The 72089-nt window shown below is 35.6% G+C and overlaps 3 protein-coding genes across 3 annotated transcripts; 1 reads left to right on the top strand and 2 right to left on the bottom strand.

Moving 5' to 3' along the window:
* Positions 1–4125: 4125 nt before the first annotated feature.
* Positions 4126–5835, bottom strand: LOC127789176 (WRKY DNA-binding transcription factor 70-like). Its single transcript, XM_052317987.1, has 3 exons — positions 5494–5835; positions 4947–5051; positions 4126–4798 (listed from the first exon to the last, which is right to left on the bottom strand). The coding sequence occupies exons 1-3, from the start codon at positions 5808–5810 to the stop codon at positions 4282–4284; spliced, it is 939 nt and encodes a 312-aa protein (XP_052173947.1). The 5' UTR covers positions 5811–5835; the 3' UTR covers positions 4126–4281.
* Positions 5836–21370: 15535 nt separating this feature from the next.
* Positions 21371–22021, bottom strand: LOC127788174 (uncharacterized). The gene has a single exon (XM_052316287.1). The coding sequence runs from the start codon at positions 22019–22021 to the stop codon at positions 21371–21373; it is 651 nt and encodes a 216-aa protein (XP_052172247.1).
* A 17642-nt stretch (positions 22022–39663) lies between these two features.
* LOC127788824 (probable WRKY transcription factor 70) lies at positions 39664–41338 on the top strand. Its single transcript, XM_052317456.1, has 3 exons — positions 39664–40104; positions 40397–40501; positions 40725–41338. Exons 1-3 carry the CDS (start codon positions 39749–39751, stop codon positions 41197–41199), a joined length of 936 nt encoding a protein of 311 aa, XP_052173416.1. The 5' UTR covers positions 39664–39748; the 3' UTR covers positions 41200–41338.
* Positions 41339–72089: the final 30751 nt, after the last annotated feature.

A 72089-nucleotide genomic window follows, 5' to 3' on the forward strand; every position in this document is an offset into this window, starting at 1 on the left:
TTTTCGCGCCATCTCTCCCATCAGCTTTTCATCCCCTCTACCGCTAGGATGGTGGATACTATTGTGGATAGTGCATAGTGCTAGCCTATGTCGGTCCCATCTTAGGCCCTTCAACTTATCCTTTCCTCTATGCTAGGGCCCCCTATGATTAATTCTCCTAATCAACCAAGGTGGCTTTCTTCATCTAATGGTGTTTTTTTCTACGTTTAATGGTGAGGGATTTATAGACTAGGCGTGGTAAGGTCCCATGGTTTCACCTTGTTTGGCATAGCTCAAGTATCTCTTTATATGCCTTTATCCTTTGGTTGGCTATTCAGAGCAACTCTCCACCCTTGATATGATCAATCTTTATTTACCTTTCCTGAACATATTTTATCTATGTAAGAGAGCAGCGGAGTGTCACAACCATTTGTTTTTGCATGTTCCTTTTCTTGGCAAGTTGTTTCCCTGCTAAGGAGGCAGGTAAAATTTATGCGGCCTTGAAGATGTTGGTTGAGGGGGATTTTTTGGGGTGTCTATAGATGGCAAGGTAAATCGATGTGGAATGTAGCTGCCCGACTCCTGCAAGCGGCAGTCTATTTCTTTTGGCAAGAGTATAGCAACAGATGGTTTCGTGATAATGAGCGGTTTCCCGCTCAAATTGCTTACCAAATCCAAACTTCTGTTTGGACTCGTTTATCCTCTATGCCTTCTCTTGATTATTCTAAGGTTCGGCTTTTGGTCATTACTGGTGTATTCCGCTTTCGTGTCTAATCATTTTTTTTTTTTTAGATGCTATTAATTCTCTTATATATGAGTGTAGTTTTTTGCATGGCTGGCCTGCGTTCTTCTTTGCCTTCTGGCAGTCTCCCTATGCCAATGTCATTATCAGGAGCAGGGTCCACCTACATCATTTGTCATTATGGGAGGAAATTAGTTCTGGGGGTTGGGCACTCCCGTTTTCCTGCCATGTGGGCCCTCTGGAGGCCTCAGGTGGGCATGTCTTCATTTCCCTCCTCTCTTACCTTCCTATTCGATGGTGCTTCAGAGACCTTCACTTATTCTCTGTGCCTTTTTTTTTTTTTTTTTATTATGGGATGCTTGGTGCTGCTATCCCATATTTTTGTTTATTTTTTATGTTTTTTCTCTCTATATTATGGTTTTGAGGAGGCTACGGATGTGGTTCCTTTTCTAGTCTAAGGGTTAGTTTGTTTACGTACGTCTTAGTGGGGTCTGCCCTGTTTATTTTTTTGTAAATCCTTGTGCGATATTTTCTTATTAATATATTTTTATTTACACAAAAAAAAAAAATTGCTAATGTCAAGAACAATGCCAAACATATATTTTTCCTTGTAATCTCTCATCGATGTTATGTATCACGATTAATAATCAACCACTACGCTAGTTATTTGGCTCCAATAGTAGTTAGGCGCACTTAACTCAATGCCTACATGCACGATCCTTGCGCCGCTGAACAAAGACACGAGTTTCTCGATGTTGTCGACGTCGGCTCAAATCAACAGTACTGAGTTAGACCCAAGTCATATTGACATTCAAAGTCGCCGGATGGCAATCAATTACTTAGAAAAAAGACTGAGACCGTCACCCACCCACTCACCAAAATCTCTTTTAATCCAGCCTTTGCACGTGCTCGCTTTCTCAGTTTGGTCGGCATAGTAAAATGCATGTGGCGGCCAGCCAGCCAGCCCAGAGCTAACTTACCAGATCATTTCTTTGTGTTTTTCCACTTACCATGTATAACACTATTGTGCCCAATTCAATATTTATTTTTAATTCTTATGTAACAATATATAAGGGTTCGTTTATGCAAACTATATATACTAATTAAATGAAAGCATAAAATCAATTCATTTGAATTTCATGGGGGAAATACTAATTATTATTTACTTTGAAAGTAACCATCTTTGAAAGTAAAAGGTTGGACCGAAATGGGTCTCTATTCTTCACTCATTTCTGCATTCTCCCCTTTCACTTTCAATCGTATCAACTATGAAATTGCTTCAACTGTTCCACGTAATTCTCCAACTCCACTATATAATGTCCAAGAATATTTTTTATTATTTATAGAAAAAATACAAATAACTTACTCTAAATGATAAAGTTTAATCGCGTCGAGAGTCAAGTATTCGATGTCATCTCTAACCCTAAATATTTCCTTGTTTTTTCAACACTATTTGGTATTAACTTTGCCTCAATAAGAAAGTTATATATATATATATATATATATTCATGCATGCAATAACAACTTTTTCAGAGTGTCATGTCCTTATATATATTCGATGTCATCTCTAACCCTAAATATTTTTCTAGTTTTGCTATATTTCTGCAAAGTTCTTTACAGAAATATAACTTTCGTAGCAATACCAAACAAGTCGTAAAACATTTTAAAGTTGGGAACATAAGTTTATTTTAAGGTTTCAAGCCAAGTTTTGGTTTCTAGATCATAATTGAAATTCAAATCAATTGAAATATATAACAGAATAAATATGTTACAATATATAGACCAGTTTTATACATCAAACTATGTAATAAAGTAAATATTTTTATCTTATGCATGCAAAATTTTACACCATAATTACCATTTTATTTAAAATAAATTGTAACAAAAATTGAGGATCATAAAATTTAGCAAGATTATAATATTATAAATCTAATAGGCTGCTTTTAATATATAATAATAGGGTTATTAGCACAAAAAATCTAAACTTTTTCATATTTATGCTATTTTATCCAAAAATTTTAATTTTGTCAATAATGTTCCAATTTAATCAATTAATTGCAATTTTATTCATGATCCAGATCTAATTCTTCGACGTCCAAGACCCGCTGATGTGGCATGTCACCTGACATTTTAAAATATTTTGAGTGAACCCCATATGCACATGTGTAAAAAAATGCTATTAGAACAAAAAATCCAAACATTTTTGTAATTTTGTGATTTTATCCAAAAGTTTCAATTTTGGCAATAAAGTCCCGATTTGATCGATTGGTTGCAATTTTATTCACAACCCAGATCCAATTTGTCGATGTCCAAGATCCACTAACGTGACATGTCACCTGGCATTTTAATACATTTTGAGTGGATCCCACATTCACATGTAAAAAAATAAAAAATAAAAAATAATATTAAATATATGCTTTATATATATGTGTGTGTGTGTGTGTTGTAGATATATTTACAAAAAAAGACAGGCAGAGGATGGGGATGGCGAGGACAACAAGCGACGATGCTGGGCTAGAGGTGGCGATCGATCTAGAAGCTAGAGGTGACAATGGAGTCCGATCTAGAAAAAGGTCGAATCTAGAAGCTTGATGGCCGATCATTGACGTCGATGGGGCCGACTTAAGTGATCGATGACGAGGATGAGGCAGCCAACAAATAACGTCAAGGGTCATCAATTGTTTTCTATAAGATAGCCCTGAGCAGGAGGAAGCCTAACTAGATCGATGATCGGTCTAACTTACAAAAACATCTCATCCCATCCCATCATCCTTCTTAATTTATTGAACTTATCTATAATCTCAATTAATATTGTAAACTTCACAAATTTAAATAGAAGTCTAATGATGTTGATGTACAAAATACAATATTATTTAATTTCTGTCAATTCTTATACTTCTTACCAGCCAAAAGAAGGAATTCCATTGATCAGAATAAATAAATCGGGTACATGGTATACATTGCATGAGCAATTATACAAGGGCACAAAACCCGCGAGACAAAGCAAAATCCAAGCAATTACAAAGGATGCCCGACATTTCAGGCCACTACCAGTCTACCACCAATAAGTACAAACTTAAATATAGATTCAACAAAAGGACTGAATCATTCCATCATTTGATGGTAGTGAAGATGGCACGAAAGACCTGGGCATGCAACCATGCATGTCGTGCTTAAAGGGGGAACAAATGCACCAGTTTGAAGAGCTAGCACAACCACGACAGTGCCATATACCTAGGATTTTTCTCACTTTTTTTTTTCTTAAACACCAAAAACTAGGTAAAATATTTTATGCAAAAACAAACAAAATCTTGATATATAACATTTATTATATAGCTACCTTTTTGTATTTTGCATATTTATATTACAACAAAAAGATATTAACTAAACATTTATTACTTTATTTTAATGTTATTACATATATACTACCACACTTAGTTTACTAAATATTACACCAACAGTATTATTTCATAACAACACAAATCCATCATAGCCAATAAGGTTGCCCTAAATCACACGAATCCATCATTGCTAATAAGGTTGCCCTATGTCACTCATACCTAAAGAACCAAACCCTGATTATAAGTACTTGCCATACTTGATGGGTTCACCCCAGAAGAGATCAGATCACCATTGTCGGCCGTCCAAGACAACACTGAGCCGAACTGAGATGATTCAAACCCCATCGTGACACTTCCACCACCATTATTAAGCTGTGAGGACTGCAAATTATATTCTAATAATAATTCTTGGTTCTGCAGCTGGTAATTCAAACTAGACATCTTTCCCTCGTTTTCCTGTTGATTTATGAATGATATGGTTGGAAAACACGGCTCCTGGGGTTTGGTATTCGGGCTGGTTGAACTTGAACCAAAGTTAATTGCATTCGAATTGTTCTCTCTGAGATCATCACAAGAATCGATGATGACATGAAGAGGTTTCTTAATTGGGTTCTGGCAAGTGTGGTGGCCATGGTAGATGGTTCTGTACATTTCTGCTGGATTATTTTGAATTTGCTGCACCTGCTTGGTGGCTTCGCAACCCCTGTCATCCTTGTGGGCGCATCTGTAGTAGCTCCTGGATATATCTCAAATTCTGGAATTAGCTATCCTTGTGTATAATTCCCAAAACGATTGATCAAGCAAAAAAAATACCAAAAAGATTGTTTAGAATTAGAATATCCAGTAGTGTTTTGAATAACTCTGGGTTATTCATGAAATCAAACCTGGGGTGAAGGCAATTGACGATCTCTTTCTGTCCATACTTCTTCCATTTATAATGGTCAGCGACTGAAGTTGGGGTATGCTTTGTCCATGTTTGGCCCTTATTTCTGCATATGGATGCATATATTATAATGATATTTATTAAAGATCAATCTCAAAGTCATTGATGTAACAGCACTATATGTATGTATGAAACTTGTCTTCCCGGACGAAGGTTTTGCTCCTTGTTCATTGAGCTCAAAAATCATCTCTCTTGTGAGCTAATTAATTCGCAACAAAAAAAAAATCATAATATGAAATTAATTGTCTTTCAGGAGGAAGGTTTCCTTCTACGTTGTTCATGATTATCCTGAAACCAAAAGTTGAGCTCTGTGTGTGTTTCTTCAGTTTGCGAAATTATCACAAAAAAAGGTTCTCTCTCTCTCTCTCTCTCTCTCTCTCTCTCTCTCTCTCTCTCTGTGTTTGACAGATTGATTAAATTGAGCTCGAGACAGACTTAGAAGACGAAAGAAATCGACAAAAAATTAATGAACTAGCTAGAATGATCACCTTCTATTGTACCAGCTTCTCCGGTATTTCACGGCGAAGCTCTTGGTAAACTTGCCGGAATCCTTGGACTTCCAGCCAACCGAGAACGGTGAACGGGTAAGGGAGTTGGCCGGAGTTTTGGAAACCTGATCGCCTGCACCATGGCCATCCAAAATTATTGAAATAGCGTTCTCGAAAGATCGTGAAATCTTGTTGGCAAGATCCTTGGTAGCGGCCAAGGATCGGGCGTCGCGAAGGATTGATCTGAGCTGCTTTGCGGATTCATGACCTTGAATCAGCTCTTTGATGGCTTTTCCGACGGGGCCAGACGAGTCCATATGGAGTTGATTTCTCCTCTCCAAGTTCTACGCCGCCTCGGAAATGAGAAAACTAGGGTTTTGTGTATGTATATATATATATATATGTTTGTAGTACAATTGGGTCTTGGCTCCAAACGAGAATTCGGCGCCACTCGGTTTCACATTACAAAAATCACAATAAATTGCAGCCAATCAGACGCTACTTTTACAAGATCACTCGCCATTGCAAATTTTTCAGTAGAATATGTGTCGGTGTGATGGATAAAATCTCATTAAAAGATTAAAAAAATTTAAAAGTTAAAATAATTTTTGTGATAAAAAGATGTAATTTTTTTGGATCCCACACAAAGCATAAACTAGATACTCTGACATTCAAAAATCCCTTCAAAGATTATACGAAAAGAAAATGCATTAATCATCCATAAAAATTTATAATTCTAAAAAACTTTCAAAATATTAAAATAAATATTATCCATAAGAGTAGGGGGAGCATTCGGTTATAATCGACCAAATCGTCAATTTTTTTACCAACCGAACCAAACTGATCATAGCCCACTAACCGAGCTGAACTGAACCGATAGGATATACTAACTGAAATCGAAATAACCAGTATAACCGAACTTCACTAAAACTTATCGAATAGGTGAGCATGATCAGAGGGAGAGAGATGCAGTTGGGGCGGTGTCGGCCTCTGCATAGGAAGGAAACGAAATGCTGGAGACAGAGACAAATGGCGAGCCCTTATTCGGTTCGGCCCTTCGCTCAGCCAGAGGCCCAAATGGCCCTTCATCTTCGACTGTCATATGGCCATGAGATAGAGAGATAGAGAGACTGTCATGAGGCAGCGGGAGGGGATTGACAGTCATGAGGCAGCGGGAGGGAGGCGACGTTTTAGAGGTGGCTACGGGAAGGGGGCAACGAAGGTGAGGCGTGAGGCAATGAGATCGAGAGAGAGAGAGAGAGAGAGAGAGAGAGAGGTCCAACCGTCGCGTGCGAGAAATGGAAGGATGTTCGACATTGTGAGGGAGGCTGAGACGTTTGGGGTGGGAGAGAGAGAAGTTTGGGGGGGTTGCGGTTGGGGGTGGGGGTGGGGGGAACCAGATGAGAGTCTTTGGGTCACATAGGGAAACCGTGGGCAGGGAGAGAGAAGTTTGGGTAGGAAACTGTGGGCAGGGTCACATGGGTGGGAAATCGTGTCAGGGAGAGATAAGTTTGTGTGTAGCCTGTGGGGAGAAACCGTGGGTAGTAAAACTGGGGGAGGGCGGAAACTATGAACAGTAAAACCATGGGCAGTAAGTGGAGGTTGAATTCGGTTATTTCAGTTAACCGAAAGATCCGAAATTTTTTATAAATATAACTAAACCGATTTTAGCTATTTAATTAACCAAATCGAATCAATCGATTTGGTTGGTTCGATTCGATCAGTTCGGTTGAATCGAAAAATGCACACCCCTACGTAAGAGTCTTAATTCTAGTGAATTTCAAAATATCAAAATAGATATTATTTGTAAGAATCTTAATTCTAGAAAACTTGGAATTGATCTATACTCCTTTATAAATAAGCAGACTTCATTCCAAAAAAGATACATATCTAATACTGTTTTGAATGCTGCCCTCAAATCTTCAACATTTTTAGTGTATGAGTAATTAAGTATCGAAGTATTTGACCTAAAATTTCTCCGTTCTCTCCGACTATTCATTTTCTTATAGATTAATTCAAACAACTTGACGTTGATATTTCTAGTTAAAGAATTTATTATTGTATCTTGACAACAACAATAGATTAAAGATTATATACACGTTGTTCACGGACACTTTTATAACAAATCCAGTCAAAATAATGTCATGTTCTTAAGATTACCGCTCTTGCGCGGTCCCCACCTCTCGTGTTCTCAATTTCGACAGATGAGATAAATTGCAAGTGGAGACTTTGTCTCACTCCACAAGACGAGGAGTCAAACTTATGACCTATTGGTGCGAATTTCAACTTATCGCGACTCGACCACTCAACTTGTACCCTAAGAAATTTTTATCTCTAAGATTTATATTTCACTCTAATTATCTGTTTGTAAAATACCTTTGTTTGTAGTATATTTTGTTTTCATATATAGTTAATAATTAGATTGCAGAGAAACGGAAATAAAAATAAAAGATGAATACGATATAAAATGAAAACGAAAAAATAATATTTAAAAAAATAAAAATATAAAAAACATGTAAATAAAAGAATATAGAGACATTTTTTGTAAATATAATTTTTAATAAAAAATAATTATTTAATCAAATATAGATATAAATTTTATCATTTATTTAAGTAAATATAAACCCAGATCGTAATAAAAAAATCAGACGTGTCATGATAAAATGATCGTAAAAATACTATTTATACACCGAATGTGTACATTTCATTGTATAATGAGTTTGTACATTTCTACTCTTAATTTAATAAATTGTTAAATCTAATATATATAATAATCCTTGTCTAAGTTTCTTTTCAAATGATTTGACTTTTAGGAACACTTATCCAGAAGGTGGGATCTCAAAATTAATAATTAATTAATTTTTTTATGTTTTGAGATATAAAATTACTAATTGTATATATTTTACAACAATTTTCTATGAATTTATGTTTTGTTTATTTTGTTATTTTATTTGAATAAGAAGATTGTCTAATTCCAAGTTCACATATTATTTTCTAATATTAAGCAATGTATAGTGAGATATAATTTAAATGAGAAAATTCTTAATTTTTTAAGTTTATAGATATTTTTTAATATTAGGCAATATATAATGGAGGTGTAAATCAGTAATATAACCAAAAAAAAATAAAAAGTAACATTATTTTAGAAAAATAATTTGATAAAATGGTTATTTAGACGACGAAAATTTTGTTTGAAAAATCTACATTGATTTGGGCATTAAAAATAATAAAAATAAATTAATAAATTTTTAATTTACATGATCTGTCTATAAACTTTTTACATTTTTTATTTATTTAATTTTTACATTTTCAAATTTTTTTTTCTTATCTATATTGTCAATTGAAAAAGATTTATTTTCTGAGTTTGAATATAAAAATTTAATTAGTGATTTTATATTTTAAAAAAATAGATAAAGTAAAATTTAATAATTTATAATATTTACTTATATTATTAAAAGGCAACTAAATTAAGTTTTGCCTAGACGCCATAAATTTTCTTAAGACGGAGTAGAAAGCCTTGTAAATAGGAATGCTAATTATTAATTTAACTTAGCGATTAAGAAAAAAATACACTAATTTTTCAAATAATACATATTTAAATGGAAACACTTTCTATTCGTTGGTTATATATATATATATATACATATATATAAATAACATTAAAATATATTTAGATGAAAAAGGTGACGTGTGGTGGGGCAACATCATGAAATTTGCAATCGGTCCGAGGAAACGGCATTTTTGAGTTTAAAAGGTAAAATTTTCACTTTAAGGGCTTCCCACGCATTGTCTCACGCATGTGAAAGGGTTAATTACGGTACACGAGCTCCAAAGCAGAAGACACAATATATAGTATAGTACCCATAAAAAATTATTCCCACAAAAAGGTAAAATTTTTACACTGTCATAATTCAAACTTATATTTTTTAGTGTAATCTACTACCATGAAAATTATCCATGCTAAGCCCGTGGGGACGAGGACACGGCATTCTTGTCAAAATCGGAAACGTGCATGAATAAGGTTTAATACGACAATCTCCCGGCGACTTGGCACAATTAATATATTATTATTATTATTATTATACATAGATTCCCTTTTCTAGATGGCGATCAGCTAATTGATCTTTGAAAATTTTCTAACTTCCCATATGGCACAAGGTAGGCTGCATTTATACAGAAACTTGCTGAATTTTGGAACTTCATGGGATCTGTGTTATTATTATTATGACATAGCCTATTTCATGATTTAATTATTAATTACTTTAAAATATAAAATAAATTTTACAGTTCAAAACTTAAGAGTAAATTTTATTTAGATTCCACGTCGCTTGACTTTAATTTTATCAAAACTCTTCTAATTTACAAGTAAAATTTGAGTGTTATTAAAAATGGTTTTGTTTTGGATAAGTTTGTGTTAATGTTAGTGTCCTTAATATTAGATTTAGATGATATCTAGCAGATGTATTATGAGACTAATAATGTATATCTCGCAAAATAAATAAAATATATTTTTTATATTTTAATGATCATATTTTCATTTATAACTCTCTAATTAATATATATGAATGAGTTCTTAAATTTTTTAATAAAAATATTATTCTTAAATGTTAAGAGTACATGATAAAGACTTTTGCATTTAGAATTTCTTAAAGTGATTCTCAGTCCTCAAATTTCTTAGAAAGAGAATATGAGTAATTGATTATGGACAGACACATGACATTCTACCTTTGATTAATATAAGATACTAATGATAAAGAATGGTGAGTCACACACTATAATCTATGAGATAGATATAGTAGGCATGTGGATAGATATTAGTTGAATATCTACTGAATGTGACGCAAGTGACGTATCACATAATTGAGAGGATTAATGATCTACCATTGTCTTTGATTGTGTTACTGATCCTTAGATCAAAACCAACACAATTACCTTGTATATTGATGTCAAAGATTTGTTATTGCTAAAAATCGCCCATTTATCGTGGCAAAAAAATGGGTTGTGTGGTATTTGTGCAATAACATATGAAGGCATATGATTGCTAATGAGATCCATCGATCTCTAGCATAAGGTGAACATTCTATGTGATCAGTAGTGGTTTGTGATTGTATAAATCCTTGTCTAGGGTGCACATAATTGGATAGGAGTTTTCAATGTCGGAAGGAGTTCTGAAGTGTCATATCAATCACACCATCCTAGATCTTGGCATAGTTATCGAGTCAGTGAGTTTGATCAGTCAATGCCTCTCACTCGATCGGGATGTTAATCAATGGAGAGATTATAGTATACGAGAATCGAAAACCCGAATAAGTTTTCTTGAAGTATGATTTCATTACCGGTATGATTGTCCTAACATAATACTACTTGTCATTCAAGACCTCTCAGGGTACATCGAGAAGATGAGGAGTTTCTCGCTTGTTGATGTGTCATTTATACACAATTAATTTGGGTAAGTGTATACTAGTCAAATATGCATATAGTGATAAAACGGATGTCGATCCTACAAAAACTAGATCACAATACCAAAATAATTTTAATTTAACCTAAGTTGAACTAATTAATTAATTGAATAAATAAAAAATAAAAAAAAACTAAATTCTGTTATGAGATAAACTAATTAATGAATGCACTAAGGTTTAGATTTCATTTAATATAGGTTATGTAGTTATCTATTCAATCTGATTTAAAATCAAAAATACCCTTATAGTATTTTATAATTATTTGCATGTGATGGTAATTTTTTTTTAATTAATCAATAAGGTTTCTCAAGTCATATTTGTAGCGACCCGTTAATGGGTCTAGAATATGTGATATCTCAAGTTGTATTTCTATTTGAATTTTTGGCACGATAAAATTTCAATAGCATAAATTTTAAAATTTAGAATAAATTCATGAGCTTATACTATGATTGGCCGTAGATGATGAGATTTATTTGGGTCAGTGTGTTGGGCCACAGCATGGGTTGAGCCCAATTGAGAAACGAGATTTAAAATTTTTAAAGAAAATCATAATAAAATAAATTGGCCAACAAATGTCGATTTTACCCTTAGTCTTCCTTTAACCATCGTTGGAAAAGAGGGGTAGTCGGGTCTTTCTACCTATTTCGCAGTTGCAGACTGTGTATTTTTTCCTCTTCGTGTTTCATCTGTAACTGCGACCCTCCCATCCTCTCTTTTACGACTGATCATCTCCTTCTTCAACTCTTTCCATATATTTCTCCTTTCATCAGACTTCGCGTCTTTGTGTGTAACGCCCGTAAATAGCTATTAATTTAATTTTGGGGGTAATTGGATTTAAGAGAAATATCAAAATAATTTGTGGTGGTTAAATAAAATTAAATTAGGTGATTTTAAGGAAATAAGAAATTAAGATAATTAATTTTGTTATTTGGGAATTTCTGGAAAGAGAAAAAAATTAAAATAAATCAAGTTGTGGGATTTTTAGAAGTTTCGGGCATTTCTGTAATTAATATAGGGGGCGAGAGTGTAATTAATGAAAAGTTAGGGGTGCTGGCGTGAGTTGCGGAAAGGCCGAAAAATCACTTTAAGTATAACTTAATTCATATATAGCTTGAAGAAGCAAGCGGGCGCGAGCGGTCGCGCGCGAGGCGGCCAAGCAGCGGGCGAGGGATCGAAACCAGGCAGGCGCGCGCGAGGGGGGAGAATTTTGGCTGATTTAATTCAGCCCCTAGACGTCAAAACGACGTCGTTTTGATAGAGGCGATGGCCTCCCAGGGTTGCCACGTGGCGCCCCCTGCTTTACTTAATTTTGGCCGCTTTTAAGCCCGATTTCGGGCGTGATTTTGAGCAATCGAGCAGTAAAAAAATTACAGAAAAGAGCAGCGAGCGTGCGACGTGAATTTTGGTGATTTTAGGGCTGAAAAATCGAATTAAATTCCGTTTAATCCCGGATTTAATTATCCAGGTATGTGCCTAAGCTAGTAATTAATATTTTCTGCGGTTGAAATTTTATTTAGAGTCCAATTTATTAATTTTGTCTATAATTGGAATATTGCAGTTTGTATAACTTTGACAGTGTTTGGTCAAATTGAGCCTAAGGTTATCTCCGGAAAGGCAAGTTCTTTATACCCTCATTGTCGATTCTTTCAATGTAAATTTATTTGACCTCCCTTCATTGGATTTGGCTGTTAATAAATTATGGAATTTAAACGGTGTGATTAATAATTTAATTTATTAACCTGATTTCGAGGGTATTATTCGTTGATTGCCTATGGGGGTTTGTATCACCCCCAAGCCTATGGGAATGATGCCGTACTCACCCGGGGCTAGGTTCTTAGCTGTCGGGTATTATTATTAGATTTTTGGTTATTTATTGGCTAGAGTGGTTAGGCAGTGGGGGCAAGGGTTAGCTGTACAGAGACGGTGTGACTGTTATACGGTCTATTTTAGACCGTTAGATGGTCTCTCCTGGTCACTGACCGCTGACCGGTGTCAGGCACTGCTGACCTACTCTATCGTTATGTGATTATAGCATGCCTGATTATTTTATTTTTGTTGCATGGTTTGGTATGCACATGGGTTCGGGCTGCATGATGGGATCATCATGATTTGGTTATGCTTGATCACGGACATTTTAGATTGGTCAGGTTGCATCCAGCACGGGCATATGCATCGCGTGTGATTTACTACGTGGGCGGAGCATGGCCTGATGCCTGGATGTATGGGCGCCTTGTATCACGTTGATGCTCATTACGCCTTGCATTTTATATGTATTGCATGGTCACTGGTAGTTATTAGTTCTCAGGCGGGAGTATCGTTCCGAGGGAGCCTTTGGCTCGGCTGTCGGGAGTACCGGCAGGGATACGGGTGACGGGAGTACCGACCCGGGACAGTGCGCACAGGTTTGTGGTGATTTATGTTGCCTTTCAGGGCAGCAGCAGGTTGGTATGGGACTTGGGTGCCAGGTGTTTTATGTGGACCCCAAGGACCGATATATGTTTTATTATGCGGCACTGTTGCGTTGTTGCGTCACATGACTTGTGTGTACATGTGGGTTTATATTTGGGGTGATTTCCTCTTCTGTTTCATTTACAGCCTTCCTTTTCATATAAACTTGCTGAGTCTTGCGACTCACCTTGCTTTCCATCATTCCAGGTAAGGGTAAAGCTAAAGTCGAGGGCGAGGACCGCGTCACCTAATAGCCAGCCGTGTCGGTAGGGTGTATAGTTAGCTGCCCCCGTTTTCTCTGATGTTTTGTTAAGAGTTCTGACTCTCATTTTTGACTGTGCACGGTTGTTCCTTATATCTTTTATCGTTGGCACAGGTGTCTGTATATTTTTATATACTCCTTGACTGTTGTTCCAGCAGGGTACTTGTAGGCGTGCATGTATATTATTTTGCTTCCGCTGTTGTATTTTTCTTATGTATGCATGCCAGGGTATTTTTGTCTTGTGTTTGTTTCTCTTCTCTTATGTAGGCGCTCTCGTTCGGATAGACCGGGCGGTTGGGATATCCGAGCGGGGTTGCTTACATTGTGTCTTCATCTTGGTTGATAGGGGTTTCAGGAAAAGAGGCAATTCATCTATGTCGCAAAGTCTTCAGGCAAGTTCTTTTTGCACTTCCCTTTATCTTCAATGCAAATTCTCTTATACAATCCTTATTACAGTACAATGCTTTGTGGTATTCTGCCCATCTCACACACACACACACACACACACACATATATATATATAACTTGTGTAAGATCTTGTCATTTCGTGGTTTCTGTGATGTCTCGAAAGGGGATTCATGCATTCCCAAACTTGTTTGTGAATGGTATTTTATTGGGTAAGAGAAGATACAAAGTTTTTGCTCGTTTGTATCTGTGTAAGATTTACTCCCAGGCTATATCTGAATGTTCAACCAAATATCCGAATACAATCAAGAGTCACATATATCTAAATCCATCCGAATACAACATTTCATATTTGAACATAAAACTCAAAGAAAAATAGTTTCATTCGGATGTAATTGCCCTTATCCGAATAAGAGATTTATATATACATGAAGCCATCCGGATGTAACGTCCCTTATCCGAATAAGAGATTTATATATACATGAAGTCATTCGGATGTAACCTCCCTTATCCAAATAAGAGGCCTATATATATATATATATATATATATGAATTCATCCAGATGCAAGACTCCAATCTGAATGATAGAGACTTTTAATGAAAAACGCATATTCTGGACAAATTTGATATCCTTTTGAATTTTTGACATAACTCTCTCGTCTGAGTTCCGATTAAGGTGATTCAAGATGATATAGAATGAAAAGAGAAATATCTATAACTTAAATGTTTTTAGTTTTGAGATATTCAGATTGTATCATTGTCAAAATCGGGCTTCAATGGGATAACCGCACACTGAAAACTCAGGCAATCCGAATCACTCACTCCTCAATCCGAATCATTCCTTCCCATTCGAATGACCCTCATATATATACTTGCACCTTATCGGAATGCCCTCTCAATCCATCCGAATGCCTCACTCAACACAACTACATATCATCGGACTGTGCCTCTCAAATTCATGATTTACTGTAACGAATATGACCATGCTTCATTCTTTTAGGTATATTTCCTTGTGATGATATCCAATTTAAGATATGTTTGATGTGAAACTAGACTTCCTAGGATTTGATTCGATGTATTATTCGAATAATTTGGTTACATTTTGAACCTGTAATAACTCGATTAATTTCTGCCAAGAAATTCGTAACTTACTGTCTTTATATATTCTAAACACCTAATGTTCTTTGATCTACAACTTTCTTTTCCTATCTCCGAATTGAGATCCATTTGTCAGGATGTAAACTAGACATCCTAGGATTTGTTTTGATATATTACCCATGTTATTTGGCTTTATATTGAGTTCGTAATGGCTCCGTCAACCTTAGCCAACAATCTGGAAATTACTGCTAAGAATAACCTATATATATATATATATACATATGCCATTCGAATTATTGAAGCTCTCATCCGAATTGACCATGCATTCCCATTAAAGCCCATTCGAATCAGCTTTGTTTCTTAAAACATCATCCGAATCAACCTAAGCTCCATCCGAATGAGCCTTGCCTTTTAATGCCACCATTCGAATGCTACAATATACAATCAAAGCACCATTCGAATGCCCTCCCTACCTTATTCAAATCACACACACACACACACATATATACTCACACCATTCGAATGACTCTTGTTCCATTCGAACAACCTATATATATATATATATACATATGCCATTCGAATCACTTATATAAATATGCATATGCCATTCGAATCACCTAGGTAAATATATGCATCCCCTATTCGAATACACCCCATCCTTATTCAAATATTTATATGTATAAATAACTGAATATATCTTATCTGATTACTGATGTCCTTATTTGAATAACTCAAATTATATGTATAAATATATATATATATAAATACTTGGTACGCATTCAAATAAATTGTACAGAATCCATGAGCCTCTTAGAAATTGATTAAATAAATTTTTGAATAAATCAATGTGTATGAGTGGAAAGCTATCTAGTAATGTGGGATGGGAAGAAAAAATATATATAAGTATGACAACAGCTTGTGAGATAAAATTTCATGATGTTTATCACTACAAATAATCCATAATTTAGTGATGGAATTAGCGACGGAATTTTTTTGTCGCTAATTAAAGACATCTTAGAAACGGATATTCTGTCACTAAATATTTTTTATTAAAATTTTAAATTTAGCAACAGAATATTCCGTCGCTAAATAATTAAAAAAATTATTTTTTTTATTTTTTAGCGATGGGGATATCCCGTCGCTAATTTTTTATTTTTTATTTAATTTATTTTTATTTTTTACTAATAGGTGTTATCCCATCGCTAAATTTTAATTTTTTTAATTAAATTAAAATTATTTAGCTACGAAATATTCCGTCGCTAAATAATTAAAAAATAAATTAATAATTAGAAACTTTAGCAATGGGATAACCCGTCACTAAAAAGGAAAAAAATTAATAAAAAATAAAATTTATTAATTATGTATTAAACAAAGATTAAATAAAAATTAAAATTATTTAGTATGCATATTTTATTTACAAACCAAAATGTGTAAATTGATATGATATTGTAAAATTTATTTATAATAACAAATATGTATTAAACTAATTTTTAATCAAATAAAACGTAAATATTGAAGATATTAATTAATTACAATATTTAAGTGGTACATTAGTTGAGTTAAAAATTTAAAATATTTATTTTTTTAAGTATTAAAAAAAAAGAATAAAATAAAATAAAAATTAAAACCTTAGTGATAGATTTATTCTATCATTAAAAGGAAGAAAAAACATTAAAAAGTTTAGCGACAGAATAAATCCATCGCTAAAAAATATATTTTTATAAATATATATTTTTGAGTCAATTTAATTAAATATACATTTTTATATATGATAACTGAAACTTTTTGTTATTTTGATTATATCTATGTACTTGTATTTATTTATTTTTTAAACATTAAAGTAAAGTGGTTAAATTGAATTAAAAATACAAATATAAAAATAAATTTAACTTAAAAATATAAATAAATAAGTGTAATTAAAAAAAATTCAAATGTTTGTACAAAAATACGTAATAGTACATAAATAAAAATATAGATGTGTCCCATATACGTATATATTTTTTTAAAAATATTGATCTTCATTATTGAGTAATATGTTATTCTTTAATGAATACCCATCTTTTTAATTGAATAATACGAGATAAAATAAAAATAATATCCATAATACATTTCACTTATTTAAATTTTCATCATTAATTATATGATGTCACGCTATATAAATCAAGAGTTTACACAATAACTTAGTATTGTTATTGAAATTAACTTTAACAAAATACTTATAAAAATTTAATGTGAAATTCATAAAATATTTCAATTAAATTTAAAATTTGATTTGAAAATGAAATTTTTTATAGTTAATTATAGAATTTATAAAAATTTTAATTAAATTAAAAATTAGTGACGAAATATTCTATTTTTAAGTTGCTAATTAATAAGATATAAAATTATAAAATAAATTCAAAATGAGTTTTGAAACATATTTTGAAAATAAGTTTTCAAAATATAGTGGCTTGCAAATGTAATTCTAAAAAGTTTAAAAAAAATAGAATTTTTGATAATATTTTCATTATTTTTAGTGAAAAATTTAAAAGCAAAACTACAAAATCTTTTTTACTACTATATTATATCTATATTGTTTTACTCATTTGAATAATAATATAAAATTTTATTTTTTAATCAATGAAAGTTTTTATCTCAAATAACACTTTTAAATAGATGATTATTGATTTATTTTCTTCTTAAAAGACTTATCATATCCACAAGATAGATTTTTTAGGAAGAATGTTAAATGATACAATCTCCTATAATACTTGTAGGGCCTGTAACACTTGCTACTTAAGTAATACCAAAAAAATAGCAGTCTATCAAAAGAGAGAATATGAGAATTAAACTTTTTAGTTATAATATCTCTCAATTGATACAAGGTTTAGAAAATAAATAATAATAATGAATGTAACAATAAACTTAAGTAAAATTATTTCAATTTAAAGCATGAGAGAAAATATGAGCACTTGTAAGTTAAAACATTTGTAATGAATATTCTCTAACCTCATAAATGCTGCACCAACCAAATATTTATAGTTCATGCCTACTAATGCCAAAAATTGAGCCATTGAGTATGATTGAGCTACATTAAATAATGAACTTGTTAAAAATAATTTTTAGTTTAAAGAATATATATAATTTAAAACTAAAAATTAATTAGTCAAATAATTTATATAATTATTATTATTTATAACATTAAAACTATTGATCATTTATAAAATAAAAGATTAATATTAACCTCCCATTTTCTAATTAAGAATAAATTTGCATATTATTGAAAAATATTTTAATAAAAAAATAATTTATTTCATTCTTCAGTCATTATTCTTCAAGTAGTCTTAGTGTTTTATTTGTATTACATAATTTTTTTAATTTTTTCCTCTTTCTTTATCTCATATACTTATGTTTTCTAATTGATTGTTAATTTTTCTTTTCTGTTAAGAGGTTTATAATTTTTAATTTAAAGAATATGTATAATTTTAAATTTTAAATGAATTAGTAAAATATTTTATATAATTTATTTATTTTTATTTTTTTCTCTTTATTTCTTAAATTTTTTTTCTGATTAATTTAATATCATAAAATTAAATATTTATAAATTAATTATATTTTAAAATAGTTGATAAATATATATTTATGTAAACAAATTATATATGAATTTAAAAATATATATATATATATTTCTTTAATATTAGCAACGGACAACTACCCATCGCTAACCCTCCCCAATGCGCATTGGGGAGGGGACGGGTGCCAGCCCCACACCTACCCCCTCCTCAATACGTGCCACGTGCCCCCCACCCACCCCAAGCAACCCCCACCCCTCCTCTATTTAAATACCCTCACTAACATCCCTTTTTTTCACTCTCTTGTCAAATTTTCTCCTTTTCATTGGGTACCAAAAGGTGAAATCCCTCACCCCGGGGGCCCCTCTCTGACTGCCCCACGCCACGAGAGAGGAGGTAAATCAGGTACACGGCGGCCATGGTCAATGGGAGGCCCAGTGCTGGCTGCCCACAAGGACCCCACCCCTGAGGAGCAGAAATCCCACACTGCGGCTGGCCAGACTCGAACCTGGCTCCTTGGGTACCAATCTACCATCCCACAACCAACCGTGCTATGCCCTGGGGGCAATTTTCTCCTTTTCATTGCATTTGATAGTAGTAGAGACAAGCCTCGTTGAAGGTATTTAATTTTTTTTATATAATATTTTTAGTTATTTATTATTTTAGGTCTAAAATGCAATATTGAATGTTACTAAGTAATAAATAGTTGTTTATTACTTTATTAATATATCTGTTTATTGATTAACTGTTAATCTTAATATTTTTGTTATTTATATTTAATGCATGTTATTATTGTTTATTTTATATATATTATTATTATTATTATTATATATTCTGTTATTATTATAATACAGAGATAAATAATAGGCGAGTTAGAAGGTTTCAGTCGGATTGTTTAAACCTCACAATTAAATTTAAATTTTTTATTTAATTTTAATTAAAAAAATTTAAATTATATTCACTGGGATTAACAGAGGGGGGCGACGGGGGAAGGGGGGTTGTTTGGGTAAAATTTTAAATAAATTTAAATTTTTTATTTACTTTTAATTATAAAATATTAAAATTAAATATAAGGGGAGGGGGCGGGTGTTAAGGGGGTTGTTTGGGGGCATTTTGTTAATAAATTCTAAATAAAATTTATATTTTTTATTTAGATTTAATTTATAAATTAATAATATGTTATTAATATTAATAATATAGTTGTAGGTAAAAATAAAATTTTTATGCATCAAATGAGATATTTTAATTTTAAATTTAATTAAAATATATTACCACAAAATTAGATAATTTAATATATAATTAAAACAAAATTAATAATATGATATGGGATTCACAAAGGGGTGACCCGGGGGAGGGGGGGTGTTAAATGATAATGTATTAATAATACTTTGACCCAAAAAATAAATTTAGTCCTCCGAACTTGTTTCTTGCGATCATCTCGTACTTCAATGGCCTCATTCTAAAGGATTTGGGTAAAGTTCAGCTCGTGCTTCCGCAATTGGGACACATGGAACACATTGTGAATCCTTGATAAGGTTATTGGCAATACTATCTTGTAGGTTACTGGTCCGATTCTTTCTAGAACTTCATATGGATCGATATATCTTGGACTTAATTTTCATTTATTCTTTCCTTGAATTACTATTTTAAATGGGAAATCTTCAAATACATCTTATCACCCTCCTGAAACTTCAAATCTCAAATTCGTCGATCAACATATGACTTTTAATGACTCTGATCGGCTTTTTTTCTTTCTTGGATTATTCTTTACTTCTCTGTGGTTTCTTGGACTATCTCAGGTCCAATTAATCTTGTCTCTCCTATTTCTATCCAACAAATGGGAGTTCAACTTTTTCATCCATACAAAGCTTCATAGGACGCCATTCCAATACTGTTATGGTACTCATTATTGTAAGAAAATTCAACTAGTTGCAAATGCTTATCCCATTTTCCTGAAAAATCTAGGACACGGGTTCTTTATATGTCCTCAAGTGTCTGAATTGTCTGCTCAGACTGTCCATCTGTCTGGGGATAATAAGTTGTACTAAACTTTAGCTACATTCCCAAGCACTTATGAAGACTCTCCTAAAATCTTGATGTAAATCTCGGATCTCGATCAGATACTATGCTCACAGGAATTCCATGGAACTAAACAATTTCTTTAATATATAGTTGTGCTAAGACATGTATCAGTTGTCCTATCTTGACAGGTAAAAAATGAGTTGACTTTGTTAATCAATCCATTATTACCCAAATAATATCATTTCCTCTAGGACTTTGTGGCAGGTTGGTTACAAAATCCATAGTAACATAATCCTATTTCCATTCAGGAATGTCCAATGGTTGCAACAATCTTCCTAGCGCTGATGTTCAATTTTAATGCATCGGCGAGTATCACATCGTGTAACACTCCAAATTTCTCGAGCGTGTTATAAATTAGGATTTCGGAAATTTAAAAATTTTTCATACCACAATCGCTGTCATACATCACATAAATTTCCAAAAATCCTAATTTTCACATTCTCAGCTTAACAAACCCAATATTAAATAGGTAAGACAGGTGTTAAAATTTCAAATGCGGAAGTTAGATCGAACCTGATGTGGTTTACAATCATAATACTTTATTTTTTTTTATCGAAAGGTAAATATATAGATCAAAAAATGTACAATGTACACCGGGCATACCCGGGCACAAGGCCGAAGCCAACAAACAACGAACGATCACTGGCTAAAGCCTCAAAATGAATTAAAACCTGGGGATACATAGTGAACATTACTTTGTATACAAAGGTTTTAATCCTACAAACAAGGCCTTCGACGGTAGGACGAATGCCATAAAAAATTAGACAATTCCTAGCTCCCCAAATCTGGTAGACTGAGCAAGCTAAAGCAATTCTCTTAACTTTGCAAATCCATGAGGAGCCCTTGGCGTCCTTGCTAATCCATTTAATGGCGCTTGAAATAGATGACATGACTCTGGACATCCCAAACCACACTTTAATCTGCAACCAAACAGCTCTATTGAAAGAACATAGGAAAAATAAATGGTCTGAAGACTCCTCAACCACGCAGCAAAAAGGGCAGGCCCTATCAATATCCAGGAACAGCAACCTGTCACGAGTGAGTAAACGACCCCTAGCGCATAACCACAGCAAAAAGCTATGCTTCGGAATAAGGCACGGGTTCCACACGAATTTTGCCCAAACTTTGACTTGACCCTTCACCCGAAGGAACTCGTAGGCAGCATGCAAATCAATCGCAACACCATTGGACCAATTTCCAATCAGCCTCCCAGCAGCCTCCATTGAACCAGAAAATCATCTACAGACAGTAAATTAAGCTGTCTACAAAATAAAATCGTAAATAAATGTCTACAAAATGTATTACAAGAAAATCATCTCTCATAAATGATAACTGAACACCTTAAACATATCCAAAAAATACATAGGTTCACACATAAATAAAGATATTCTAAACATGCTACAGACAGTAAATTAAGCTTATTCTTTCGCTACCTCCTTTCCCTTTGAACATTTGAATATTCCAACGACATAGTCTAATTAGAAAATGAATCTTCTAGTGAAAAACTCCAAAAAAACAATTTATATCAATGCATGAACAAGTATAAAACGTATGAGGAAAATAATAAGAACTATTCCGAAGTGCCTCGTAAACATGTCAGCCTCCTCCAATGAGAGCTTTCTCAATGGCATATGCATAGCGCCTCTCGGGAGGTCCCCAACCATGCCACCTCGGTTCGACCTCATAGAATTCATGCAAACACTACATCCGTTGTCCCTTAGACTCACGATCTTCCCCATGAGAGCTTTCTCGATGGCGCACGCATGGCTTCTTTTCGGGGGATATCCGACTTTTGCCCTCGGCCATTAACAAATAGGTGCAACAGCATGGCCACACGAATTTTATAAATGCAACAATTAAAAAGCCAATAGCATATATTTTTTAGAAAAATACATTTCATATATGCAATATGATTTCACGTAAAAGAATAATAAGAGATTACGTATAAGAACTTCACGAAACACGTCTCATGCAATAGAAGTCTCTCATAAGAGAATAAAAAATAGGATTTGGAATATAGGAGTCTCACATTGTTGCTTTATCTCTTGGACGGTACGATTTCACTACAAACGGCCTAGGTTTCTACAGAAAACATGCATTTTGGTAAATCTAACCTCAAATATGTTTACATAGGGTTGAATGGCATTAAAGTAGAGACAAAACTAGAAAAGTTGAAGAAAAATGGGCCCCTCAGGCGCCCTCACGCACCTTGGAAAGGTGGGCCACATGCCTTCACGCGCAACCACTTTTCGATGATAGATTTAAGCTAATGTGGTATCCACCAAGAGGGGGGTGAATTGGTGTATAAAAAAAATTCTTTTGAAAAGAGAAAATATTTTTGTGTAAAGAGGAATAATTATGAGGTCTTATTGATGATTACACAAAGTCAAAAATGCAACGATGCAAACTTAAAAGAGAAAGTATAAAGAGCAGTGAAGACAGAGATTTATAGTGGTTCAGCCTTCCAAGCTTAATCTACTACCATAGTTATCCACTAAGGATTTTAAAACCAATATCACTATCAGCCCCCTACTCAATATGAGCAGGTCCTCTAGTCCTTGACTAGGCAATGTACAACCTCCCAATTTAATGGGCCCTCTAGCTACTGCTAGGAAGAAATACAAACAACGAAGTAGAGAATCTAAGAGTACAACTCTTAGTTACAATTTTCTCTCTTTAAATAAATAAACGAGGCTTAAAAGTAATAGAACAGTATATATCAAAGCCTCTTAAATGAGAGTACAGAGAGAAAAAAGATGAAATTCGATGTAACAGTGAAAGCACGATCGTTCAAGATATTCAATAGTTTTTCCAGCAGCCTTTAATGCATCTTCAACCACCTATTTATAGTTGATGGTGGGTATGTTTGAAATTTGGACCGTTGTGGGTGGTTGGCGAGCATTTAATGCACCAAAAACTAGCCGTTATAAAATCTGTGAAACATAATAGTCGATAGAAGAAAAGATTAGTCAACTATTTTTACAAGTAAAACTAAGAATAGTCGACAGACATATACTGATAGTCGACTATTTTTAATACAAAAATCCAATAGTCGACAGACATACTTGAATAGTCGATAGTTGCTGAAATGAGAAGAAATTTTTGAATTTTATGAACAAAAATAGTCGACAGATCAGAATGCATAGTCGACTATTTTTACTCGATAGTCGACAGATGCTAAAATAGTCGACAGATGCTTAAATAGTCGACAGAACATAAAAAATAGTCGACTATTTTGAAGCATAGTCGACAGAATGATCCTGATAGTCGACTATTCTATAGAAAATCTTGAATTTTTAATACATTCTTAATTGATTCTGTTAGAAACTCATTTTGATTATCTTTAAAGCAAGTTGAGATTATCAAAAGTTTAATTTGAAACAAATCATTCTTTCATCCATACTCAAAATTTCATATCTTGCTTTAAGACTTATATACTAAAAATGTATTTTCTCATTCATATAATCCATATAGTAGAAATTAATTTTCATATAGTCATTATCAAAACTATTTTATTACTAAGAGTGAAATATCAATCTCCCCCTTTTTGATGATGACAAAACAAATATGAAAAATGTGAAAATCAATTTACTCATTTTATCTCTCCCTTTTTGTCAATATCAAATAATAAGAATACTCCCTTTTTTGAAACACACTGAGTCTCCCCCTTAAACCAAGGTGCACATAAATAATTCAACCAGATCATTCAGCCCTACTTAAACATACATTAGCAAGAGTGAAATGTCAATACTAAAACATTCATTCATAGAGTAATAGTTGAGTGCAACAAAAACATATAACAAAAGCTACTAGTAAATCTGCCAAAACAAGCATACATAAGGTAAAAATAAAGTGAAATGTATGATGAGGGCATCATCTAAACATCTGGAGAGATGGATGAAGGAGAAAACTGAGCGGATGAAGGAGAGTCAACTGGTGGAATAGATGGAGATGTAGCAGGTGGAGGAAACTGAGAAGAGAACAACTGAATAAGGTACCCCATCTGAGAAGATAGGTCTTCTTGCTACTGATGAAGACTCTGTAGATCTAGCTTGACTTCTTCTCAAAATTCTTGTAGGCTAGCTTCAACTCTTGATATATCTAATTTAAGATCTGCCATTCCTTGAACCACTAAGTCTTCATGAGATGATGATGGTCCTTCTGATCTTCTTTTCTTGTTAGGCCTTTCAATTTGGTCTGCTTTAACCCATTCCCCATCCCTGTGTGCATAGCCAGTTCTAATAGGTGTCTTGTCATTAATGTGTTGAGATTGGCTTAGATATACTTTTCTAGCACTGTCCATGTCTCCAACCAGACGATCTAGTAAAAGACTGACTGCCATACCATAAGGAAGGGACCTAGTTTTTGTGGAAAGAGCACCTACCATCAAGTTAATCATCAGATGACACAGATTTGACCTTCTCCTGGCCTTAATACATTGGAGTAGCCACAAGTCAAGTCTTGTAACAAGAGAGAAACTTCCATTTCTAGGGTGAATCATTTGACAACAAATCAGATGAAGAATCCTAGTGTTCAAGTCCATTTTGGATGTGTCAGAAATCTTAGATGTAAGTGAGTCATCTCCTATGACTTCTTTACTGGCTTGAAGAAAATCTTGAGTCCAGGAAGCATAGTCCTCTCCATCTAAAGGGATTTTAAACTGTTCGTGGATTAGCATCATGGTGATTTCCATATGAACATCCCCAATGTTAGTCTTGAACTTTTTATCCGATTTTCTCTTATGAAAGATATTGTTGGCATTGGAATAAAAAGCCCTAACCACATCTTCATATATGCATCGATGAATTGTTAAGAAATCCCACCAACCGAAATCCTTAAATGTCTGAATGTAGGGAAAACTGTAACGCCCCGCTCCCACTTACGGGTGTTACTCGTGAACAATCACCCGAATTGTCCACCTGCCCGGCCTTAGGCGAAGGGTGGACCATGTTTCAAGACGAAACGCCCTAGGTGGGGACTAGGCTCGTCCTTCCCTTCGCTGAATCCCAGGATTTGCCAGCGGAATTGGGCTTTAGCCACACCGCATTGGTTATAAAGAAAATCTCCTTCAGGCGCCCAACCGCCATTTTTTTTTTTTAATTCTTTTCCATCGAAGAACTTTACCGGGCTCCAAAAATCACCATCTAAACCAATCCATTGATGGATCACCAATTTTGGAGGAAAAACTCATCATTTTCAATTTTCCAAATTTTCGGTGTTTTCTCCAAAAATGTCCGAAAATCCATTTGCTTTGAAAATTTCTCTGGGGCCCAAAATCGATTTAGAAATGCCCCAATTTATCCCAAAATTCCATTTTTTTAAAAAAAATTGGCCGACGGGGCCCACTGGCACGCCTGGGGCCTGCGCGGGGCCCCGCTGGACGCTGGCTGCGCGGGCTGGCCGCGCATGCCGCGCGCCCGCCCGCCCGCGCGCGCGCCCGTGCGCTGGCACGGCCGCTTGCTCGCGCGCGCGGCCGCGGCAGCCCGCGCGCGCGCGGCCGCCCATGCGGCCCTGCCCGCGCGCAGGCTGCAGCCTGCTGCTGCTGATTTCCAGCAGCTTCCAGCTGCTGGTTCCCTCCTTTTCTCTTCTTTTTTTTTTTTTTTTCTTTGGGCTATAAAACCCCAAATTTTCCAGAAATTCCACTCCAAAAAAAATGCATTGAAAATTTCCACATTTCCAATTTCCAAGCCTATTTTTACAACAAAAATTCTTTTCTCCAAACTCACAATTTATTCCAAAATAAATTACATTCATGGTTCTAGGCCTTCACAAGCCCTTGCAACCCTTAACATACATCACATGAAGCACTTACCAATAATAGGCTTCCCTAAGCCATTAAACCACAATTGAACACCACAAACCTAGGCTTCTCAAGCCATAACCTTAACTTTACAACAAAATAAAATGATACACCATGAGCTTCAACCACAAGCTTCCAACACATTCCCTTTTCTTCTTTTGGCATAAGAACAACCTACAAGGGGAGGATAAAACCTCATGAGCTCAAAAGCTCAGTAAGGGTGCATATGCAAAGTAAATACAAGCATAACAAGTCTATGTAATAACAAATGCATGCAAGTATGGTTAGGTCATTTCATCCTCACAACCCAACATGGTTTGAGGCATCAACCTACCACTTCTTTCCCACCCCCATGGCCTATGTCTCATGAACAAATAAAGCATGCAAAAAGATACATAAAGATTTATGCAACCTACTTACAATGCAATGCAAGGCCTCCACCACTTGGGGCCATCCCTTACCTTATTCTTGAACCTTCATATCTTTATTTCAAGAGAACTTCCAACCCCATTTTCTCCCACCTAAAATGGCATTTCAACTTGTCACTCATCTTGCATACAAGAATACTAATTAGAGAAGAGAAGAATGGAACATACCTTGGCTTCATCTTCATTTCTTCTCCATTCTTCCATTTTCTCCCTTTCTTCTTCTTGGAAGACAACTCTTCCTTCCTCTCCTTTTCTTTGTTTCCTTCCTTCTTCATTTCTACAAATGGCCAAAAGGGAGACAAGTCTCCCACACTTGCCTTTTTATACTATCCTTTCCCATTTTCAAGAATGGATCTCCACCATCCATTCAAAGCACAATCCATGTGCTTAAGGAGAATTAAATCTCCACCACTCATTTCAAATAAACAAGTTTCCTCTCTTGGAGAAAACACAATCCATGCTCTTCATCTTGATTAACCTCATCCATTGGATCATTTGGCCTTTTCAAGATTTAATCTCCACCATTTAAAGAAAGCACACTTTAAGGAGTTGGCAATCCATGCCAATCTCAAGCTTTCATCCACCACCGTTGGATCACAATCCCTTTAAAAGATTAATCCCAACCATTGGATCATTTGGACATTTCTTTTTCTTTCTCATTTACTTTAATGAGACAATTATATATCATTTTCAAGACTTAATCCAAGCCATTGGATATATTTCACCCTTTTCAAGACTTGATCCTAACCCTTGGATCACTTGGGAGATTTCTATTTATTTCTCATTTAAATAAATTCTCCCATTTTCACTCATAAATGAGTGACTAATTTCCATTTCTTTCCCATTTAAATTAATGGGACTAATTTCACATCCATCACACTTGAGAGACATAATTCCTTTATTTCCCATTTAAATTAATGGGACTAATTTCCAACATCACATTTGAGAGACATAAATACTTTCTTATGTATTTAAATAACTCTCATATTTTTCAAGGCATTAATGGTGACCATTTACCATTTTCTTTTTGGATTTTCTTTAATCCATATAATCATGCCTCTTATTAAATGCTTGAAAGACCATTTAATATTTCTTTTGCATTTAATTAATTTCTTCTCCAACTCATAAATCCACATATATAATTTCTCTTAAATTTCCAAGATTATGCCAAGTGTCACTCTAAGACACAAACTTGGCTTCCAATTCTTTATCTTGGTCCTCCATGTGGCATTACCACATTAATTCACTAACTTAGGGAAAATTAAATTATTCTCCTCAAATAATTTATTATCCACCATTTTCCCTATTTCCATAATTAATTTCCTTCATGGAATCCCCCAAAATTCCCAAATACTATTTGTGAATTTATTAATCCCACATATTTCCTCATAAATATCATATTGGGATTTTTATTCACTTATACACCTAATTCCACATAGGAATTATTTTTAATTTATCTAAATACTCTTTTTATTGGATTTTCCTATCCAAATTACCAAAATACCCTTCTCATGGGCATTCTCAATCTCAAGGATCATCACTTCCTCAAGGGCATTTTTGGAAGTATACTCACTTCCTTTCCTATTCTCTTAACACTGGTTACACCGGGTGTTACAAAAACCAATGGATTCTAGAAATGATAAGTCCAAATAACGACTTTCAAGGACTTCACGAGACTCAAAGTACATGGAATACCTTTCTTGTTGTTCTTCAGAAATGAAAAGTTGGAGTTGAGGTCTCGGATGGGATAGAGGATGGCTTGAAGAACCCGATTCTTTTTCTTTCCCTTTTCCTTTGCCTTTGCCTTTGCCCTTGTCTGTGTTCTTAGTCCTTGCCATATGGAGTGATTGAAACACGAAGCAGAGCAAGAGGGATAGACAGAGCAAGAGTAACCGTGCGAAATGGCCTAGAGATCGGGCGACAGATAGAGCCGAGGGATAGCGGATGAAATGAAATGCTTTGGCACTTTGATGGAGCACGAGAAACCAAAATAACCGAATGCACTAGGTAAAGGAAAAATCGATACTTCGAGAGGAGGGAAACAACAATACTGACGGTTAGGGTTTTTAAAAATAAAAGGGGGTCGATAGTCGCCTGGTCTTTAAATAGGCGCGATGGGATAGTCGACAGATGATAAGGGTTGTCGACTATTTTATTAAAAAGAACAAGGAAATAGTCGACAGATGCAATATAGCTGTCGACTAATTTGGCTTACACTAGGCGAATAGTCGACTAGGCTGAAACTGCTGTCGACTATCTCTTAATGACTTAGTCAATACCAGCACAACTGCTGTCGACTATATTTGAGAATAATATTGATAAGCTTGCAGAGATGCCCCAAACATCACTAATGAATTTTGGCTCGATAACATTCTGTCAATTATATAAATTGATTTGACAGAATTGAATCTTTGCCTTCTCAATAATATATATGTATAAAACAAACATTAGAAAGGAGCACAACACACTTACTCATGTTATGATTAATCCTAGTTCACTTCTAAAATATTCAAACTTTTCTCTATCAAGAGGTTTTGTAAAGATATCTGCTACTTGATGATTTGTATCTATGAATTCAAGACTTATGTCTCCTTTTCGAACATGGTCTCTAATAAAATGATGTTTTACTTCTATATGTTTAGTTCTTGCATGAAACACTGGATTTTTTTGTTAAAGCTATAGCACTAGTATTGTCACATTTTATTGGGATATTTTGAAGCCTTATGCCATAGTCTTCTACTTGGTATTTTATCCATAATATTTGAGCACAACAATTTCTAGCTGCTACATACTCAGCCTCAGTAGATGATAGAGCCATTGTATTTTGTTTTCTACTTGACCAAGATACCAAACAATTTCCTAAGAATTGACATGAACCACTTGTACCTTTTCTATCTATTTTACATCCATCATAATCTGCATCAGTGTATGCTACTAGTTTAAAAATATTTGATTTTGCATAAAATAGTTCTAGATTTGTAGATCCTTTTAGGTATCTCAAAATTCTTTTAACTGCTTTCAAGTGAGATTCTTTGGGATTAGATTGGAACATAGCATATAAGCACACACTAAACATAATATCAGGTCTACTAGCTGTTAAATAGAGCAAAAAGCCAATCATACTTCTATACAGCTTGTTATCTACAGCTTTCCCTAATTCATCTTTATCTAGGGTTTGAGAACTACTCATAGGTGTAGCCATAGGTTTACAATCTTGAACCTCAAACCTTTTGAGAAGATCTCTTATGTATTTTTGTTGAGAAATATATATACCTTCTTCTTCTTGTTTTATTTGCAATCCTAGAAAGTACTTAAGTTCTCCCATCATACTCATCTCAAATTCTCCTTGCATAAGAATTGCAAATTGATCACAAAGAGATTTATTTGTAGATCCAAAAATGATGTCATCCACATATATTTGAACTAATAAGATGTCCTTATCATGACTTCTTATAAATAATGTTGTATCTATTTGGCCTCTTTTAAATCCTTTTTCTAAGAGAAACTTACTAAGTCTCTCATAACAAGCTCTAAGGGCTTGTTTTAGACCATATAAAGCTTTAGATAATTTGAACACATGGTCTTCATATTTGTGATTTTCAAAGCCCGAGGGTTGTTTTACATAAACTTCTTCATTAATATACCCATTTAAGAAAGCACTCTTAACATCCATTTGATATAATTTGAAGTTTTTAAAACAAGCAAATGCTAACAACATTCTTATGGCTTCCAACCTAGCAACAGGGGCATAAGTTTCATCATAGTCTATACCTTCTTCTTGACTATAACCTTGAGCCACTAACCTTGCTTTGTTTCTAGTTACAACTCTATTTGCATCCATCTTATTCCTAAATACCCATTTTGTGCCTATAATAGGATAATCCTTTAGTCTTGGCACTAGTTTCCAAACTTCACTTCTTTCAAATTGATTTAGTTCTTCTTGCATGGCAATAATCCAATTTTCATCTTCTAAAGCTTCTTTGATATTTTTGGGTTCAACTTGAGATAGGAAGGCAGCACATTGGCATTCATTCCTAATGGAAGATCTAGTTCTAATGCCTTTGGATGGATCTCCTAAGATTTCATTCATTTTGACATATTTCCTTTCTCTTGGAAATGTTGGTTCTTTTTCAAATTGATGTTCTTGATCTTCTTCAATTGAATCGTTTTCTTGAGCATTAGACTCATTTTGTCTTATAGAAAGTTTTTTAAAATTTTGAGTTACATTATTTTCACCATCTTCTCTAGGTTTTGGAAACTCAAAGCTTATATCATCAACTATTACTTGAATTGTTTCCTCTACCACTAGGGTTCTTTTGTTGAATACCCTATAACCTTTACTTTGAGATGAATAACCTAAGAATATACCTTCATCACTTTTAGCATCAAATTTACCTAGAGATTCTTTTCCATTGTTGAGAATATAGCAAGTACTACCAAATACATGAAAATGACTTATGTTGGGTTTTCTTCCTTTAAATAATTCATATGGAGTCTTTTTCAATAAAGGCCTAATTGAAACTCTATTTAAAATATGGCAGGCAGTATGCACAGCTTCTGCCCAAAAGTACTTAGGAAGGTTTTTATCACAAAGCATTGTTCTAGCCATTTCTTGTAAAGATCTATTCTTTCTTTCTACTACACCATTTTGTTGAGGAGTCCTAGCACAAGAAAAGTTATGATCTATTCCATTTTCTTCACAAAACAGTTTGAAAGATTCATTTTCAAATTCTCCTCCATGATCACTTCTAATTTTTGAAATACAAGAGCCTTTTTCTCTTTGAATTCTTTTACTAAAAATTTCAAATGACATAAATGTTTCATTTTTAGATGCAAGAAAAATTACCCATGTGAATCTAGAATAATCATCTACTATAACTAAGACATATTGTTTACCTCCTAAGCTTAGAGTCCTCATTGGACCAAATAAGTCTAAGTGAAGTAGTGTTAGAGGTCTAGATGTTGATACTTCATTTATTGGTTTGAATGATATACTGATTTGTTTGCCTTTCATGCAAGTGCCACAAATGTGATCTCTTTCAAATTTAAGCTTAGGCAATCTAATAACAAGATCATGTTTCACTAACTTGTTTATTAGGTTCATACTAGCATACCCTAACCTATTATGCCACAACTAAGAATATTGAGATGAATTTGCAACTAAACAGTTTTCCATTTTGGGAGATTCTAGGAATGTGAGATAGATGTTTCCTACTCTATTTCCTTTTAATTTTATTTCTTTTGACTTAGAGCACACAACTTTACAAGAGTTAGCATCAAAACAAACTTCATAGTTTAAATCACATAGTTGACTAAAACTAATCAAATTATGTTTAAGACCATCAACAAGAAACACATTCTCTAAAGTAATATTTTCAAAAGAAATAGAACCCATACCTATAATCTTACCTTGAGAATTGTCACCATAGAAAACCTTACCTCCTTCCTTGAGAACAATGTTGCTGAGAAGATCTTAATCTCCTGTCATGTGCCTTGAGCAGCCACTATCAAGGAACCACTTGCTCCTTGGATCATTTGAAACCAATGCAGCCTACACAAGAAATCATTCACGTTGTTCCCTTTGGTACCCACATCTTCTTGGGTCCATTCTTGTTAGAAGATACTACATTTTTAGGAACCCAAACTTATTTGAATTTTTGAGGAAAATTTCGTATGAAACATTTGTTAATTGAGTGACCATCTTTTCCACAGTAGTGACAGGTAATACCTCTTTTTGAAAACTTTGATTTGAAAAATGGTTTTCTTTGAATAAATTTTTGGTTTGCTGCTTTAACAAACACTATCTTACTAGAGCTTGCTTGGAATGGGTCAAATCCAATTCCTTGTTTATTTCCAAAGTTTCTTTGAGCTCCAAGTATCATTTCTAGTTTATTTTTACCTTCAACCAACTTTTCTAACGATTCCTTCATGTCTTTGTTTTCTTTCAAAAGATTTTCCTTTTCAGCACTTAAACTGTTTCTTTCATTTTCTAACAGTTCTATTTTAACATTCAGATTATTTACCTCATTTTCTAAGGAATTTAATTCTTTTTTTAAATCAATATTTTTCTCATTCATATGCTCACATTCACATAGCAAGTCATTAAATGCATCATGAAGTTCTTCAAAAGTAAAGTCAGAGGATAGATTAGGATGCTGAGAATTTACCTCATCCTCAATATTGGCCATAAAGCAAATGTTGGCAACTTCATCATCTTGAGACTCATCACTTGATGAGAGATCTTCTTCACCCCATGCAGCTAGAGCCTTTTTCTTCATTTTCCTTTCCTTGCGATCCATCTTTTTTAGTTGAGGGCAGTCACTTCTAATGTGACCTAGCTTCTTACATTCAAAACATCGAAGCTTATTAGATGGATTAGACTCTTTTTGATCTTTTTCTTTCCGAAATGTCTTCCTTTGATTAAACCTACCTTTCTTCATAAATTTCTTAAATTTCCTAGCTAATAGAGCAAAATCATCATCTTCACTGTCCTAAGAGTCTTTTTCTTCTTTTTCAACTTTAAAGGCTACATTCTTATCTTTCTTTGGTTCAGCATTATCACTTCGTTTCATCATGATTTCACGAGTCATTAGTGATCCTAGTAAATTATCAAATTCAAGTTTGTCTAAATCTTTTGCCTCAGTAATAGCAGTGACTTTAGGATCCCATGATCTAGGTAAGCTTCTTAGAATCTTCCTAACTTTTTCACCATTTGTAAAAGTTTTTCCTAGAGACTCTAAAGTTGAAACAATATCATTAAATCTGGTGTACATGTCTTTAATAGATTCATTTTCTTTCATAGTAAATAATTCATAGTCATGAACCAGAATATTTATTTTTGTTTCTTTTACCTGGTTTGTACCCTCATGAGTTACCTCCAGTTTATCCCAAATTTCCTTTGCTGTTTTGCATGTTGATATTCGGTTGAATTCCTCTGGGCATAGTGCACAAATCAATGTGTTCATTGCTTTTGCATTTGTCTCCATACTCATTCTCTCTTCAGCTGTCCATTTGTCCATCTTTTCCATGTCAGCCAAGGTGACTCCTTTCTTAATAGCTTGCATAAGACTTGAATCCTGCATAAGATAGATATTCATTCTAGCTTTCCAGTAATTGTAGTTAGTACCATCAAAATAAGGTGGACGAGAAGTACTCTATCCTTCATGATGAGAGGAGCTAGAAAAGTATGCCATTATGTGGATCTTGACCCTAGGTTGTTAGACCTAATTAAAAAAATAGGAACCACGCTCTGATACCAATTGATAGATTTAAGCTAATGTGGTATCCACCAAGAGGGGGGGTGAATTGGTGTATAAAAAAAATTCTTTTGGAAAGAGAAAATATTTTTGTGTAAAGAGAAATAATTATGAGGTCTTATTGATGATTACACAAAGTCAAAAGTGCAACGATGCAAACTTAAAAGAGAAAGTATAAAGAGCAGTGAAGACAGAGATTTATAGTGGTTTAGCCTTCCAAGCTTAATCCACTACCTTAGTTATCCACTAAGGATTTTAAAACCAATATCACTATCAGCCCCCTACTCAATATGAACAGGTCCTCTAATCCTTGACTAGGCAATGTACAAACGCATGTAACTCATGTGCTGCACAGCAGATTCGGGCAACTTCGCATCGTTTTCGTATTTCGGCCATAACTTCCTCATTTTAACTCTGATTCGACTCTCGTTTGAACCTACGCGACCCTCTATTCCCCCTCTATAGGATTATAAAAAAAAAAAGAACTTACCTCACTTTTTTTCTGACTGATTTTGGCGAATTTTGGCAAAAACTCGCAACTCCGACGAGGCTCGTTCTCCGCTGCTTTCTTCCCACCTTCTTGCAGAACTTCCTCTCCTCTCTATAGAGCAAGTTCTTCCACTTAAAATGCCTTAACTCTCAAACTTTCTTGGAATGATTTGAGATTAACTCATGGTCTCTATTTATAGATTTCTTGAACCAATCACATTATGCCACTTATCACAAGCTAAGCCATGGATTCCAAAAACTCAAACCTATAATGAATAACTTTTCAAATCCAAACCTAGAATGAATTTAACTTTTGAAATTCAAGCTAATACCCCAAACTTCTCCCAAAAGACATTTTGGCGCATATTTCAAGTTTTCAACTTTAATATTTTATCACATGAGCTCCTTATTTCATTTGGATAATTTTTCTAATTACAATTATACCCTCAAACATCAAATTTATCGAGATACTTAAAATCTCAAAATTAATAATTCAAAATTACTCGATATGTATGATTTTCGGGAAGCCCTTACCATCATTCGACCTTTTTAGACTACGACTTAGCTTAACTGAAAATCGTCTCTTATTTTATTTCTTTCAGTGTCATAAATCTCACATCGGGACACTCGTCAAAGATATACCTTTTTCCTTAGGTATCTAAGCTCCAAGACACTTTCTACGACCGATTCTGTCACTTGTTGCCATTTCAAGTATATTTTTTGATATTTTAAACTCACTTAAAATACGTGGCATCTTTACAAAAATATAGGGTATTATACATCGTTCCACGTAACGTGTCACATATTTCTTCATACCAGGCTATCAGCAGGTTTCTTTAAGATCTCTATACATTTTTGTGACTCCTGGGTATACTGTGTATTTTGCTCGATGAACTTCTCTCAAAATGTTGTCTCAGATTTCTATCTCTTGGCACGTGCATCATTCCTTAAAATTGGAGTACGCCATCATGATATTCAAAATTAGATGTCTTTGCATGACCATCATATTAATTCACTGATTTTTTATTTACCCTACTTGAAGAGCCATCCTGATCTGAGCTATATCAGGTTGTATAGTTAAACTTGCCCAGTATCGTTTTTTTTATTTTATTTTTTAATTTCAATCTTTGATCCAAAGCTAATACTAAGACTAGATCAAAATTTGAGCACCTCACCAAAAAGTTGCCATTTCAATAATTGGATCCATGTCCAGGGGCATAACAGTGAAATTCTGAAAGTAGGAGGGGGGTTTTAAGGGACTATGACATAGTACGAAGGCTAAAGTGACGATAAAGCACTAAACCTGTACCGGAAACGATCCGCAGAGGTTGCCGAGAAAAAGGGACTCCGCTGTTTAAATTAAGTGATAAACCACAAGTGGGTTATCCGATTTGGCTTTAATGATGATAAGGTAATAATAATTCAAGTAGGGCATTATAGTCATTTTGTAGCTGTTACTTTATTGGTTTTGACGAGGAAACATCGGATTAGACGGCTTTGCTAATTGCCAAGGGCTACCAATTTAAAATTTTATATTACATTTATATATATATATATATCTGAAATCTGACTTTCAATCCAAGTCACATGTGCCAGCGAAATGGGACAAAAATGCATGACGTCAGTTCCATGACGTCACCCTTCCAGATAACATTATCCCACCACGCGCTTAGTCAATGCCTGTAAATCACGCTTGTAACCCCACGCGTTTATTGACATATTAATCATTAATTATCATAATACTATTTGTAGTACATTTACAAAGAAACTAATAATATTTTTTTTATAAATTATCAATAATTTTTCAAAAATTATGAATTCATGATAAAAGTGTTTTATAATTTTTTAAAATTAATTAATAATTTTTTGAATCTTTAAAAAATTTCAATATACAAATAGCATCACCATATTGAATATAAAAATATGTAATTTTTTCCCTAAATTTGATAAATATGTAATTTATCAGTAAGGTAAATATGTAATTTTTTCCCTAAATTTGATAAAAGAACAAAAAGTCAATTCTATATGAATATAAAAATATCCTTACTTTTGAAAATACCTAAATTTAATAAAATAAATTGTCTCTTAATTAACGTAGAGAGTGATTTTGCTTTTACACCAAAACATATTTTCACTTAAAATTTTTGTAAACAAAAACTTAATTATAATTTCGAATCACCAGTCCTCTTTAAAAGTTGTGTCAATTTACTATCTTTCATTAAATTTAATTATTTATATAAAAATCTTTTCCGTTTTACATATTTTCACAATCTATTCCTCTATTATTTGTTACAGATACAAAAGTCTCTAAAATGTACCAACTTTTGCATCAAATAGTGACTTAAAATATGAATATATTTTTGTCGACATTTAGAATTAGCTGACCGTGATCCGTAGTCTCGCAATGAGGAAATAAGTCCAAATGTAAGGAAGATGAACAAAATATAACGTACGCGAGAGGTTTTTACGTGGTTCGGCCAGAATGATGCCTACTTCACTACTGTTCTCTGGGCATTCTAATAGAGTAACAGTATGTCATTCTTGTTGTTCTCTCTTTTACAATGGTATTTTTTATCCTTATTTATAGTAAGGGGTGTTTACATTTTCATAAAATACAAAAGTGAGTAAATGACATCATGGGGACAAGATGTCCTTATCAATTCCATAAAATTGAGAGTGGGCTTCGTATTACCAAGAATTTGGTTTGCATCAGATAAAGTAGGTGGGTTCTTGCCTCCGATTATTCAGTAGCAATGTTGTTATGCGAGCTGAAAAGTTAGGCCAGCGAATTGGAAGCATCGCTGGGAGCTCATTGGAAGTATCGCTAGGAACTCACTGGAAGCATTACTGGGAACTCGTTGGAAGCTTGCTTGGCTTCCTAATTTGAGCTCGGGCTTTAGTGACGTGTGGCCTCGTTCTGCTGAGCTCGGCCCTGGGCTTATAGGGCTTCCGACGATTGGGTCGGCTTGCTGGGCTGTGTCCAACCCATAAGTAGTGGTGCGATAAATACACATAACAGTTTTACACTCTACAAATTATTATTTAGAAGAGTAATTGAATATTTTTATCATAAAATATTGACATTCACATCAAATTCCTAATAATGCTTAGAGAGACATAAATGTGATGGCCTTTGTCTTCATGTAAGCAACTGTAGTTATTTGGTAGCTTCCTCCAGTAACTTCTTTGTTGTTTTGTTGTGAGGTTTGTCTCTTTTTGTTTTAATTGCTAGACTCTTAAAGTTTCTATTTGAGCCTGTTTGTTTCTTTGTGAAACTTGGGATATGTCTCATCTTTTGTTGTAGTGCTTGTCTTATCTCTTTATGTTAGTAATTTTTTCTTATATTGTTACTCGAAACATGTCCTAACATAAACTATTGTATCCTCTTTCTTTATGTTCAATAAAAATCTCATTTGAAAAAGAAAAGAAAAGAAAAGTTGTCAATCGTTTTTGGTAATCAGTCGATTATTTTTGTCTTGCTGTAGACCATATTTTAAGCATGCCGATTGTTTTTATGCAAGCTCTTTGCTATGCTCGGTCGACTGTGTCTTTATCATTTTCAATCAACTGTTTTGAACCCTATCGATCATTTCTTATAAACTGTTGATCTTTTTTCACTTTAATGATTAGTTGTGTAGGTCTAACGACTCTGAACAACTAGTTTTATTTAAAAGTTTGGATGGAGAAATTTATAAATATAATTCAAGGATGCACTTGAGAAGACTAATGGATGGTAATAAATTGAGTTGAACATACAACAGTTATTTATCTTCTCAAATAGTGATTGTGCTTTCATTTTTTTCTCAAACGTTTTGATCTTCATTTGTATCTTTTTATTTAAGACTTGTATTTAATTTTGAGAGATTTTGTAACTAAAAGTGTGTTTGATTGTTCACATTTGCCATAGAAAATATGTAATTATTACACATAGTTTCTATGAAATTAATCAAACACTCCTAACTTTTTTATGAAAAATATGTGTATAGTACAAACATTTAAAACTTGTCTCCATGGAATTTATTTTCTAAGGGAGTTGAGTGATTTTTGTTTTATAGGCAATCATTACCTAAAATTTAATTCTAAGTAATGCAATCAAACACATCCTAAGATATGCATCTTTTAGATTCTCTTCTATTACTTATTTATTGTATTTCTTAACTTGTATAGTTAGAGAGCCTATATTGATAATAAGATGTTATAAATTCTTAGCTATCTATATTGGAAGGCTTACCAAATTTGATAGGAGATTTAGTGAATTGATTTGAAAATTTTTAATAAAAAATTAAAATAATAAATTAGATTTGATTTAATTGAACCGTTCTAAATCACTTACATTCCCCTTACATTCATTTTGTTTACTATTCACTATTTTGTGTTTTATCTTTCAAAACATTCTAAAAAAAAAATTAATTTCTCAATCACCCATTTCAACTCCTTTTTGGATGTGTCGTGTCATTCCTTGTGTCAATCCAATCCTAACACTTACATGGCTGTTGGGTCCTTTTTTTTTATGTTCAATAAAAATCTCATTTTAGGAAAAAAAAAATGTACCAACTTGCGTGGGATGAGCCTAAAGAAAGGTGAAACAGCCGGTGAAGGTGGCGCGTGGCGCGTGGCGCGTGGTTGGGAGGTGGGGAGGGTGGGGTAGATCCAATTTCCTTCCAAGACCAATGAATTGTCTCACTCACACTAATTGCAAGGAAAATACTTAGGTATATAGGTTGAATGGACAATAAAAATTATGATTTAGTTTTATAATAAATAAAAAATTATCCATATAAATTAAAAAATCTTAAATAATATAGATCAATCTTGAAGAGCTTTAGGTATTTTATTTTAATTTAATCATTTTCCTCGCAACAGTCACTTAGCTGTCTATTTAAGTCTCCATTTTTTTGCATATAAGAACCCTAGTTTTCTTTCACTCGCTCACCTGTTAGATTCTGCTACCAAGAAAATAGGATAATATCCATATATATGGACTTCTCTTGGCTGGAAAATTCATCTGCCGCCGCCGGAAAAGCCATCCAGGAGCTGTGTGAAGGCCGGCAGCTCGTCTACAAGCTCCGATCAATCCTTGGTCGGGAGGACTGGGCCGACGGCACCGGATCATTGGCCGTCGCCAAGGATCTCGCCGTGAAGATCTCGCGATCTTTCGCGGAGACTATTTCAATAATACTGGACGATGAGCATAGTGCTGCCGATGAGGTTTCTCAAATTCTGGCGAACTCCGTTCAAAGTTCACCGCGGTCGGATGGTCGGAAGTCCGAGGATTCCGGCGAAAGCACCAAGAGATCCGGCGTCAAAAACCTGAGAGGCTGCTACAAGAGAAGGTGAACCTTCCAGCTCATTTCCGGTCGATTTTTTTTTTGTTCTTTTTTGTTTGCTTAGATTGGGCATGATTCGGGGGCATTTTCGTCTTTTAAGAGAGGACGAAGCAGCTCCATGTGCCGTTGCTTTCAAGTCAATCCAAGAGGACGAGGAAACCTTGCTCCCAAAAGACAATTTTGCCCCCCTTTCCGACCAAGCAATTCAATCATGGCTAGTTGTGTCTAAATTTGCAAACCCTGTTTGCTTATGATTAATTAATTATCATTTAATTTGGAATTATTATATAATCTGCAGAAAGACCGGGCAAACATGGACAATGCTCACCCCCACTTCAAACGCGGACGACTACACATGGAGGAAGTACGGACAGAAATCTATTCTCAAAGCCAAACACCCAAGGTTGGATTTCCATATTCTTTCCATTAACAAGCACCCCTGTTGATTATTCCGTTCACAAATCGGACGGAATCCGGTGAAAACTCCTTCCGGTGGAATGGATTTAATTCATTCCGTACGGTTAATTAGCCATTCAGACCGGATAGCATTATTATTCAATTAATAAGCACTAGAAGTTTTCTAGGAATTGAGAAGAATAGCTAACTTTGTAATTGATGTCCTCCAGGAACTACTATAGATGCACCCACAAGTTCGAAAAGGGTTGCCAAGCAACCAAACAGGTGCAGCAAACTGAACTTGATCCGCCGATGTACATGTCCACCTACCACGGCCAACACACTTGCCGGAATACTCGGATCCAGAAATCTCCGATCGTCGTCGGTCCTACTGATCTCGAAGACAACACTTCGTTTCTCATTAGCTTCGGTTCGGCCAGCCCAAATCGTGAGCCCCCGGGGCTGTATTTTCCGGCCATTTCATTCGGAAAACAGGAAGAAAATTACAAGGAAAAGAAGCCGAGTTGGGATAGTTATAATATTAATGGGGGTGAAATCATCACGCCGGAGATGAACTCGCCGGCCGACAACGGCGATGTGATCTCCTCACGTGCAGAAAATACTTGTAATGGAGAGGGCTTTGGGCTGGATTCGACTGTGGACGGTTTTGGTTTTGATGATGCGTTTGACTTTGAGTTCGAATGATATATTAGGGATAATCTCCTTTCCCTCTATATATATATATATATATATATCTTTTCTTGTTTGTATTTGCAGATAGTTGAACGAATTATATCAACATGTTTACATATAATTAATTAGTCATAAAAGATGCTTTTTCACACCTCTCCTTCTCATGTTTACATATAATTAATTAGTCATAAAAGATGTTTTTTCACACCTCTCTCTCTCATGTTTACATATAATTAATTAGTCATAAATCAGCACATCTCCTAATTTATCTTCTTAATATAGTTTAGTGGTGGGGTGACGTCAATAATTAAACATAATTTAAAAAAAATTAATCATAAAAATGTTTTTTACACCCTCCTCTCTCTCTCTCTCTCTCTCTCTTCATTAATGGTGGCGAAAAAAGAAACCAAATCATTTAAAACAATCAAATCAAATGATCTCATCAAATCGATTTCACAAAATTAAAGATAAGTTATAATTTGACAATTTTAAAAAAATGTCCAAATTAATTTAGTTTGAATATTGTATTTTGTGAAGGACTTTCTAAATGATTGGAATCTATTATTTTAATACTTGTTTTATATTATTTTATAATATTTAATAAAACATAAAGATAATTTTAATCTTATAAAAAATTTAAAACACATATTAAACCTTTTTCACTCATATGCTTCCCTCCTAAAATTTCTGCTTAAATCTATTGTCCAAGACTGCACATTTTCAAAGCAAACAAATTAGTTATAAAAATTGATTAATGGTAAAATAATGAGTTGTATAATAAAAAATGGAACAAATTATTATTATAAATAATGAATAAAAATAAAAATAATAAGGCTTGTGTTTGGTGGTGAGTATCACTTGAATATTGTTTGTTGATCATCATTTGATTCCTATTGCATGTAATTAGGTTATGAGGGACTTTTAATTTTTGGGTTCCGTTATGCGAGAAATGATAAATTTACTAATGTATATTATTTGTAATTAAAACTATTCATATTATATAACACATCAAACTTATAATGTAATATATTAAGAATAAGAATTGATATATCTCGATTGCTTGTATATAATTGATATATGTTGGTTGCTTATGAATATAAATTAAAGTATAAAATTTATAATAAATATAAACTTTAAGTTTGGTGAACAACATTGATTGTCTAGATAAAAAATAACACATAAATCATCAAGGTACAAACAACACATAGATTGAATAAATTATCAAATTATGTACAAATTCAATAAAACTACTATTTGTTCCTTTGTAATTTCACATAAATCTATATAATAAGTGCTAGATCATTGTCAAATGGACATAATACTATGTAATTACTACTTGATCATGCAAAAAATCTATAAATTTGATCAAATTAGTACTACACCCTTTCTGATTCGACATAATTTTATGTAATAACTACTTGATAGATCTAGATAAAGAACAACTTATAGATCATTTTATGACTACAAAAAATGATATAATTATATTCATAATATATAAATAAATTAAAATATTAATTTAAATAATTAAAAATACTCAAAAAATTATATCTTCTTGCGGCCCAATTGCTTAAAACAACAAATTAATAACTAAATCATAAGTTACAACAGCATTTTGTAATGACATACTAGTAACAAATAACACTTTAGAGCAGAGTGCCTCTGAAATAAAATTTACTATAATGTAATTTACTAAGAATAAGAATTGATATATCTTGGTTGTTTATGAATTTAAACTAAAATATAAAATTTAATTATTTATATAACATAAATAAAAATAACATAAAAACATATTTAATTATTTATACATAAGATAATTACAAAATACATAAAATTTTATGTTTTGTATGAATGATAAAAGAGAAGAAATATAATTATATTATGATGGATATATGAATATATTTTTTATTAAAAATAAATATTATAATATTATGATTTATAATTTGATTTTCATTTCATAACTTAAAAATTGAAACAAAACTACAAAATAATTTTTTTAAAAAAGCAAGACAAACAATGCTTGCCAAAATTTTTCAAAGTTACAAAATGAGTTCATTATGGTTTAAATGATTTTGTATAATATATTTTTAATTTAAAAAGAATATATTTAGTGAGATAAAAGCTGAATATGTTGTTGTAGAAAAAATATGATTTTGTAAAGTTGTATAAAATCATAGTCCAACCCAACAATACCCTTTTTTCTTTGATGCGCATAGGTTAGTCTTGGACGAAAAAAAAGCACAGAATAGCTTCTTGGAGAAGGCCATTGTTAATATTGATATTCTAAAAATTCATTAAATAAAGTGAGTGACTAAAATTTTAAATTTTAAATTTTAAATTAACAACGAAGAGAAATAATGAAATTTTGATTTGGACAAAGAAGAAGCACATAAGAGCTTCTTGGAGAAAGCCATTGTGACTCTTGGGATCCTAAAAATTCATTAAATAAGGTGAGTGACTAAAATTTAAATTTTAAATTAATAAGGAAGAGAGAGAATGAAATTTTGAGTTGTGACAGGAAAGGGTATTGTTGGTAAATAAAATGACAAATGACATAATTATTCTAATATCAATAATTAAAATGATAAAAAAAGACAATTCTATCTGGATAGATTCTATCCAAATAGATTTATTGTTTTTGTGAAATGGACAAATTGTCCCAATAAAATAAATTGTTTTATAGTTTAAATTTTCTATTTACTCATAAAGTTATAAATATTAATTGATTCTCAGATAAAATAATAAAATCATAATATAAGATTATAGTTGTATATGATTTTTTATAAATACTAGTTATTATTAGTAAATTTTAATACTTTTAAGAATTAAAGTGTCTTTGTATATTAATGTCACGACCTGATTTCTAATAAATCATAACCGGCGCTAATCCCTAGGCCCAGCAGGCCCACTGTGGATTAGTAGCCCTCTTCCATCATCCTACTATTATAAATACATATACAGTTTCATATCGCGAACTTTTGGCACAAATATGTATCATAAAAATAAAATACAAAAGAATAGACTTTACAATAAGTGTGCGTCTCCACAGAGCATCCTATATTAAATTAGGAATCAAAAGGGGTTTGACATCATACTAGAAGATTTGCTGGATCAGTATTCAAAAGAAGAATCTCCTGAAAATATTTTTTTAAAAGAAGGGTGAGTCTTGTGGACTTGCAAATATAAGGTATGTCATGCCCACTAGAAGAGTATGCAACAAAAATGTTGAGAAGAATATCATGGATACAATAACATAATAGTAAGATGAACAACAAGTATATGTATCATAGGTTTACATAATCTGAGATTTAAAAGATTTAAAAAGAAAAACAGTGTAGGAAAAATAGGTGCCTAGAGACAACCCCCATAAGTTGCTCATCTAACCACCTAAGTCTCCTATACTTTTTATATGCAATGCATGCATTGAATCTGAGGACCCACTAGTAGAAATAGGCTTAATGCCTATGCACACATGCACACAAGTACATATACTGGCACATACATCATCATCATACTATAATACCATAATAGGTCACGTGATAGCAGTGCTGAAACATACTATCCGTGTCTCTCATGGCCTTAGCATGCCAAGCCTCACAGTACCATGATCTTTTCTTGTTGTGAGTCACTAGGGAATCTACCAGTTAGTCCTCTAATAATGCAAATGATACCATACTTAATACACAAGTCATAACCATTTATCATTTCATGTGGTGACCAAAATGCACCATATCATTCAATATTTCACATACTCAAAGACAAGAAATAAGTTAGGGTATCATTTAAAATCTTTAAGCTTATATCTCTCACAGTAGGATGAAAATATTTTATGCATTTAAGAAACATTTAAAAATATTTTTCTATGATCTGCCTATAAAAATCATGTACAAGTTATGCATGGAATAGTATATACGTGCACAATATAAGGTAAACATGACATATCTTGTCTACTTGTTTGGGAAAGAATGACTCAAGTCTGAGCTTGGGGAGAAGATCGAGCGAAAACCTGAGAATCCAAGCCTACAATGAATAAAATAGGATGGTCACCTTTAGGTAATAAAAGTAGTGATGTAATAAAAATTACCGAAAATCCTAACCATTGTCTAACACCCTGAATTCGTTATTTTATATCTTGACCCACCCAATATTTGAATTTGGCGCCATGGAATTCGTCGAGCTTAGCCATCGACTACATCATCATGTCTCGCCATGCATGCTACGCGTAAGTGTATAGTGAGACTACACATCCACTTATAGGCTGTAATAAGAATAATATATATATATATCTATATCTATATTCACCCATAACTAGATTCCTTTTAATTTAGATAATATTTTAAAGTTTTTAAAAAATACATATATATATTTATGGCTTAATTGGTAAATTTTTAAAAGTGTAACAATTAATTAATTAGTGATTTAATAGATGGCTTAGAAAAGATTTGCAATGTGCTAGCCTCAGAATAAAATGAATCCATCATGAATCAGGATTCGGGGTAAACCTAAGTCATCATCATAGGTTAGCCTAGAACACATTCTGGTCAGTCTTACTCGGTCTCGAATCATCTAATAGGGCTTCGTCCTTAGAACTCCGATCAACAAAGTGACCCGCCAGTCACATTGCCAATTCCAAGAGACCTAAAGAGAACCCAAATTAGATTGAGGTCGATATCCTTAGTAGGACCAACTTAACCAAGTTATTTTAGGTTCAAGGACAAGTGACAAAAAGGGAAAACAAGTCGAGAGGGCCAGCCCAAGGGCTGCCACAACTAGGTCAAACCATGCCCAACACATTGGGTCATTCAATAACCCAATTAAATATCACCATCCTAGGTCAAAACCTTCCTCGACCTACCCAAACCCAAAAGCCCATTTTTTTCTTTTTTTTTTTTTATTTCTTCCCCACATTCTGCTGCCGCCGGCCACCGCCACCGGCCGGCGATGATATGGCTGACCAGCATACCATTTTGAAGCCCTCGTCACGAACATCAACATATCTCAAAATGATAGCCATTAGACTATTAGATCTTAGCATATCTAAAAATTAAATTTTTGGCCAACAGAGGGACGCGTTCTGGCCATCGCCAATTGCTGATCGCCGTTAACTTTTTTGACGATTGGAGGCTACCATGAGGTGCGCTACACCAAAGAGACCAACATACCCAAAAATGACTAAGATCGGATGGCTAGATTTTCGTATATCTAGGATTTAATTTTTAGCCAAAATAAAGGACTTGCTACCAACCATTGTCAGCCATCGTGGTCGGAGATTTCCGGCTATCTGAGACCACCATCCAACACCCTCAACTATCTCGACCAACATATCCCAAAACCAACCAAATCCAATGGTCATATCTCTGTAGATATGAGTTTAAACATTTGGCCAAAAACCCAACCACACCTATATACATACATCTCATGAAACAACGACAAAAACCAATGAAAAACATACCAAAGCACTTACCTCCTTATAGATCGGGGGCACTTTAACGATGAAAATGAAGTCGGATGCAAGATCAGGCGGTTAGATTGAGAGAAATCAACAAAAATTTGAGAGAGAGAGAGAGAGAGAGCCGATCTGGGAGTGTGCCCGCGCGTCTCTTGTAACGACCTGTTAGGGGGTCTAGACGTTTTTAGGTATTTTATTCTGGGTTCAATTTTTTTTTTTCTTTAACTAATCGAGGGTTGAAAATATTTTTCTTTGCTTATGGAATGAAAAGTAAATGGAAATGAGAATTTGGTAGCCCATCTAAATGGAATCCAAAAATGTGGGAAAAGTCCAAAGTAGATTGGGCTATTGAGATGTGTTTTGAATTTTAATTATATTATGAATGGGTTTGGATTATGATAATTTATTTGCGTTAGTGAGTTGGGCCATGGAATGGCCCACGGCATGGGCTGAGCCCAATTGAGAAATGGGATTTGAAATTCTTAAAAGAAAATCATAATAAAATAAATTTTCCATCAAATGTCAATAGTGCCCTTGATCTTCCTTTTGACCATTGTAAAGGTGAAGGGCAATCAGGTCATTTCGACTAAGTGGCAGGTGCAGACTGCCCATTTTCCTTCTTCGTGCTGCACCTGCACTGGCGACCTTTCTCCTGAGTGTACCCACATTTCCTATCTATGGCCTATTCTTCTTATTTCTTCTCTTCCCTCTTGGCTGCTTGTATTTTTCGTCTGGGATGATAGCAGCTTCAGGAATAGAGGATTCTTCTATGTAGCGAAGTTATCAGGAAAGTTCTCTTACCCATTTTTATTCCAGTGCAAGTTTCTTTCAGCCATTCCTTCTTCATTTCTGCAAGTTCTTCTTGCACTCCCCTTTGATTGCATTGCAAGTTCTCTTATACATCCTCTTATATGCTTGTGCGAGCTAGCTAATTCGATTTCCATATTCATTTTGTCTTACTATGATGTCTGTGAATGTATATATCTATCTATATATATATCTGTTGCTGTGTATAGCTTCTTCTCCTCCAATTGCAACATCCTGTTCTTTTGAATCTCCTTACTAAGTATATTAAGGTCCCTTTGATGTTTTGAATGGGGATTGCTTTACCCTAGATTTACTTTTTGTGAATGGCATATGTTTGGTTTCAGTTTAGATACAGAGGTTCTGTTCGCCTCTGTATTGAGCTGTAGGTTGTATGCATATGTAGAAATAAAGAAGCTTGTTCAAATAGCCCTTATTAGAGGCAAGCAAATCATGGCTATACTCCCTGGTGTTGAATAAACCTTCACATGTATATATTATATATGAAACGAACAGCTTGGTGTAGACACCTTATGTTTTAAATAGCTGACGTATATCTGGTTGCGAGCTCTTTAAAGTGAGCTCATGTCTATGCCCTCTGACCATAAGCATAATCGCGAGCTCTTGTTGCGAGCTCATACCTGTATGCTCTCTGACCATAAGCATAATCGTGAGCTCTTTGTTGCGAGCTCATACCTATACGCTCTCTCACCATAAGCTTAATCGCGAGCTCTTTCCCGTGAGTTAATTTCTCAAGCTCTTGGCTGCGAGCACTTGCCGCACGCCTGACCTCGAGCTCTTGGCGCAAGCTCGTCCCGCGAGCTCTTGCCCAACCCCCTTGACCACGAGCTCGTTTAGCGAACTCTTATGCACCTCCTAACCTCGAGCTCTCTCTCTGCAAGCCGCTCATGACCTCAAGCTCGTTTCGAGCTCTTTCTGCGAGCTCTCCCGAGCTCTCTCCGTAGGTCGCGAACTCATGACCTCGAGTTATTCCCGAGCTCATCCCGTAAGCCTTTGACCTCAAGTTATCTCCGTATTAAAGTAAATGTTTTCATTTTCTTTAATTTATATTTTACCTTTCATTTACTTTAATACATAAATATAAATAAGAAAGTACCCCTCATTTGGATTCAATAAAAATATCAAAAAAATCAAAATCCATAACAATAAAAAGATATAATTTTGGTTTTAGTACAAATTCACGAATTTGTAATTTTACCACCATCGAAATACATAGTTTTCGTTTCTTAAAAAATTCATTAAAAATCATTTTTACTACAATGAATGCTAGTTATCAAAATACTGGGAGTTAGTTTTTCAAAATGAAGACATTTTCAAAATATGTTCTAATTGGTCCTTCACCTTAGAAAAATTTCAGGTTTTTGTTTGACCAGCAATTTCACGTGGTGTGGTCATTTGATTGCATGGGGACTAATCATGAATTTGAGCTACGAGCATGAATGCAAGTAAATGCATACTATCACTAGTTAAATGAAATCACAACAATCATATGATGGGAAAAATAGTTATTAAATTTATAATATTCCTTTGCTAGTGAATTGAGATTTGATATTAAATAGCATGTCGCAAAAACTATTCATGTGTTATAAATTACATCAAGCATTTCTGTTTCATAAATTACATCTTGAATATGGTAAACGTTATGAAGTAAGATATGTTGAATTTATCTGATGATGGAAAAATACCTGGTATGGGTAAGTAATGTTGAAAGTATGAATATCGCGAAAACAAGAATTTAAATACATGTGGTTGGCAAATGCATACATGATGCACATACATGTACATGTTACATATATATATATATATGTTTTGTGCACCTATTATTTTGCGCGGAGGGAGAAAGGGTACCCTAGAGCACCTAGCACGGGACGAGGTGGCCATAGCCCGGTAGGTTGGCTCCATATTTATTTGTGAGGTTTGATAGACCTTATGCACTTTTGCATGCATCGATTTATGGCTTGTGAGTCGGGAAAATTGATATTGATAATGAAATGATACACTCTTGCATGTATTGAATGATGGCTTGCGAGCCTCTGAGAATTGATAATGATATTCAAATTTTATGCACATTTGCATAGTGATACATGGTGACATGATATATTAAGTTGAATTGATAAATTCATGAATTATGAATCTTGTATATAATTGTGGAGTCCTTGATTACTCTTCTTGGTGTCATCGTATTCTTGGATCCTATATATTGTTCCTTGTTTCTCAAACTTGTTGAGCCTTGTGGCTCACTTGATCTTCTTTGCCATTCCAAGTAAAGGAAAGACGGTTATTAGGGGCGAGTCCAGTAGGACTGCAGCCTAGAGATAGTGGTGTACGGAGACGCGTCCTAGCTTTAAAGATCCTAGTTAGTGATTTGGTGAGGTTTGTAATAATGAGAATTTATTATGTTATGGGCATTTGAGCCTCTTATTATTTTGTATGGCTATCGAGCCTCGAGTTATGAGATATTGAGAATGTGATTAAATCTTATTTAAATTTTTGCTGCTAGAAATGAAATGAGTTGAGTTCAGTTTTGTTCTATATCATCTCTGTAATGATCTTCTTTCGAGTATTCAGAAGCGGGCCTTACACCTTCCCCTTTCCCTTTTATATTTTCCTTTTTGTTTATTATTTTTTTGATTATTTATTTAATTATTATTATTATTATTATTATTTTCAGATCTTTACAATTAGCACACATTTTACACATAATTGAATAATTTTACATTTGTTTTCATTTCTTCATATATATCGACAATTAATTGTCTTATGTTTCTATGTTTATGTATGACATACACAACAATTAATTACTGTTATATCATATTTCTTCAAACCGTCCAAACTTAGAAGCTATGTTTTGGATGAGTTCAAACACATTGGGCTTTGGTTATGGTTCAAAAGATAACCCCAAACTACAATTAGTGGTTTGGTTTAGAGAACACCTTCCAAATAGCTCAAACCTATCACTTCACACCCCTACTTTTTATGATTAAGAAATCCAAGATAAACTAATTTCCGATGAGTAAATTTTATCAAAAAGTGATGAATACTATTTTTCCTAAGTAAAGTGACATATTTTGGGGTCATTTGGTAGATATCCATTGCTTTTAGCTTTTATTTTTATTATTTTCAAAAGAAAAATGTGACAATGAAATAGATTTTGCAAACTTTCTCCCTCAAGGTTGTTGGGAGTAGAGCTCCTTGCCATTTGTGCTTTAATCAATCGTTTCCTCTGCCTTAGCACTGGTTTCATGGTGGTCGGACCCTCTTTCTCCATCTCCCTTGCTCGTTTTCTTGTGGACACAAGTGAAGTTGTTCACAAGCAAACATGGAACATCGATTAAAGGACCATCCACCAAATAGAGGGATTTAGATGTAAATTCTCTACTCGCAAACCCTAGCTTGGTGAGAATCAAACACCCTTAAGCTTCATTTCAACCATGGGCTTTTTTTGGTTTGTTTTGTGTTTTGATAGTGGAGCTTTAAGAGATCCAGTGGTTCTTAATGCATGGGTGTAATGACTCATTAACGGGTCTAGGGCATTTTATCACCACTTTGAGTTGTGTTATATTTTGTAATTATTAGATCAAGGTGTTGAGGAGATATATATATATATATATATAAGTTACGGGTGGGAAGTTCAAACAAATGAAATGTGAAGCATAAGGATAATTGAAAAGTTAAAGTAGAGAAAATAGGGGAAGATAACGGTAAGAAGGCACAACAGTCTCTCCACTGATGGCAAGGAGTTGTCGATCAGTCGCAAACAGTCACCCATTCTCATTCGTTCTGTCGATCAGTCCATCTTCCTAAGCCACCTAGTATATAAAGCAATGAGGAAAGTCAGTGTGTGTGAGCTTCGACTCATGATGCTCACTTGAGGAACGTCAATGCATGTAAGCTTTGGCTTGTGATGCTCGCTTGGTGAAAAATCGGCTCATGGGTGGACAATGGTCCACAAGTTGATGATATGGTATTGTTACCCAAAGTTGGGTAGACGAGCACTTGACGTGGGTGAACTACAGCTATGAGCTCTGTAAGTGGGACTCGGTCCACAAATTAGAGATTTAATTGAAATTAGGTGAAACCGTATCGTCTAAGAGATAAATTAACAAGGTGAGACTCCTATACTCCAAATTCTATTTTTTATTCTCTTATGAGAGACTTCTATTACATGAGACGTGTTTTGTGAAGTTCTTGTACATAAACTCTTATTATTCTCTTATGTGAAATTATGTTGCATATATGAACTGTATTTTTTCTGAAAAATATATGCTGTTGGCTTTTAAACTGTTGCATTTATAAAATTGGTGTGGCCATACTATTGTACCTATTTGTTGTTGGCCGAGGGAAAAGTTGGATATCCCCTGAGAGGCACTATGCGTGCGCCATCGAGAAAGCTCTCGTGGGGAAGACCGTGAACCTAAGGGACAACGGATGTGGTGCTTGCATGAGTTCTCTGAGGTCAGGCTGAGGTGACATGGTTAGGGACCTCCCGAGAGGGGCTATGCATGCGCCATTGAGAAAACTCTCGTTGGAGGAGGCTGACATGTTCACGAGGCACTTTGGAGTAGTTCTCATTATTTTCCTCATACATTTTATACCTGATCATGCATTGATATAAACTATTTTGGAGTTTCTCACTAGAAGATTCATCTTCTAATTAGACTATGTCCCTAGAATATTCAAACGTTCCAGGTTCGATAAGCAGCACAAAGGGAAAGGAGGTAGCGGAAGAATAAGCTTAATTTACTGCTTGTAGCATGTTTAGAATATCTTTATTTATGTGTGAACCTATGTTTAAGGCGTTCAGTTATCACTTATGAGAGATGATGTCCTTGTAATACATTTTGTAGACGTCTTGAACAATTTTATTTATGATAAATAAAGCATCATAGTTGTGAACCATATTAGGTTCGATCTAGCTTCCGTATTTAAAATTTTAACATCTGTCTTAGCTATTTAATATTGGGTTTGTTAAGTTGAGAAGGTGAAAATTAGGGTTTTTGGGAATTTGTGTGATGTATGGCAGCGATTGTGGTATGAAAAATTTTTATATTCCTGAAATTCTAAGTTATAACACGCTCGAGAAATTTGGGGTGTTACAGTTGGTATCAGAGTGAACTTAAGGAAAAGTTCGCATGTGGCTAGATGAGCAAAGCCACCATAAGTTTTGGGAATTAGGTTAGGATTTTTTTTTGAAATATTTAGTGGCATACTCTTGTTACTTATTCAAATTGAATTGTGTTATGCTGTGATGATTTAATAAATCGTCCTGTCTTCTTTCCAGATGGTGAATACAAGAAGGAACAGGCGTGAGAGAGGTAATGGCAAAGAAAGCAACACCAACCTGCACCTAGGAGGTGGTGTGGAAGGTCAAAGAGATGCACGAGCCGACCTCGGTGAAGGCCAGATTGATAGGATCGAGAGAATCCTAGAAGGCATGGCTAGGAAAATTTTGGAGTTGCAACCCGAGCAAAGAAGAGTAGATGCCTTAGAGAGGTATCTACGACAAAACCCGCCAGTGTTTCGAGGAAAACCGGCAGACGACCCCGCAATCAGTGAATATTGGTTGGACCAGACTGAGAAGATCCTACAAAGATTGAGAATCTTGAATGAGGACAAGGTCGAGTGTGCGACCTATATGCTGGAAGAGGAAGCGGCCCAATGGTAGAGGTCTATGCAGCGAGCGATACCTAACTGGACAGGATCTTAGGGGTAGGCAACAGATGTAGAATTGGGGGAGGCACCCCAGATGTTGTGGGAACGATTTAAGGAACTGTTCAACGGGAAATTCTTTCTCACTTGTTGGAAGTTGGCTAGAGCTCGAGAGTTTATGAACTTACGCTAAGGGTCAAATATGTCTGTGGCCCAATATGAGGCTAAATTTTTGTGGTTAATCAAGTATATGCCGCTGTATGGGATGGATGATGTGGAGAAGGGATGAAAATTCTTACAAGGCTTGCGAATTGAATTTCAACAATTGATGAGCTTGGTCCACGTGAAGTCTTACGCGGATATAATTTTCAAAGCTATGACGACCGAGGAGAATATGATGCGGGTGGCAGAACTAAAGGCCACAACTATTCAAACTGGAGGACAATCAGAGAAATCCCACTGGACTATGGGACCTCAGGATGGAAAGATCGTGAAAAAGGGCAAGGCGTACTTTAAATGCAAGAAGAGGCACCCGGGAAAGAGGTGCGATGGCTAAAGCATCATTTGTTACACTTGTGGAGAGCCCAGGCATACTTCTAGAAATTGCTCGAAGGGAATGATCCAAGAAGGTAAAGCCAAAGCAGCAACACCAGTGAGCGTGATTTGCTACAATTACAACCAGCACGGGCACATCTTGAGGAATTGCCCGAAAAAGAAAAAGCAGCAGCTAAAGATTAAAGAAGGAAAGGGGACCAGATAGGGGCGAGTCTATAATTTGACCAAGGAGGACGTAGAGACGAATGCTGCCGTTATCCAAGGTACTCTCTTCATTTTGGATATCCTTGTGCATGCATTGATAGATCCATGGTCTACTCATTCTTTTATATCGCATGCTTTGGCTGGAAGTTTGAGAGTAAAAACTGAGTCTATGGGGTGTCTTATGGTGATTTCGACACCTATGGGTAAAAGTATGAAGTCCTCAGAAATGGTGAGGGGATGCGAAATTAGCCTGAGTAATGTTCGGTTCAAGACTGATCTGATTCTGTAAGAAGTATATGACTTCGACATAATCTTGGGGATGAACTTCTTGTCCAAGTACGATGCCAATATAGACTGTTGTAGGAAGATAATGACCATAAGAAAACTTGAGGGAGGGTGGGTTAAATTTAGGGGACAAGGCGACCCCGAGGTCATAAAGATGATTTCAGCAATGAAGTTTGCAAAGTTGTTGAGCCGAGGAGCTCATGGATTCATAGCCTATGCTTAGTTAGAAGAAAGAAAGGTACCGAAACTCAATTAGGTGCAAGTGGTACGAGAATATGATGATGTGTTTCTAGAAAAATTACCGAGACTACCTCCACCTCGGGAAATCGAGTTCTCAATTGAGTTAGTGCCAGGAACCCAGTCGATATCAATTCTTCCATACCGAATGGCTCCGGCGGAGATGAAAGAATTGAAAAGTCAGCTACAGGAGTTGACTGATAAAGGGTTCATTAGGCCAAGCATGTCACCATGGGGCGCACCAGTGTTATTTGTAAAGAAGAAAGACGGGAGTCTAAGGATGTGCATTGACTACCGTCAGCTAAATAAGGCCACTGTAAAGAACAAGTATCTGCTCCTAAGGATAGACGAGTTGTTTGATCAACTACAGGGAGCGAAGGTGTTCTCGAAGATTGATTTGAGATCCAGATATTATCAGCTGAGAATTAAACCAGGTGATGTTCTGAAGACAGCATTTCGGTCAAGGTATAGCCATTTTGAGTATTTTGTAATGCCATTCAGATTAACTAACGCTCTAGCAGCGTTTATGGATCTTATGAATAGGGTTTTCAAACCCTACCTGGATCGGTTTGTGATCGTCTTCATAGATGATATATTGGTGTATTCTTTGAATGAGAGTGACCACGAGGAGCACTTGAGAATAGTGCTATGAACCCTCAAAAAACACCAATTGTATGCCAAGTTCTCTAAGTGCGAGTTGTGGCTATCCCAAGTGGCATTTTTTTGGCATGGGATCTTAGCTGAAGGAATCTCAGTGGATCTAGCTAAGATTGAGGCTGTTCGAGGATGGAAGTAGCCGACGTACGTGACCGAAGTACGAAGCTTTTTGGGATTGGCAGGCTACTATCAAAGATTCATGGAAGGGTTTTTGAAAATAGCTACATCTATGATGAAGCTCATACGGAAGGAGGTAAAGTTCGAATGGACTGCAAAGTAGGAGAAAAGCTTTCAAGAGCTCAAGGACAGACTGACCTCAGCACCTGTGCTGGCAATGCCTAGTGGGCCCAGTGGGTATGTTGTATACACCGACGCCTTGAAGGTTGGTTTGGGCTGTGTATTGATGCAACATGGTCGGGTGATTGCATATGGATCACGCCAGTTGAAGAGACACGAAGTGAACTACCCAACGCATGAGTTGGAGCTAGTAGCGGTGGTATATGCTCTGAAGCTATGGAGACACTACCTATATGGAGAGACGTTCGATGTATTCACCGACCACAAAAGTCTAAGGTATGTGTTCTCGCAAAAAGAGTTGAACATAAGGCAACGACGATGGATGGAGTTCCTGAAGAACTACGATTGCACCATATTGTATCATCTAGGGCGTGCCAATGTGGTAGCTGATGCTTTGAGTAGGACTGTGCCTATTGTTATGGCCGGGTTGATGGTCCAAGAGTGGTTGTTGATCGAGGCTTTTAGCTTGATGACGGTGAGTGTAGTGCTGAAGGGATCTTCTATCCTAGTAGCTGGCCTGACAGTTCGGCTGGATCTGGAGACCAAGATACGTGAGGTTAGTGGAAGTGACCGATGTATATGTCTATGGGTAGATGAGTAAGGCCAGCCCAAGAGTTAGGAATTTGAGATACGAAATGGCATTCTCAAGTTTCGAGGTAGAGTATACGTGCTAAACCTTCGGGAGTTAAGGCAAAAAATTTTAGATGAAGCCCATAGAGCTAAGTATACTGTGCACTCAGGAGCCACGAAGATGTATCGAGATCTTCGGGAAATCTATTGGTGGCTTGGGATGAAGGCCAGCGTGGCTAGAAGGGTGACACAATATGATATATGCCAAAGGGTAAAGATTGAGCACCAGAAACCTACAGGGTTGATGAGGCCTTTGGAAGTTCCCGAGTGGAAATGGGAACATATCACGATGGATTTTGTAATAGGATTTTTGAAGAGTCGAAGGGCTATGATGCCATTTGGGTGGTGGTAAACAGGTTGACAAAGTCAGCACATTTCCTACCTACAAGGATGGATCAATTGGTATGAAAATTTGTAGAGCAGTATGTAAAGGAAATAGTTCGACTCCATGGTGCACCGGTAAGTATAGTTTCAGATCGGGACCTGAGGTTCACCTCGAGGTTTTGGAAGAGTTTGCAGGAATGCATGGGGACCCAGCTGAAATTGAGTACGGCTTATCGCCCCCAGACTGACGGGTAATTAGAGAGGACAATTCAAACGCTTGAAGATATGTTGAGATCTTGTAACCTTGATTTTAGAGGAAATTGGGAGGAGCATATGCCATTGGTAGAATTCACGTACAACAATAGTTACCACGACAGCATCAGCATAGCTCCTTATGAGGCTTTGTATGGAAGAAAGTATCGGTCGCCTATTTGTTGGACCGAAGTAGGGGAATGATAGATGTTGGGGCCTGAGCTTGTGCAACAGACTACTGATAAGATTTGAATAATCCAAGAAAGAATTCGAGTTGCACAAAGTCGATAAAAATCCTATGCTGATCAAAGAAAAGGGATCTAGAGTTCGAGGTAGGGGATCTAGTGTATCTCAAGGTGTCACCCATCATTTGGTGACGCATGGAAGCGGTAAAGGAAAGCTGAAGCCAAGGTATATAGGACCATATCCTATTGTGGAAAGAGTCGGACCTTTGACCTATCGATTGGAGCTTCCGCCTAGCTTGTCCGGGATTCATAATGTGTTCCATGTCTCCCAACTTCGAAGGCATGTGCCAGATCCAACTCTCAGAGTTCAGGTGGAGACAATTGTGCTAAAGAATGACTTAACCTACCCAGAGTCACCTGGAGCAATTTTAGATCGCCAGATTCAAGTGTTGCGAAATAAAGAGATCCCGTTAGTGAAGGTTCAGTGGGGAAAGCACTCGGATGATGAGGTAACGTGGGAACTTGAGGAAACAATTAGGAATAAATATCCTCATTTGTTCGAGGAAATGGAAATAGAGTAGGAAATTTTTATATTTTCTTCCATAAATTGTATTCCATAATGCAATAATTATTTAACCTTCAATAATTTTGAGTATGTTTCAAATTTCGAGGACAAAATTCTTTTAAGGGGGAGAGAATATAATACCCCATATTTTCGTGAAGATGCCACGTATTTTAAATGAGTTTAAAATACTGAAAAAAATGTTTGAAATGGCAACAAGTGACCAAATCGGTCGCAGGGAGTGCTCTGGAGCTTAGATATCTAAGGACAAAATTATATCTTTAACGAGTGTCTCGAGGCGAGATTTATGATGCTAAAAGAAATCAAATTAGAGATAGTATTTCAGTTAAGCTAAATCGTAGCCTAAAAGATCGAATGATGGTAAGGGCTTCCCAGAAATCGTACATATCAAGTAATTTTGAGTTATTAATTTTGAGATTTTAGGTATCTGGATAAATTTGATGTTTGAGGGTGTAATTGTAATTAGAGAATTATTCAAATGAAATAAGGATGAAATTATAAGCTCATGTGGTAAAATATTAAAGTTGAGAACTTGAAATAAGGGCCAAAATGTCATTTGGAAGAATTTGGGGTTTTAGCTTGGATTTCAAAAGTTAAATTCATTCTAGCTTTGGATTTGAAAAGTCATTCAATTATAGGTTTGAGTCTTTGGAGTCCATGGATAAGATTGTGACAAGTGGCATAATATGATTGGTTCAAGTAATCTATAAACAGGCACCATGGGTTGTTCTCAAATCATTCAAGGAAGTTTTGAGAGTTGAGGCATTTTAAGTGGAGGAGCTTGCTCTAGAGAGAGATGAGGAAGTTCTCCAAGAAGGAGGGAAGAAAGTGGCGGACAACGAGCCTTGTCAGAGTTGCGAGTCTTTACCAAAATTTGCCAAAATCAGTTAGAAAAAAAGTGAGGTAAGTTCGATTCTATTTTATAATCCTATAGAGGGGGAAGAGAGAGTCGCATAGGTTCAAACGGGGGTCGAATCGAAGTTAAAATGAGAAAGTTATGGCCGAAATACAAAAACGAGGCGAAGCTATCCGAAATCTGGTGGCCACGCGTGAGTTACACGCGTTGGAAAGTGGTTGCACGTGAAGGGGCGTGGCCCGACTTTCTAGGGCTCGTGATACAAACTATAATAACCTAGGCAACCACCTTCAAAAGGTTACTGCCTAGCTAGCACATATAGGCCTAGCATCCACCCTTGGCCAACCGATGTGGGATTCGCCAAGGTCACTCACTAGCTATAACGCACTAGGTCTCCCCCTCTTTGGACACGTGTGTCCCCGCACATGTTGGCCCCACCATTTAGTACCAGGAGTGTAAGCACCCCCGCCCGGATATCCCCAACCACCCAGACTACCCGAACGGGAGTGCTTATGGAAGGATAAAGAATGAAATACAAAATAGAAACTACCCTGGCATGCATACACATGCATGCACTACGGGTACTCCGCTAGCCCAGCAGTCATGAGATAAACAAATACATACCGACACCTGTGCCAACATACATGAGACACAAGAAATGACCTGGCACAGTAAAAAATAAGAGAGTAAACCCCTCTCAACCATCAGAGTTGACAAGGACTAACGAGACTGCCTATATACCATACTGACTCTGCCGCTAGATGTTATCTCCCTTGCCCTTGACTCACGCTGCTACTACCTGGAATGATGGAAAGCAAAGTAAGTCGAGAGACTCGGCAAGCATACAGCAAGAAAGGCAGTAGGCTGAATAAATCCAATAAACTTTCCCCAGAACACCAACCCCCAAGCACACACAAGTCATGAGACGCACAACACAGTATAAAAGCGTAAATAAAAGCACGTATCGGTCATTGGGGCCCACATAAGACACACGGGACCCAAGTCCCATACCAACCTACTGTTGCCCTGATAGGCAATAAATATCTCCAACAAACCTGTGCGCGCCATCCCGGGTCGGTGCTTCCGTCACCTGTGTGCTCGCGTCGGTACTCCCGACACCTGAGCTAAAGAATAACCAAGCCGTAGGCTCTTTGGGAATGGTCCTCCCGTCCGAGACCTGTGATCTGTTGGTAACCATGCAATGCACATAAAATGCAATGGCGTAGTGAGCATCAACATGATACACTAGCGCCCATACATCCAGGCATCAGGCCATGCTCTGCCCACATAGTAAACCACACACGATGCATATGCCCGTGCCAGATGCAAACTAACCAAGCTAGTGTGTCCGTGACCAAGCATATTCAATAAATGAATACCCCAACATTCATCACGTACCCATGTGAATATCAAACCATGAACGGTAATACAACATATCAAATCATGCAATAAATCACATACTGATAGAGCTAATTAGCAGTGTCCGACATTGGTCAACGGTTAGTGACTAGGAGTGTTCGCCCGACAGTCCACATTAGAGCCGTACGATAGTATACCCTAACATTACTAGATAGCCGACCACTACCCCACTGCTCGATAGCCCTAGCCGAACCATAAATAAACCTGAGAAATCTATAAATAAACCCGCACATCTAGGAACCTAGTTCCCAAGTTAGGTTCGGCATCATTCCGAAAGGACTGGGGGCGGTAAAAACCCCATTAGGCTTTCAACCATTAAAATTGTAGAAGTCTTGGATTTAATTTAAATTATAAAAAATGAATAATAGCTCAATAAATAATGCTAGGCGCTGAATTAGAGTAAGGGAGGGGATAAAATATGAGAAACCATGAAGTCTCTCACGGGAATTAAAGAACATGAGGAGAGGGTTAGGAACTTGCCTTTACATGGTCATTTCTTGCTTTTCTTGCACTTCTGCTGCGAAGTAAAACGTTTCCTAAAAATTAATAAAATCATAGCTTACATTAAGGAAATTTAACCGTGAAATATAACTAATTTAGTCGTATACAATTCTTCAACATATAACACTTCTAATAATTTGTACCCACATAGACACACCAAAAATAAAACCCCAACGAGTCTCATATTTATCTTAAATTAATTTATGCTAATAAATCCTCAATTCGTATAATTAATACGCGAAACCAAAACGAATTAAGGAAAGGCGATGGGTTCCTAAAATGGATAGAGATCGCAAGGGTAGAGGGAAGCTTGCATCGTTTTAGCAGATTACAACATTTTTACGCTAGAACGCCACCAATTTAATACCCACTGCAAATTAACATAAACTCCCAAAATTAATAAAATCGGACCCAAAACGAAATTCCAACCGTACAGAATGATTAATACATAATTCTTTACTTACCTGCCTAATTAAACTGCGATTAAACCGCGTTAAATCTTCAATTTCTCTTCAAATTTCCTTCTTTGTGCGCTGCTTCCTCTCCTTAATTTCTCTCCCAAAAGCTGCTCGAAATGAACCCCAGAATTCGCTGAAGTCGGCTATTAAAAAGTAAGGAACTAGGCGGCCTCAGCGTGCGCCGCGTGGCTGCCCACCGGCTTGCCCAAAACAACGTCGTTTTGGGCAAGGTTTTGGCTGAAAAATCAGCCAAAATCCCCTCTAGTGCGTGCATGCCCCGCGACTCGAACTTACGCCTCGCCAATGGATGCCCTTGCAGGCGACCATCTGCGCTGGCTGCCCTCACTCAACACATATACACACATCATTATATTTAAAGTGATTCTCTGCCACTTTCGAAATTTACATTTGAGCACCCACCATTTCCATTAATCTCACACACACCCAACTTCCATTTTCACTTATCTCACTTACACCCCAAATTTTCAGAAATTCACCCAAAACATTTTATTTCAATCTTTCTTTAAATTAACCTAATAAATAATTATTTCCACCTACCATCAAATAATTCAACATTTCCTATAACTATTCCCAAATAATTTATTTTATTATTTCCATAAATATCCCTAAATAATTTACTTAATTACCTTGTTTACCCATTTTCTCAAAATAACATAAATAAACATTTTCTCTTAATTCCTTAAATATTCCATAATGACTTCAAACATCAAAATTAATAATCATCATTTATTTCCCAAATTTTGGGGTGTTACAAGGAGGTCAGGCTTTGATACCACTTGTCACGACCTGAGCACCACATTCTAAAGGTTGATGCCTAGCTCGGACTTAAAAAGCCCAACCCTCTCTCCTGACTAGCCGGTGTAGGATTCGCTAAGGTCACTCACCGGCTGCAACGCACCGGGTCCCCAATCCCATTTACTACAATGCCATGCAATATATCATATAATGGAAGAGTTAGTCAACAGTGACGGTGCACCAGGCGATAGTCTGTGACTAAGAGAAATTGGTCGACAGCTTTCTTCAGACCGATTAACAATCTACTTTATCATCGCTGAATGGTCGACATTTGCCTCATCGCTCGACAGCTCCTATCCCCTGTTATGACCTAGGCACCAGCTTCAAAAGGTTGATGCTTAGCCCAGACTTAAATAGGCCAGCACCTCCTCTTGACTAGCCGATATGGGATTCGCCAAGGTCACTTATCGGCTGCAACGCATCGGGTCTACCCCCATTCTGACACGTGCATCCTCGCATGTGCTGGCCCCACCATCCAATAACAGGAGGTCGGCTTTGATAGTTGTAGCCGGTGAGTGACCTTGTCAAATCCCACATTGGCTAGTCAAGAAGGGTGTTGGGTTATTTAAGTCCAGGCTAGACATCAACCTTTTGAAGGTGGTGCCTAGAGTGTGATAGGTGGTATCAGAGCTAAATCGACTGGCCGTTGTATGGGGGTACTGCTCACGACTCGAAGGGTGTGGTAGGTGTGTCCTGTATAAGCCAGTGGGTGGTTGCTGGGTTGGTATTGTAACGACCCGTTAGTGGGTCCAAGTGATATATTTTGGAATGAGATATTTATTTTATTAGAGTAATAATTTGGTGAATTATATGTGATATTTTTAGGTGATGTGCAATAGAAGTGGAAAAAAGTCAAAGATTTGACTTAAATGGTAATGGAACCTGTGATGGCTTAAGGTATGTGTGGAAATATTGTATAGTGTTGATTTAATATTTAAGCTATTATTTAAACATATAGAATTCTCATTTAAGTGTTTTGGCACCAAGGGCATTAAAGTAATTGTGTGTGGGAGTCTGTATATATATATTATATATATATATTATATATATATATAAGAGAAATGGTTCATTTTTGCATGTAAAGGAAGAATTAAAAGGCAAAGGAAAGAAGAAAAGAAAGAAAATCGATTGGGAGAAAGAGAGGATCAAGGTAGGGTTTCTTCTCCTTCCTTCCTTGTGTGAGTTTGAACTTCAAAGGGATTAAGAGGTTAATGATAACTTCATCTTCTTCTCCTTATTATAAGAAATGCGCTATTTAGCAACGAATTCGTGACGGAACAAAATTCGTCACTAATTAGCAACAGATTTCCTTTGCTAATTTTTTAAAATATTTTTTTAATTTAGTGACAAAATTAGTGACGGATTTACCCGTCACTATATTTAGCGATTGAATAATCCATTACTAAATAACTTTTTATATTTTTAATAAATTTAAAAATTTAGCGACGAAAAAATTCGTCGCTAAAAAAAGAAATAAAAAATAAAAAACTTTAGCGATGGGGATGCATTCGTCTAAAAAAAAAAAAAATTTAAAATACAAAAGTCACTAAAAAAAGAAATAAAATAAATAAAAAATAAAAAACTTTAGTGACGGGGTTCACTTGTCGCTAAAACATGGAAAAAAATAATTTAGAAATTAAAAATTTAGCGACAGGTTTTACCCGTCACTAAAAAATGAAAAAAAAAATTAACGACGGAGGTGCATCCGTCTCTAAAAAAAAAAAAAGAAAATAAATAAATTTAAAATACAAAATTTAGCGATGGGGGAGCCCAGTCGCTAAAAAAGAAAAAAATATTATATTTAAAATTCAAAAAAATTAAATTTAAAATTTGAAATTTAGCGACGAGTTATGCCCGTCGCTAAATCAAAAAAATTAAATTAAAAATTTAATGTAAAATTAATATTCATCATTCACAAAAATTAATAAAATATGACATTACAAATTAAAATCGAAATAAGAACAAAATTTTTCACTACTAACATGATAATTTATAAATTTTTATTTAAATTAGTAATGAAATAAAATTAATAAATATTAAAATTAAAATTAATATTTATTTCCCTCTACTAATATTAATATTAAAATTAATATTCATTAAATAAGTTTTGAAAATTTTGAAGTGTAAATATAATTCTTGAAAGTTTGGAAGAAAATGTTATAAATATAATTATGCACTTTAATAATCAAAGAGGCTTCCAGATCGACTGATTCACGTGCCCGTATAAAGGTTCTTGGTGGTTGGAGGTTGGTGGTTCGATTCTAAGGTGTAATACATAGAATTATTGTTGGGATTAATATCCCAGTGCTGCCACGCGACGGGCGCATGAGGGGAGGGCGGGCGTTGGCCCACGTTTAATTTTGGGGCATGCACTGAATTTAGCGACGAAATTCGTGGCTAAAAAATAGAGAGAAAAGAAAATAAAAAAACTTTAGCGACGGAATAAATCCATCTTTAAAAAAATATAAAAATTAAAAACTTTAGTAATGGAATAAATTTGTCGCAACAAAAAAGGAAAAATAAATTAAAAAATTTGTAATTTCAAACATTAATTTTTACACTTTAAAAAATGTGTAACAATTTGGAAAAAATTTATAAAATGTGAAATTCAAACTTTAATTTCACATTTTAGTAATTAAATTTATATTTTTTACTCTATTTAATTAAATATACTTTTTTTAATTGTGATAACTGAAACTTTTTGTTATTTTGATTACATCTATATTCTTGTATTTATCTTTTTTTTTTACACATTAAAGTAAAGTAGTTAAATTAAATTAAAAATATAGATATAAAAATAAATTTAACTTAAAAATATAAATAAATAAGTGTAATTAAAAAAAATTAAATGACTATACAAAAAAAAAAAAACCGTAATAGTACATAAATAAAAATCTAGATGTGCCCCATATCTGCATACATTTTTTAAAGATATTGATTTTTATTATTCAATAATATGTTATCCTTTAGCGAATATCCATCTTTTTAAATGAATAATATGGAGATATAATAAAAATAATATCCACAATATTTAGATAATACGTTTTACTTGTTTTAAATTTTATTATTAACTATATGATGTCACGCTATATAATTCCGGAACTTAGTAATGTTGTTGAAATCAACCTTTAACAAAACATTAATAAAAATTTAATGTGAAATTCATAAAATATTTAAATTAAATTTAAATATTTGATTTGAAAATGAAAATTTTCATAGTTAAATATATAATTTATAAAAATTTCAATTCAATTCAAAATTAGTGAGGGAATATTCCATTCTTAAGTTGTAAATTAATAAAACATGAAATTACAAATTAAATTCAAATGAATTTTCAAACATATTTTGAAAATAAGTTTGAAAAATATTGGGGTGCAAATGTAATTCTAAAAATTTTAAGCAAAAATACAATAAAAATATTTTATACTCATAATAAATTGAGGAGACATTCAGATGAGTTGGTCGCGCATGCGCATGTAAGTTTTTGGAGGCTAGGAGGTACAAGGTTCAATCCTTGGAAAATGCAAGAATGACTCGCTCACTAGGAAAATAATAATTTTCTGGAGTAGATACATATTTTTATTAATAGTGGAGTAGGAAGTGCGCATTAATGGATACATAATTTTAATTGTAATATCATATATACTAAAAATTTTAGATTTAATTAGGTAATTATATTTTTGGCTATGCTACACTCCAATTAATTGTATAATTGAGATGAATAATAATTTTTTATAATATTTTTAGTATTTTTAGTGAAAAATATAAAAGCAAGACTACAAAGTCTTTTTTACTACTATATTATATCTATATTGTTTTACTCATTTGAACTATAATATAAAATTTTATTCTTTAATCAATGAAATGATATTCAACTTTATCTTAAAGAGAACACTTTTAAATAGATGATTATTCATTTTATTTTCCTCTTAAGAGACTTATCCTATCCACAAGATAGGCTTTCTAGCAATAATGCTAGATGATACAATCTCCTACAATACTTGTAGGGTCTATAGCACTTGCTATTGTTAAGTAATACAAAAAAAATTACTTCAATCAAAAGAGATAATATGAGAATTAAACTTCTTAGTTATAATATTTCTCAATTGATAGAAGACTTAGAAAATAAATAATAATAATAATGAAAGTAATTATGCAACAATAGCATGAGAAAAATTGTGTCAATTTAAAGCATGAGAGATAAAATATAAGAACTCATAAGTTAGAACACTTGTAATGAATGTTCTCTAACCCCATAATTAATGTTGCACCATTCAAGTATTTATAGTTGAGCTGTTGAAGACGATTGAGCTGCATTAAATGCACTTATTAAAAATAATTTTTAGCTTAAATAATATATATAATTTAAAACTAAAAATTAATTAGTTAAATAATTTATGTAATTATTATTATTTATAACATAAAACTATTAAACATTTAAAAAATAAAGGATTAATCTCGACCTCTCATTTTAAAATTAAGAATAAACTTGCATACTATTGAAAAATATTTTAATTAAAAAAATAATTTGTTTCCTTCTTCGGTCATTGTTTTTCAAGTACTCTTTAGTATTTTATTTCTATTACTTTTTTTTTCCTTATTTCTTTCTCTTATACTTATTTTTTTAATTAATGTGAAGTCGTGAAATCAAATATCTATAAAAGAACTATATTAATTTTATTAGTTAAAAATATATATTAATTTTAAAAAATTTATTATTTAGCAACGAACAGTCACCTGATACTAATTCTCCATCTGTAATGGGTGACTATCTATCGTAGATGATTGTTGATTTTAATTTCTTCTTAAAAGACATATCATTTTTAGTTTACAAAATATATGTAATTTAAAATTATAAATTAATTAGTAAATATTTTATAAAATTATTATTATTTAAAACGTAAACATTATTGATCATTTAAAAATAAAAAATAAATTTTTATCTCTTCTTCTAGAATTAATAATAAATTTATAAATTATTAAAAAATATTTTATTTATTTTTCGGTCATTGTTCTTTAAATACTTTTAATGATTTATTTTTATTATTTTTTTAATTTTTCTTCTCTCTTGATTGTAATTTTTTTTCCTGATTAGTTTAATGTTGTAAAATTCAATATCTATAAATCAATTATATTTTAAAGTTGTTAAAAAATATATATATTTATTTTAAAATATTAATAACAATAATTATTTTAAATATTAATAATAGCGACAGGCAGGTGCCTGTCGCTGATTCTGGGATACTGTCGCCCCTTTGCCCAATGCGCATTGGGCAGAAAGGGAGGCAGGTGCCCAGAATTAACGACGGGCAAGTGCCCAGAATTAGCGACGGGCAGGTGCTAGTCGCTAATTTTGGCGGGCATTAGCCCGCCCCCCGTCTCTTTCCTTATGACACTTTGCCCCCCTTTCCCCAATGCCCCCTCCTTCCATCCCAACACTTGGCGCCCCTTTCCTTTTAAAGCCTCCCATCCCCTTCCCTTCCTCTCAATTTCTTCTCTACTTTGAATCTTTTCCTCTCTGTTTTGCTCCTCATTTCATTCTTCTTCTCATTGTTTTGCTCATGTCTCACTCTTATTGAAATCACGAAAGTGGTTTTATTTTGCTGTGATTTAGTGTTGATTAAAAAGATACGAATCTCATCAAGAATTGAAGGTATTTTTTATTTTTAATTACTAATTATTTGAGATATAAATTACAATATTGAATGTGTCGACGTTCGGAATTGGTCGATGGAGATTTATTAACCCGCACTTGTATGGTAGACCCGAGAGATGAACAATGAGGTATCTGGTCTGGTTCGTCGAGCCGACGGCCCGTCCCTACAAGTTACTCCGAAGCTCAAGTTAGCGAGCGAGTAAGCAAGTATATTGGGTGTTTGTAGGTTAGGCGTAAAGAGTACGTACCCAGGCCCTTAAGAGGGCTAGTTGATATATATATATATATATATCAGTGAAAGCTTCCTTGCCTGCTCTGTACGTGTAGAGGCGATGGGATGGAGTAGCCGGCGAGGGTGTCCCTGCCGCGGTGAGGTGTCGACGAGACCCTCATTAATGAGGACGGGATCTGCCATTAAAGCGGATGGGATCTACAATTAATGTAGATGAGATTTGTCATTAATGAGAATGGGATCTGAGGAAGATGTTTGGAAATCCAGATGCGGCTGTAATGATGTTGTTGCCAGAAGGCCAGGATGGGATTGGCATGGGCCGGTGAAATGGGCCGAGAGAATGGGCCCAAGGGGTCCAGTCAGGGTGGCCCTTGGCTTGCCGGTACGCCACAACACATGCCTCTTCTGTGATGCGAGCTGACGGGCTAAGCCGACGAGCTATGAAGGTCACTGGGAACTTGCCCAGAGTGTAGTTGGGGGCCCGTTTAAATATGCCAAAGAGTTAGAGGTGCTACCGGGAGCTCTCCTGGTCCCGATGTTTGACCCTGAACTTTAGCACTATCTGAGCTCGCTTTAGCGAGCTTAGTTCGATTTACTGGGCCTCGAGCATTTGGGCAGAATCATCATGTTAAGTCTAGCCCACACAAAGTGGAGCGAGAAATGCCCGTAACGTCAAGCCCCCCAGCTCGCAGTGCGACCTTCGGGTTGGGAGCTAACACATGCCTGGCTGCTTCGGACTTCAATACGTCTTTTCAGCTTTCTGCCCAATCGTTTCAAATCACATTGTTTTGCGCTACACGTCTTGTCTGCGGTGCATTTAATGTGCACATTTTCCATAACTGCTAATCATCATGTCTGTATTCCCCACGCTTTTGCGCACCGCCATTGGATCTGGGAAGCTCGTTAGTCTCTTTATCCAACGGCGGGTGTCTTGAGTTATAAAAGGGGAAATGGGGTTATTTGGCTCCCCCTTTACTGTCTTATTTCAAAGATTTCCCTCGTTCCTGCAACTTGCTTTCTTTTGATTTCGAGACTCCATCGCCATCGGTCCCGAAGCCTCTCTACTCCAACTTCTCAACTGGTTCCTGTTCGTGATTTTTACAGCAATCGACTTAAGGACAGTGAGTTCCTCGTATCTTTTTAGTGTGTTTCGACTCTGTTTTTATCCTTTCTATTATTTTCGCCTCCGTACTTTGCCACTCGGCAATGGCGGGGTGGTTTACGAAAATGGGCTCCGCCTATCTCAAGAACTTCGGAAAACTTAGAAACCCCAGCCCCCATTTTTCTTTTGAGTCATGCCCTATTGCGAAGCGCACGACCTGACATGTAGGAGGCGTCTCTAGGAGCTTCAATTCGACGCTCTGATTCTTTTCTTCTCATTTTCTTCTTCTTTCTTTCCTTTTTTTTTTAGATGTCGACATCAGGTCAGAAGCGCTGCAACCACAGGGTAGAAAGTGATAACACCTCCAGCTCTTCGGGGCAAAGAGGAGTGATGCTACCGCAGACTGTTCAAGACCTGGTTTCATCTCTTCCAGAGGTCGCTGAGAGAGCTCTTCAGTGTACTGCCCTTATTTTAACCCAGCGATCTGCCGAGGAACATGCAGCTCATGAGATCTTTAAGCGGTATCCCTCGAGGCTGACGATCAGCGAGCTGACGTCCCACGCCGCCACATACCGCCTCCCCTACGGGGCTCGTCTGATGGTCCCCTCCCCTGGTGACTACGCAGCTTTCCCCCCCATGGGGTTTGTTGCCATTAGCCCCCAACACTTAGAATTTGATTTTAGGTGTCCACTCCAGCCTTACCTCATAGATATTTTGAACGACCTTAAGCTCACTCCTTTCCGATTGACGCCTAATTCGTACGCCCAAATAACCTCCCTTACCATTCTTGTCAAAAAGAACAAACTTCCTCTTCCAACTCCTAGAGTACTTAGGTACCTTTATTCTTTCAAGGGTACCAAGGACAGGCTGCATTACATGGCAGCTTGCTCCTCAGACTGCAAGAGAGTCTTGCCTCAGGGAAGGGCCAAGGGCAGGTCTAATGTTGGAGACTACAAGTTCCAATGGTTCTACCTGTCTTGTTCCTCTCTCAAAGACCTCAACAACTTCAGTTTCATTCTTGTGCTGAGTGAGTAGTAATTTCCCACTCCCCCCCTCTTTTTTTTTTTTTTTTGTGTACCTGTAATCATCAATTCGGCCATGCCTATCTTTCCTTCACATGTCTTTCTGATTTTACAGACGTCACCGGAGGGCAGCCTAAACTAACCATCTCCGAAGCGTAAGATCTTCAAGCGACTTTGGACTTAAAGACTGACGAAGATGACTCTGAGTTTTGGGAGTCCGTTCTTTGCGACTATCAGCTCACCCCTCCCTTTGGTATCAAGGAAGTCAGAAAAGGCGACATCAGAATACGTGGCCAAAGGGAGATAAGGTCAGTTTTTTATGAAACTGACTTCGACGGGGGTCTGGTTAGGGAGAGCAGAGCTCGCGGTGAGGTTACCGTTGCAACGCTACTAACGTTGTCCGAGGCGATGAGGCTCCAGCTCGAACGACCTGATTCTTCCGCACTCTCCAGCGTCCCTAAGGCTGTCCGCGCATCCTCTTCCCCTGTAAAGGCCCAAGGGCTAAAGGCCCAAGGGCTTGGGGCCCGCACTGAAGCAGCCGGTTCGAGGCACGACCCCCTCCGTCTTCCTGGTGCTGAAGCTACACCAGCGGCAGCGGTTCCCTCAAGGTCCATTTCTATCGGCGTCTCTTCGCAGTCTGGGGCAGCCGAGACCGCCGCGAGTCGCAAAAAATCCGTGGCTTATGAGGAAGCTTTTGGAAGCAAAATGAAGATTCCTCTAACCTCGTAGCCCGGTTAGCAGGCCCAAGCGAACAAGAGGAAGAGAACGAGTGCCTCCATGGGGCCGGACGCGTCCGACGTCATGGCTGGTGGGACGTACTTCGCCCCTCTTCTTAACAGCATGGACCGGGTCCTTGGTAATTATGCCAAGAGCCTGGACAGGAAGGAAGTATTGGGCGAAGCACTTGAGGATTACGTCACTCACCACAATCTCCTGGTGAGGTTCCTTTTCTTGCTCTTGCACTTCTTTATTTTATCTTTTTCAAGTGTGTTGACCCCTCCAATTTTGTAGGCTTCCTTGGGCGTCTTTAAGTTGAAGGAAGAAAGAGCTCACGCAAAGAAAGAAACAGAGAAGCTCGAGGCTGCTACCGAGGGGCTTAAAAGAAACCAAAAGAAATTGGAGGAGAGCCTGGCCTTCGTGACCGACGAATCCTGCAGATATTGGGGCCAAGCCGAAAGCCTAGAGGATCGAGTAAGGGAGGCCGAGGATGAGCTATATCATGAGAAATAAGTGCTCGACTTGGCCTATTCCCAAGCCACCTCGAAGCTGAATAAGGCAGAGACGGACTTGGCTGCGATGCGGGGCGAACTGGAGCGGGCTCGACTGGAGGTTGAGCAGCTGAAAGTCAACGTCAAGGTCTGGGTCGCAAGGGAGCGTGAGGAGGTTGAATCTGATGTCTGCAGCGCGTTCCTCTTTACCTTGTGGAAAGTGCATCCAGACGTAGACTTCTCCTTCTTTGGTGAGGAAGCAGTGGAGGCGGTGAAGAAATATGCCACCGATGCTACGAGCTCCAAAGGTGATGCCCTTGCGTCCGAACCCGACCAGGTCATGGTTGATCTTTCTATTGAAGGCACCACCAACCCTACTTCCCAAGGCGCGACGATTCCAAGCCAAGATCTTCCTGGCCATTAGACCGTTTTCCTTTTCTCTTTTTGTTGTACTTGAATTTTGGCAGTAATGCATTTTTTTTTTGTTCATTCAACTTTCTGCTTCTTTGTCATCTGCCGCAAGCTTTTAAAACACATCGTAAGAACGATCTTAAGTTCATTTAACTCGAGTACACCTTTAACTTGTAAATAAGAAATTTTGAAAATGAGCGGCTTTAAACAACACGTCGAATAAGATATCGTTAGCTCGAGCTGCATACTTAGTAGGTTATGATCGCGGGACCAATCCAAACTAACGTGCAGTAGCTTAATAGTTGTTAAATTAATTCACATTTTACCGTCAAGTTATACGCCCATGTAGGCCATAGTTTGCCCCCAGCTAGTGTACCATTACTTTCGAGGGTTTTGGCGAGGTCAAGACGAACACTCTGGTAGGTCGCAGTTCATGCGTTTTATCAAAATAAGAGGACCCCGGTGAACCATGATTCAGGATTTTTAAGGGTGGTGACTCGTTTTAGCGCTAAACCATAACACTGCGGTCAAGATGAATGGGCTTCGTCTTGAGGGTGGTGACTCGTTTTAGCACCAAACCATAACACTTCGGTCAAGATGAATGGGCTTCGTTTTACCAACCACCACCTAGGGTGAAGACTAAGATGAATGCCCAGATAAGCCACAAACCATGGCATGTTGGCCAAGTTGAATGGGCCTCAGCTCGCAAACCATAGTCTTCTAACCCTCCAATTATTTTCTGACTCTTATTCTTAACAACCAAAGCGTGGGTGTAAAATAAGATTTATCAGAGATAAAAGACACGTTAATATGGTTCAAATTGAATTTTGCCACTTGATTTAATGAAGCAAATATCAACAAATTTCACAATTGAAAATGAGAGAGAGGGAGAAGATGTTTGCTTATTGAAAATATAGTCTTAGATGTTTCGAGTTACAAGCTCGCGGGAGAGCTGCTTCGTCCATGTCGGCCAAGTGATATGCTCCGTTGCCGAGGTTTTCCTTCACAATATAGGGGCCTTCCCAGCTTGGGCCCAACATCCCTTCACTGTTCCTTCGAGCTCCGGGAAGGACGAGGCGCAACATGAGGTCG

The sequence above is a fragment of the Diospyros lotus genome, chromosome 13 (genome assembly GCF_014633365.1).
Source record: "Diospyros lotus cultivar Yz01 chromosome 13, ASM1463336v1, whole genome shotgun sequence".
NCBI classification, from domain to species: Eukaryota; Viridiplantae; Streptophyta; class Magnoliopsida; order Ericales; family Ebenaceae; genus Diospyros; species Diospyros lotus.

Bases quoted from the DNA above. Each gene is read 5' to 3' on its own strand.
- LOC127789176 (XM_052317987.1), bottom strand. From the start codon at position 5,810: ATGGACTCGTCTGGCCCCGTCGGAAAAGCCATCAAAGAGCTGATTCAA. The intron at 5,052-5,493 runs GTGATCATTCTA...ATCCATATGCAG, and splicing joins AGAAGCTGGTACAATAGAAG to AAATAAGGGCCAAACATGGA. The intron at 4,799-4,946 runs GTTTGATTTCAT...AGATATATCCAG, and splicing joins GTCAATTGCCTTCACCCCAG to GAGCTACTACAGATGCGCCC.
- LOC127788174 (XM_052316287.1), bottom strand. From the start codon at position 22,021: ATGGAGGCTGCTGGGAGGCTGATTGGAAATTGGTCCAATGGTGTTGCG.
- LOC127788824 (XM_052317456.1), top strand. From the start codon at position 39,749: ATGGACTTCTCTTGGCTGGAAAATTCATCTGCCGCCGCCGGAAAAGCC. The intron at 40,105-40,396 runs GTGAACCTTCCA...TATAATCTGCAG, and splicing joins AGAGGCTGCTACAAGAGAAG to AAAGACCGGGCAAACATGGA. The intron at 40,502-40,724 runs GTTGGATTTCCA...GATGTCCTCCAG, and splicing joins CTCAAAGCCAAACACCCAAG to GAACTACTATAGATGCACCC.